Source organism: Bos indicus, chromosome X, assembly GCF_029378745.1.
Source record: "Bos indicus isolate NIAB-ARS_2022 breed Sahiwal x Tharparkar chromosome X, NIAB-ARS_B.indTharparkar_mat_pri_1.0, whole genome shotgun sequence".
Classification (NCBI taxonomy): Eukaryota; Metazoa; Chordata; class Mammalia; order Artiodactyla; family Bovidae; genus Bos; species Bos indicus.
In genome coordinates this window covers 70,354,517-70,426,605 of record NC_091789.1, presented here as the reverse complement: position 1 = coordinate 70,426,605, position 72,089 = coordinate 70,354,517, and the positions used below count along the sequence as shown (strand labels likewise).

General features: G+C 41.1%; 1 long non-coding RNA gene across 2 annotated transcripts; it reads right to left on the bottom strand.

Moving 5' to 3' along the window:
* Positions 1 to 25,282: 25,282 nt before the first annotated feature.
* LOC109555502 (uncharacterized) lies at positions 25,283 to 68,117 on the bottom strand. Of its 2 annotated transcripts, XR_002180281.2 has the most exons (4): positions 67,573 to 68,117; positions 43,631 to 43,741; positions 43,195 to 43,521; positions 25,283 to 41,981 (listed from the first exon to the last, which is right to left on the bottom strand). It is a non-coding gene; the product is annotated as an uncharacterized lncRNA (long non-coding RNA). The 2 variants fall into 2 exon arrangements; XR_011565375.1 differs by having other exon boundaries at positions 43,631 to 68,116.
* Positions 68,118 to 72,089: the final 3,972 nt, after the last annotated feature.

The window sequence follows — 72,089 nt, the reverse complement described above, 5'->3', positions numbered from 1 at the left end:
GAGCAGAGAGCCTTCTGAAATTTTTGAGATTGCATCCAAGAACTGCATTTCGGACTCTTTTCTTGACCATGATGGCTACTCCATTTCTTCTAAGGGATTCCTGCCCATAGTAGTAGATATAATGGTCATCTGAGTTAAATTCACCCATTCAAGTCCATTTTAGTTCACTGATTCCTAGAATGTCGACATTCAATCTTGCCATCTCCTGTTTGACCACTCCCGATTTGCTTGAATCATGGATCTAACATTCCAGGTTCCTATGCAATATTGCTCTTTACAGCATCGGACCATGGTTCTATCACCAGTCACATCTGCAACTGGGTATTGTATCCCTTCATTCTTTTTGGAGTTTTTTTTCCACTGATCTCCAGTAGCATATTGGGCACCTACAGACCTGGGGAGTCACTTTTTCAGTATCTTATCATTTTGCCTTTTCATACTGTTCATGGGGTTCTCAAGGAAAGAATGCTGAAGTGGTTTGCCATTCCCTTTTCCAGTGGACCACATTCTGTCAGACGTCTCCACCATGCCCGCCCATCTTGGGTGGCCCCACAGGGCATGGATTTGTTTCACTGAGTTAGACAAGGCTGTGGTCCTAGTGTGATTAGATTGACTAGTTTTCTGTGATTATGGTTTCAGTGTGTCTGCCTTCTGATGCCCTCTTGCAACACCTACTGTCTTACTTGAGTTTCTCTTTCCTGGATGTGGGGTATCTCTTCACAGCTCCTCCAGCAAAGTGCAGCTGCTGCTTTTTACCTTGGATGAGGCATATCTCCTCACTACCACCCCTCCTGACCTTGAATGTAGAGTAGCTCCTCTTGGCCCTCCTGCGCCCGTGCATCCACTGCTCCTTGGACGTGGGGTTGCTCTTCTTGGCCGCTGCCCCTGATCTTGGGAGTGTGATTGCTCCTCTGGGCCGCTCCTAAACTGTCACAGCCTGGCACTCTTGGCCATCACCCCCGGCCTCGGACATGGGGTAGCTCCCCTCGGCCGTTAGGAGACGCCATTTGTTAAATTTCTTTTTTATAACAAAAATAGGAGAGTTCCAAGGAGAATAAGATTCCTCAATATGCTTTAATTCTAGTTGTGTATCTATAAGTTCCTTCAGTTCAGTTCAGTTCAGTAGCTCAGTCATGTCTGACTCTTTGCGACTCCATGAATCGCAGCACGCCAAGACTCCCTGTCCATCACAAACTCCCGGAGTTCACTCAAACACACGTCCATCGAGTCAGTGATGCCATCCAGCCATTTCATCCTCTGTCATCCCCTTCTCCTCCTGCCCCCAATCCCTCCCAGCATCAGTCTTTTCCAATGAGTTAACTCTTCGCATGAGGTGGCCAAAGTACTGGAGTTTCAGCTTTAGCATCATTCCTTCCAAAGAACACCCAGGGCTGATCTCCCTTCAAATGGACTTGTTGGATGTCCTTGCAGTCCAAGGGTCTCTCAAGAGTCTTCTCCAACACAACAGTTCAAAAGCATCAATTCTTCAGCACTCAGCTTTCTTCACAGTCCAACTCTCACATCTATACATGAACACTGGAAAAACCATAGCCTTGTCTAGACGGACCTTTGTTCCTTAGCTGCCTGTAATTTCTCTTTCATGAGGAGTCACTGCTCTGTCCAAATAGGCTCGTCATCCTTCCAAGTTATTTTAATAATTGTATTGTTTGTTAAATGAGAAGTGGCCCTTAGGAAAAATGTGGAATGTATATCTGAGTTTGCCATTGCATATGTAAGTCCCTTCCTATTAGATTAAGGGGTGCATCTATCACATAATGTTTTAATGTTGCAAGTTGGCCTTCTGGTCCCTCACATGGATACATTTGAGTACTCTGATTAATCTCTTGTACTTTGGTTTGAGAAAGCCATGCAATTTGGCAAGAAATTTTTTGTACAGGTCAGGATTTGGGCCATAAATGTTTGGAAATAATAGTAATATCAGATCCAGTGTCGAGGAGACCAGAAAATCTTTTACCATTAATTTTAATATTTATAGTCGGTCAGGCAAATTTAGATATTAATGATGTCCAAAACGACTGTTTTTGATCTGTACTGCCAAATCTGCCCATCTGTACATCATTAGAGGAATTAATAGAAATATAAGGTAAAAGGAATAATTGAGCTATTTTATCCCCTTTTTTGAATTGCCATAAAATCTGAGATGACATCATAATTTGAATTTCTCCTTTATAATCAGAATCAATTACTCCAGGGTGAACAGTAATTCCTTTAGAAGTCAAACTAAATTGGCCAAGTAAAAGACCACAGGTTTGTGGGGTCAGAGGTCCAAAAAGTCCAGTAGGTATTCTAGAGGGGACTGCCTGGGGGTAAAGGAGAAAGTAATTTAAGGCCGGTATATCGACGACAGCACTGCTGGATGTTGAGGGTTTGAGGGAAAAGATGGGATTTGCTACTGGTTTTTGTTGAAGGGAACCTGTGAGGTCCCCTGCTTGGAGTTTCCTGGAATTGGTCTCCCTTCAGTTTCAACTTTAGGCTTACAATCTTTGGCCCAATGCATTCCTCTATGGCAGTGAGGACAGATTTTTGGAGGTTTTTTATAAACTTTCTTAGGGCATTCCCTTTTTAAATTGTTCTTATCTCCACATGTAAAGCATCCATCATTTCCCTTTCTTAAAGCAGCAACCATTGTTTCAGCTAGGATTTTCATCTTTTGAGTTTCTGACCCTAGATTGTGACAAGCCTTCAAATAATCAACAATAGTCCCTGTGTAATGAATTGAAGCTATAGATTTTTGACATTTCTGATTTGCATTTTCATAAGAAAGTTATTTCTCTAGTTGCCTTTTGTCTTCTTCTCCAATTACAGTATGGGAAATAGCAGTTTTGTAATCTAGCTAAAAAAATCAGCATATGTTTCATTGGGACCCTGAAATATTTTAGTATAGCTACCTGTAGGTGCCCCTTGAGGAGTAATTTGATCCCAAGCTTAAAGGGCTATTGTTTTTAATTGTTCATGTAACAAGGGAGGGCACTGTATTTGAGCTTCTGTATGGAAAAAGCAAGAGAGTTCCAGAAAAACGTCTATTTCTGCTTTATTGACTATGCCAAAGCCTTTGACTATGTGTATCACAATAAACTGTGGAAATTCTGAAAGAGATGGGAATACAAGACCACCTGATCTGCCTCTTGAGAAATTTGTATGCAGGTCAGGAAGCAGTAGTTAAAACTGGACATGGGACAACAGACTGGTTCCAAATAGGAAAAAGAGTTTGTCAAGGCTGTATATCGTCACCCTGTTTATTTAACTTATATGCAGAGTACATCATGAGAAATGCTGGACTGGAAGAAACACAAGCTGGAATCAAGATTGCCAGGAGAAATATCAATAACTTCAGATATGCAGATGACACTACCCTTATGGCAGAAAGTGAAGGGGAACTAAAAACCTCTTGATGAAAGTGAAAGCGGAGAGTGAAAAAGTTGGCTTAAAGCTCAACATTCAGAAAACGAAGATCATGGCATCTGGTCCAATCACTTCATGGGAAATAGATGGGGAAACAGTGGAAACAGTGTCAGACTTTATTTTTCTTGACTCCAAAATCACTACAGATGGTGACTGCAGCCATGAAATTAAAAGACGCTTACTCCTTGGAAGGAAAGTTATGACCAACCTAGATAGCATATTCAAGAGCAGAGACATTACTTTGCCAACAAAGGTTCGTCTAGTCAAGGCTATGGTTTTTCCTGTGGTCATGTATGGATGTGAAAGTTGGACTGGGAAGAAGGCTGAGCACCGAAGAATTGATGGTTTTGAACTGTGGTGCTGGAGAAGACTCTTGAGAGTCCCTTGGACTGCAAGGAGATCCAACCAGTCCATTCTGAAGGAGATCAGCCCTAGGATTTCTTTGGAAGGAATGATACTAAAGCTGAAGCTCCAGTACTTTGGCCACCTCATGTGAAGAGTTGACTCATTGGAAAAGACCCTGATGCTGGGAGGGATTGGGGGCAAGAGGAGCAGGGGACGACAGAGGATGAAATGGCTGGATGGCATCACTGACTCGACGGACATTAGTCTGAGTGATCTCCGGGAGTTGGTGATGGACAGGGAGGCCTGGCGTGCTGCGATTCATGGGGTCGCAAAGAGTCAGACAGGACTGAGCGACTGATCTGATCTGATCTGAGCATCAAATTGTCCTGTGCCAGTTAGCATTTCAAAAGTTATTTGATTTTGGGGAGCAGCAGCTCGAGCATTTCTGTTAGCATATTCTCTGGCTATATCATGAAACCACAATATCCATTGAAGTTATTCTCCTGGTTTAAGAAGGGCTTTTATTAAAGTTCGCCAATCATGGGGAATAAAACCTCCAATAGAAGATGTTACAGAATTTAGAAGTGCTTTAGTAAAAGGTGAATGTGGGCCATACATAGCTATAGCTTTTTTTTTTTTTTTAATGTGTCACATGTGAAAAATGTTAATACTCTCATAATGAGGTATTATGTGCCCTTGATTGTCAGGATTTCTAAAAACTGGAAAGGCAGAGAAACCATCAGCTTCAGAGAATTGTTTTCAAAGCCAGCCATTCAGAGAGCCTCTGTCGTGAAGGAGAGTGAGTAGGGAGATTATTGTTATTCCGAAAGGTGTTATTGGCTTTAATGTCAAAAGGTGTCTTAAAGGAGTCGTTGCCAGAATCATTAGGTTCTAGCAAGGGAGAGACTTTGGGATTTGTGCCCACTGGCAGGGGAGGAGCACTTATAGCAACCAGGGCAGGGCTTGTAAGAAAATTCTGAAATATTTTATGTCGTTCTAACTGGGCCTTTCCTAAGGTTTTGTCATCTAATTCATATTCATGTAATAAGTGTTCTGCCTGTTGCCTAATATTAGGAGGGCTAGAATTACCTTGTAATTGCAAAATCACGACTTCAATAAGAGCCCATAGGGGCCAGAAATCTATCGGGATATTTTTTTTTTTCCCTGTCTGGCGGCACATTCAACATTCTCTTTAGCCCAGTGCCAAATTTCTAAATCAAAACTATCTTCATCAGGGAACCAAGGGTTACATTCAACTACTGTCTGAAGGCAAGCCTGTATTCACTGAGGCAAAACTGAAAATCCCTGAACTTTAAATAAGTGATGAAGTAAAGTAGAAAAGTGATGGGGCTTTCCAGCCGTTTGACCCATATTTTAGTACTTACTGGCCTCAATAGGCCCTCGGGGTCACTCCATCTGTACCTGCCATGTGTACCACGCTCCTGTTCTGGGTGCCACTTGTTGAGGTCCTTTAATGGACCAGAACCTGGTGGTCCAGAGTCAATGATAAGAAAGTAAAGGAGAGTGAAAGAGGCTGATATTCCTTAGTTTATGCAGAAAACCAATAAAATCCCTGACACGGGGCTTGATCTGTTCACAAAGGCCTCAAGTGCCCTCCCGATGGGGTGAAGGTGCAGAGTGCCTTCTCGAGAGGGTCTTAGAAGCCCTGGCAGGAAAGTGAACCCAGAGGGCCTCTGCACTCGAATGAATTAGCCTGAGAGAGAGAAAGAAAGAGAAGGAGAGAGAAGACATGGGGACTAAAGCTCTGATAGAGCAAAGGTGTTTTAATCAACATGATGTGGACATATATCCTGTCTTACAAGGTAGTTATTCTCAGCAAAGATAAAGATTAAAATTTAAGACTTACAAAACATAGGTGATCCATATTAAAGAGAGAGAGTGTTGTAAACAATCACTTTTACCGTATGGTTCATAAGAAGGAAGAGAGTACTTATCACCGTATTGAAAAACTATCAAAGGAAATGCTTGCATTCCTTAGCCATGGGAGAGGATTGCTTCTACTATTAACTCCTGAATATTCAGGAATTAATAAGGCACAGAGGATTCCTGACAGATCCAAAAGAGCATGCAGGAAGCCTCCTATTAAATGCTTCCTGAAATGGTTGTACTGGAGTCATCTGGCTCACTGTCTCTGGTCACTGATGACATACATTCCTGCCAAAGTGTGTAGCATCTATGCAGATGTGAGCCAAAATGAGCCTCCCATAGTCATTTGCTTAGACACATACAGGTAGAGAGACTGCCAGGCTCTGCTGGCACTGTGCCTGTGGAGATCACAACTCCCCCTGTCCCCAATTCCCTTGCCCCCCAATTCCCTCGACCGCCCTCAGCTGGCTGGTGCCCTCACCCCCACCCCTCCTCCTGCTCCTGTTCCTTCTCCTCCTCTGAGCATCTGACCTAGAAGAAGCAGCAGTAAGGATACGGCTTTTCCCCAGGTGCCAGGGATGCCCTGGATGATGGCACTTCTCTGATTCAAGGGATGCTTTCTCTTCTGATGGTCCTTCTTCTGGATCCGAAGATAGGCTTTGGGGTCTTTCTCATTGGCAGAGCTCAGCTCCACCTGCAGGGCCACCAATGCTGCCAGTGCTTCCAGTTGGGGCTGGTCACTCGAGGCTCCTGTCCTTGGATGTTCCTGGCCCTGCTCCTCCAGCTGCTCCTCCTGCTCTTTTGCAGACACCTTCTTCTGCTCCTCCTCCGCCACCACTTCTACCTCCTAAATGTTGTCTGCCACCAGCAGCTGGAACACTTCCTGATCCCCAACACCTCTCCCTCCTCCAGTGCCTCTCCTTCCTACACTGCCTCCTTTCTGAAGAAGGAAAACTTTGCACCCATATTTTAATATGTGAAGTAGAAGAAAAGTAATTTTTTAATACAGGGAAATCATCCTTCAGGTGCACATATGCATGAAGCAGGGCATCCAAAGCTAGTGATCTGGAAGAATCCAGAGGAAAAGGGTGAGGAGGGATGAAGGGTGGGCTTAAGGATGTGTTGGACACATGTGTACCTATGGCTCACTAAGTTTGATGTATGGCAGAAACCATCACTATGTTGTATAGTAATCATACTCCAGTTAAAATAAAGAAATCAATTTAAATTACTAACAAAATTTTAAAAAGCCCTGTGGTGACACAAATGGAAAGACAATCCAACTTGAAGGAATCTATGTAAGCATATAATTGATTCACACTGATGTACAGCACAAACTACTACAACAGTATAAAATAACTACACTCAAATAAAAATTGATTTAAAAATATTACAATGCAACTATACCTCCAAAGTCAAAAGTGAAGTGAAGTCGCTCAGTCATATCCGACACCTTGCGACCCCATGGACTGTAGCTTACAAGGTTTCTCTGTCCATGAGATTTTCCAGGCAAGAGTACTGGAGTGGGTTGCCATTATACCTCCAGCAGTGAATAAATAAATGGTTCCCCCATTTGCAATGTATATGTCTTTAGGGACATTACACTAAGTAAAATATTCAGTTAGAGGAAGACAAAAACATTATCATCACATGATACTGTTAGTTAAAATACCTGAGTAATAGAAACAGAGAGTTGAATGTCGTTGTTGAGGGCTAGTGGAAATGGACCATGATGGTCCAAGGTACCAACTTTAGTCATACATTGAATAATCGCAGAAGAGAAGATACTGTAAGAGGGCAGGAGGAATAAGGAGCTGCACATTGAGCTCAGGTCCATTAGTGAAGTTCAAAATCCAGCTCCACCAGAGTCAGCCTCTTAGAAGAGTTTAGTTAAAGATATATTGCAGGCTTTGCCCAGGGCCCTCCAGGTCCTCTGGCCTTGGGTTGGGGAGCAAGTCAGAACCCCTGGGGACAGGCCAAAGGCTGTGTCTTGCAGTGGCCCAGAGCTGCTTGCTAGAGCCATTCACTGGCCTGGCCCCAGGTTCAGAGCAATAGCCGAGCTCTCCCATCCCCACTTCCATGACCGAATGGTTGTGGCTTCTGCCTGAGTCATTCTATAGGACCCAGCCCCCACCCACTGGGTAGACTGAGAAGACTGAGGGCCAGCTGCATGGTGGACACCTGGCTCCTTCATTGAAGATGGTTGGGCAAGGTATGGAGACCTTTAAAGAGGAGGGCCCAGAGACTGAGAGCTGCCTCTTCAGCTAGGACTGGCCACTGGTGGGAGGATCAAGACTGGGTGCTGGATGAATGCTCCCAGTCAGGATAACCAGCCTGCCCAGGGTCCCCCTCCTCCTAAACAGGACCTTGGAGTATGAAAGCCAAGCTTGGAAGCTTTTCTTTCAGCATAGGTAGTAATAGTTGTTTCACCAGAGGCTTACATGAACACTGTTACCTCACTGTGACCTTATTTCAGCAGCAGAGGATCTGACAGGGAGACACTTGCAACAGTTAATCACACCACTCCCTCACCTCTCCCAGAAGTGTGTTTTGCTTAAAACTCTTGGGGAGTTCAGGATCATGGCCCTGCAATAAAACTCTCTGCTTTACACTCCAATGTTCTGATATTGCTTGGCCTAACTATATTGGGTACATGGATATTCATTAACACTAGCCCCTAAAGACTCATTTCTGTAGAGGGTAACTGTCTAAGAGAATGCCTCATTCCAAAACCACATTCAGTCATTAAATTATGTGCAATTTATCATTCTTCCATAGAAAACAAATTACCAAACACTGATGGCTACAACAAATTACCAGGTGAATTTAGGAAAAAACTACTGTGACAAATGTTGTCATCTGGTCTTATTTGAGGACTACATATTATTTTGAAAACTTTGTAATGACTGTACTTAATAGGATCATTTCAGTCACTCAGTCATGTCTACTTTTTTGTGATCAATGTATTTTTTTGTGACCCATGAATGCCAGGCTTTCCTGTCCTCGATCTCACAGAGCCTGCTGAAATTTATGTCCATTGAGTCGGTGATGCCAATCCAACTTTAAATCGGTGGTGGAAGTAAAAAGAATGTACATTTTACTAATGATAACTTATTAAATAGAAAAGTGTTCATCAGGCAGAGTATTCACTAGACACTTGAAAACAAGTATCTTAAGATTTTGCTTCTCTTGAAAATCCAAAGCATATAAAAATGTTGATTAAAATATCCCCCCCCCCCAAAGAGAACTAACACATTCTCTGCTGACACAAAAACAAGACTGTGGATAACTGAACTATAACAAGATCTACATTGAGTTAGTTAAAATGGAACATTAGATTTTCTGTAAATCTATGTTCTATTGAGGTGTTTGCTAATTTATCTTCTCTGTTTATAGAATATATACAAGAACATTTGGACTTTCATAATTACAAAATACACTGAGAGAAAATAAACTTTGCTCTCAAGTAGCAAACAGTTTAGATACTGTTCTTTTTGAAATATATTTTCTTCAATAACCATACCAACATATTTTATGATTGCTCTCTGTTTCAAACATTATATAAATGGATTCATTTGAATCTCAATGGAGAAGAGGCACAGACTGTTGAAAACTGGAATAGCGAGCATATAGTTTTTCAAAACAATATGCAGAACACACATAATAAAATGAAGATTCATATAAAATACACATATGCTTGTAATGAAACTTCATGATAAATGCAAAACTGCAACTGGTATGAAAACAGATTTGGTAAACATCTAGCAAGGATAGAAGAGAATCAAAGCAAACCAAAGAAAAAGGTGAGAAGTTCATGCTGAACTTAAAGTTTTGTGTGGAAGCACTGAACAATAGTGGACAAAGCAATACTCAGGAAAAGAAAATATGCTCAGTGTTGTTCAGTTAAAACTACTTTTGTTTCTAATATACATGATTTCAACTTATGAGTCTTTCATGAAAAAATTATTAGAGGACTAATTAAGGAAAGTAATCACTGATGGCTTAAACAGAGGCAGAAGTTTTGCTGAGCAGAAGTCTTCTTAAACCTCAGATTAAAGATGAAACGCCTGAAGAATTGATGGTAATAAAACACAATGGAAATATAGAAATAAGATAACATTTTAGAGTAGACTGGTGAAATTAGAACATGAGATACAAACTACAGGCTTATTGGAATGGTCAAGTAAAAAATCTGAAAAACCATTTACCAGCAAAGATGAGGGACAACAGGAACTCTCACTCATTGTTAGTGGGAATGCAATTTGGAAGCAATATCTTACAGGGCTAAATGTTGTCATACCACATGATTTAAAAATTATGCTCCTAGATAGTTCAGAAAAAGATTTGATAGCTACTGCCCACACAAAAACATGCACATGAACTCTATAACAGCTTAATTCATACTATCACTCTCTTTCTCTGACAGACACACACACCAAAGTGTCCTTTAATAGATGACTGGATAAGCAAAGATCAACATAACACAATATTATTCAAGAATAAAATGAAATGAGCTATCAAATTGCAAAAATAAATGGATGAAACCTAAATGAATGTTATTTTATTAGTTTGCATAAGGTATGTCAACACTCAACAATTCCTCTCCTACTTTGACTCATAAATCTACTCAGTTGGATTCTTCATTGCTCCAGAGCTCCTAAGTCTGCAGGAACCTCGACATTGAGGGGTTTGTGGTTACCACCGGTTGACATGATGAGTTTCAGATTTCGTACACTGGACACAAATTTCACAAGGTACATCTCGAGCAAGGTTAAGGTATGAAACATGTAGTCTTCTTCAAAGGAAGACTTTTCCTTTTTTTTTTTTTTTTTTTTAATGAGACAGCCGAATGAACAGCCCTGACGGGCAGCAGGAGTCTAAATTTTACTCTCTCCACTCTCTCCTGCCAACTTCACTGTCACGTACATCAGCACAATGAAGAAAAGCCAGAGCAACGTGATCTCAAACCAGTCTCATGCATACTCTTGTAGATTCTGCTAAATTAAAATGTGCCCTCCACAGAGCATCTTCCACTGGATTTCTTCAGCTTTGTCTCTCAGAGAAGTAAACATTAAGGCATAGACACAGGTAACAGCCATGGAAAAGCACAGGAACGATTTGAGGGACCACATAGTGAGCTGAGAGGAAATGGCTCCTGGTGTGCTGGACTGCCCAGGCACCTAGAGACTGAGGACCAGCCAGGGCTGGGTCCTAGCTAATATCATAGAGGGCCCTGCCCCAGCCAGAACCCATGTGGCCATTGCGATGAATTCAGGGTGGAGGATAAGGAGGCTTGCCAGGGTCAACTGGTAGTAGGGCTTAAAAAAGATGGCGATATTTCCAGTGGATAGTTGCAAAAGAGAAGGCAATGGCACCCCACTTCAGTACTCTTGCCTGGAAAATCCCATGGACGGAGGAGCCTGGTAGGCTGCAGTCCATGGGGTCGCTAAGAGTCGGACACGACTGAGGGACTTCACTTTCACTTTTCACTTTCATGCATTGGAGGAGGAAATGGCAACCCACTCCAGTGTTCTTGCCTGCAGAATCCCAGGGACGGCAGGGCCTGGTGGGCTGCCATCTATGGGGTTGCACAGAGTTGGACACGACTGAAGCAACTTAGCAGTAGCAGCAGCAGCAGTTGCAAAAGAGTTGGGGGTAGGGGTGACAGAATGCCATCTCCTTGCCACTGTATTCTTTCTGAACCTGGTCCTCTACTGGGAGGGTGGGTACATCTTTTTTATTTTTCAATTTGTTAAATCCAGACATGTTGAGCAGAGCAGACACATGGGCATGTGCCTCTATGGAACAGAGAGCCTAGTGTGAAAGAAAGTTATTAAACAAGAGGCCACAAACTAGGAGCCACTGATGTGTTTTCTGTGGCCAATATGGTTCCTAAAAATGACTGTGCTCAGTCACTAACTTGTGTCAGGCTCTATAAGACCCCAAGCACTGTAGCCCACCAGGCTCCACTGTCCCTGGGATTTCCCAGGCAAGAATACTGGAGTAGGTTGCTATTTCCTCTCCATGCATAGAGAATGTTTAAGAGCAGTGGAACTATCCAGTATGATGTTATGGTAAATACATGGCACTATATATTTGTTAAAACCAATAGACCCTTACAACACAAAAAGTGTCAGTGTATGCATATTTAAAAAAGAACACATTTTGACATCAAGAATGGAATGCAGAATTTAACCAATCTAATTATATTACAAATCTATGAAGCCACCTTACTAAGATCCCCTGACGTAAGTAATTTTGGAAATGAATGTAGTTTGCAAGATTGAAACAAAGATAAAAGCACTGTAATCTAGTTGATAGTATTTTTTCTCTTGGGTTACATGTTAACCATCGTGATAATCTTCAGTTCAGTCGCTCAGTTGTGTCTGACTCTTTGCAACCCCATGAATTGCAGCACGCCAGGCCTCCCTGTCCATCACCAACTCCCGGAGTTCACTCAGACTCACATCCAGCGAGTCAGGGATGCCATCCAGCCATCTAATCCTCTGTCGTCCCCTTCTCCTCCTGCCCCCAATCCCTCTCAGCATCAGAGTCTTTTCCAATGAGTCAACTCTTCACATGAGGTGGCCAAAGTACTGGAGTTTCAGATTTAGCATTATTCCTTCCAAAAAAATCCCAGGGCTGATCTCCTTCAGAATGGACTGGATGGATCTCCTTGCAGTCCAAGGGACTCCTAAGAGTCTTCTCCAACACCACAGTTCAAAGGCATCAATTCTTTGGTGCTCAGCCTTCTTCACAGTCCAACTCTCACATCCATACATGACCACAGGAAAAACCACAGCCTTGACTAGACGGACCTTTGTTGGCAAAGTAATGTCTCTGCTTTTTAATATGCTATCTAGGTTTGTCATAACCTTCCTTCCAAGGAGTAATCTTACACATGCATAATTGAATTGAACAGTTAAATAGATGGCACATGAGTATACATACATATATTTATTTGTCTTGTTAGCTGAAAGGGTCTAAGAGAAATGAAACTCTCAAAATCCAAAAGAAACAATGATGTAGAAATAAGTACACATCTTGGTTCCCAATACTCTTTTCCAATAAAAGGAGCCAGGCTTCTTGGAAAAATTACTGATTGTAGGGCTCAGAGAGGAAATATAGAAGAGTAGTTGGGTGGATTTTATTGTATCAAAAAGGAAATAGTAAAAAAAAAAACAAAAAACAGAGTAATGTAAGTAAGTGTTAGTTGCTCAGTCATGCCCGACACTTTGCGAACCTACGGAGTGCATCATGACAGGCCTCCCTGTCCATTGCCAACCCCAGGAGTTTACTCAAACTCACGTCCATTGAGTTGGTGATGCCATACAACCATCTCATCTTCTGTCATCCCCTTTTCCTCTTGCCTTCAATCTTTCCCAGCATCAGGGTCTTTTTAAATGAATCAGTACTTCATATCAGGTGGCCAAAGCATTGAAGTTTCAGCTTCACAATTAGTCCTTCCAATGAATATTTGGGACTGATTTCCTTTAGGATGAACTGGTTAGTTCTCCTTGTGGTGCTCAGCTTTCTCTATAGTCCAACATTCACTTCCATACATGACTACTGGTAAAACCATAGCCTTAACTAGATGGACCTTTGTTGGCAAACTAATGTCTCTGCTTTTTAATATGCTGTCTATGTTGGTCATAACTTTTCTTCCAAGAAACAAGTGTCTTTTCATTTCATGGCTGCAGTCACCGTCTGCAGTGATTTTGGAGTCCAGGAAAATAAAGTCTGTCACTGTTTCCACTGTTTCCCCATCTATTTGCCATGAAGTGATGGGACGAGATTCCATGAACTTAGTTTCCTGAATGTTGAGTTTGAAGTCAACTTTTTCACTCTCCTCTTTCACTTTCATCAAGAGGCTCTTTAGTTCTTCTGCACATTCTGCCATAAGGGTGGTGTCATCTGCATATCTGAGGTTATCGACATTTCTCCTGGAAATCTTGATTCGAGCTTGTGCTTCATCCAGCCCAGGATTTCTCTTGATGTACTCTGCATATAAGTTAAATAAACAGGGTCACAATAACAGCCTTGACTCACTCCTTTCCCTATTTAGAAACAGTCTGTTGTTCCATGTCCAGTTCTAACTGTTTCTTCCTGACCTGCATACAGATTTCTCAAGAGACAGGTCAGGTGGTCTGGTATTCCCATCTCGTTAAGAATGTTCCAGTTTGTTGTGGTCCACACAATCAGAGACTTTGGCAGAATCAATAAATGAGAAGTAGATATTCTACTGGAACTCTCTTGCTTTTTCACTTTGAGAAGAGTGAAAGCAAAAACACATTATACATAAGGTAGGGGATGTAGCAAACCAAACTCAAATAGGCAGCCATATTAAACAATAAATATTGCAGCATAATAAAAGAAATAGAGAATAGAAAAACCACAGAGGTACTCAACAAATGAAAATTTCATTGTTTAGAAAGGTCAGTAAGTTAACACAATTTTCGTGATATTGTTCAAGGGAAGAAGAAGACTCAAATCACTAAAATTAACAATAGAAAAGGAAAAATTACTACCAACTTTAGAGGAATAAACATAATTGTAAGGGAATACCATGGCACTAATTAGAAATTTTAGATGAAATGGACAAATTTCTAGAAATACACAATTGACTGAAATTGACTTAAGAAGAAACTGAAAATCTGAATAGCAAAGAGATAGAATTATTCATTTTTAAACTTCTTGCCCAACCCACCTCATGAAAGTCCCCCTATTATACCTAGACCCAGATAGACTCACTGCTGAATTCTACCAAATACATAAAGCAAAAGGCATGCCAATTCTCCACACATGCATTCTAGATGTATCCATAGAAGTTGAAAGGAACATTTCCCAGCTCATTCTGTGAGGCAGTATTACTCGAATGCCAAAATAGAAGCCAGTTATTTTGTAGAATTCTCAACTTTGCTCCATCCAGTGTTTGCCCATGAAGAATATCATGTTTTGCATCTTTGACAGGAAAATGATGGAAGTGATACTGTGTTCATATCATCTCATTTTATCAAGTGGTTCATGATTTCAGTGTGTCCCAATATTGATGACATTCATTTGAATCACTTGATTAAAGTGGTTGCTGTCAAGTTCCTCCACTGTCAAATTACTCTCCCCTATGTTGTAATTAAAACATTCTTTTGTGTTTTAATATATATATATATATATATATATATATATATATATATATATTATTCCTCACCAAAATTTAGATTCATTAATTTAATTAAATCTATTTGATTAATAGCCTCCTATTTTACTATGGGAGTCATGACTTGTCACTATCATTATTTATAGTGATGTCCATATTGTTCCAGCCTTGGACAGTGGGAATCTCCTTAAGCCAGGCTCTCTGTCCTTTTGACATCTTCCCATCATTCTTTGAACAATTTGATGCTTTTGGTACAAGGTATTCCAGGCTCATCTTGTACTTTCCCTGAATTTGCCATGGAATTAACAATTTCTCCCAGAAATACCAAAAAGTTTTAGTGGAAAAAGGAATTTAGAATCCAATATATGAGACTTGTATGTACTCATTATTTCCCAGTTCCTCTCATTGGACAGAGTCTGGGAAGTGTACATGTGTGTGTGCATGCCTTTGTGTGAATATTCTCCCTGCATAATTCTGGCTCTGATATCATAAAATTCTGGATTGTCCCCAACCTATGTACCTTTCTCAACATATTCAGACTCTGACACACACTCCAGGCAACCATTTTATAAACATACCCCCCTTACCCTGCTTGGGCTTTGATACCCTGCAATAGGATACCCCCATGTTCAGATACTCACCTTGTTCCACTCAGCCTCTAACTGCCTCTAACACAGGGCTGCCCACTTCCATGCATGGATGCCCTCCTCCTCTTGCTTGGCCTCTGACTTTCTACACAAATCTGCCTCCTCCATGTGAATTTCCACTTCTCTGGACTTAGGCTTTTACTCTGCATGCCTGGCCAGCTTCCTATTTGATATCCTCTGGACTAAACTGACTCTTGTGGGAGGTTTCTCTGCTCTGTGAATGCCTCTTAATCCCACTTAGGCACTGACTGCCCATGATACTTCCTGGGATGGATATCGTTTTATCCCTGTTCAAGTTCTCACATATCATACTACACACCTCTCTTCCCTGTTCTTGTGGATCTTATCATTTCACCCTATTTGAGTTCTGACGCCCCATACTAGGATACTTTGTCTGCATGGATTCCTCTTCACCCCTACCATCTCATCTGGCCCACTATGGTATTATGACCCCCTATCATGGATGTCTGTCTTGATAGACCTCACCAAATTGCTTTTTGAATAGTTGCTTTATACTTTGGGGTATAATCCCAAAGGATGACTTACTTAATGTATTGCATTGCTCATTCTGTTCTAGTTTTTGCCACTGGAAGCTCATTCCTGTCTTCTTTGACATAACCCCCTAACTGTGGGGCTTTTTTTTTTTTCACTTCTGTTTTGATATGATAAGATCCCCCAGACTGCTCTTCTATGTTTCTTCTCTGAGCCCTATAATCAGCAATTTCTCCTAGAAGCCTGGTTCCTTTCCTTGGAAAAAGTATCGGGAACCAAAATCTGTGCTTATTTCTACATCATTGTTTCTTTAGATTTGGGGAGTATCATTTCTCTTAGACTCTTTCAGCTCACAGAACAAAGAAATACATGTATTTATACACATTTGCCATCTATTTAACAGTTTAATTTACGTATACATGTGTAACTGTATCAAGATTGTTAACCTGTATTCCTACGAGAAAGAACACTATCAACTAGATTACAGTGCTTTTATCTTTTGCTTTCAGCCTTGCAAACTCCATTCATTTCCAAAGTTACTTAAATCAAGGAATCTGATTGAGGTAGTTGTAAATATTTGCAATAATATAACTAGATTGTTTAGTCAAATTTTGCATTCCATTCTTGATGTCAAAAAAAATTTAATATGCATACATTGATTCACTTTATGTGCTGTAAGACTCTAAGGGTTTTGACAAATATGCAGTGTCATCTATTTACCATAACATCATACAGAAAAGTTTCACTGCCCTCGAACATCCTCTATGCCTGGAGAAGAAAATGGCAACCCACTCCAGTATTCTTGCCTGGGAAATCCCAGGGACAGAGAAGCCTGAAGGACTATAGTCCATGTGGTCTCAATGAGTCACTCACGACTTAACAACTGAGCATAGTCATTTTTAGGAACAGTGAAGGACACACAAAACACATCAGTGGCTCCTAGTTTGTGGCCTCTCCTTTACTATCCTTCTTTCACACTTGGCCCTCTGCTCCACAGGGGCACATGCCCATGGGTCTGCTCTGCTCACCCATTGTCTGGATTTAACAAATGGAAAAAGAAAAATGAAAGATGGACCTATCCTCCCGGTAGAACACCAAGTTCAGAAAGAATACACTGGCAAGGAGGTGCCATTCTGTCATCCCCCAACTCCTTTGCAACTACCCGCTGGAAATGTTGCCATCTTCCTTTAAGCCCTAATACCAGTTGACCCCTGCAAGCCTCCTTATCCTCCACCCTGAAATCATCACAATGGCCTCATGGGTTCTGGCTGGGGCAGGGCCCTCTCTGACATCACCAAGGGCCCAGCCCAGGCTGGTCCTCAGTCTCCAGGTGCCAGGGCAGACCAGCACACCAGGATCCATTTCCTCTCAGCTCACCATGTGGTCCCTCAAATCATTCCTGTGCATTTCCATGAGTGTTACCTGTGTCTACACATTAATGTTTACTTCTCTGAAAGAGAAAGTGGAAGAAATCCAGGGGAAGATGCTCTGTGGAGGGCACTTTTTAATTTGGCAGAATCTACAAGAGCATGCCCATGACTGGCTTGAGCTCTCGTTGTTCTGACTTTTCTTTACTGTACGTGACAGTAAAGTTGGTGAAAGAGAGTGGCAAGAGTAAGTGCAGACTCCTGCTGCCTGTTAGGGCCGTTCATTCATCTCTCTCAGAAGGAAGAAGGAAAAGTCTTCCTCTGAAGAAGACTGCATGTTCCATACATTAACCCTGCTTGAGATGTACCTTGTGAAATTTGTGTCCAGTGTGCGGAATCTGAAACTCACCACGTCAACCAGTGGTAACCTCAACCCCCTCAATATGGAGGTTCCTGCAGACCTATGAGCCCAGGGCCAATGAAGAATCCCACTGAGTGGATTTGTGAGTCAAAGTAGGAAAGGAATTGTTGAGAGTTGACATACCTTATCCAAACTAGTAAAACTATTCTGAAGCAAAAGAAAAAAGCCTGAGATATGTTTTATTTGCTCTATAGTTTTACCTTTTCCAGACTGTCATATGATTGGCAGCATGCAGTGTATAATCTTTTGCAGACTAGCTTATTTTACTTAATAACATTCATTCAGGTTTCATACATTTATTTTTGTGATTTAATAGCTCATTTCATTTTATTCTTGAATAATATTCTGTTATGTTGATGTACTGTAGTTTATCCAGTCGTCTATTAGACACTTTGGTTGCTTCCAATTTGTGTGTATGTGTGTGTGTGTGAGTGTGTGTGTGTGTGAGGGAGAGAGTGATAGTATGAATTAAGCTGTAATAAAACTCATGTGCATGTTTTTGTGTGGGCAGTAGCTATCAAATCATTTGCTGAACTATCTAGAAGCATAATTGTTAAATCATGTGGTATGACAACATTTAGCCCTGTAAGATATTGCTTCCAAATTGCATTCCCACTAACAACGAGTGAGAGTTCCTGTTGTCCCTCATCTTTGCTGGTAAATGGTTTTTCAGATTTTTGTACTTGACCGTTCCAATAAGCCTGTAGTTTGTATCTCATTGTTCTAATTTCACCAGTCTACTCTAAAAAGTTATCTTATTTCTATATTTCCATTGTGTTTTATTATCATCAATGTTTCACTTTTATAACCTATTACTTTGCAAAAAAAAAAAAAAGACCCTAATTTTATTTTTTTTAAATTTTATTTAACTTTACAATATTGTATTGGTTTTGCCATTTATCAAAATGAATCTGCCACAGGTATACATATGTTCCCCATCCTGAACCCTCCTCCTTCCTCCCTCCCCATACCATCCCTCTGGGTTGTCCCAGTGCACCAGCCCCAAGCATCCAGTATTGTGCATTGAACCTGGACTGGCGACTCGTTTCATATATGATATTATACATATTTCAATACCATTCTCCCAAATCATCCCACCCTCTCCCTCTCCCACAGAGTCCAAAAGACTGTTTTATACATTAGTGTCTCTTTTGCTGTCTCGTATACAGAGTTATTGTTACCATCTTTCTAAATTCCATATATAAGTGTTAGTATACTGTATTGGTGTTTTTCTTTCTGGCTTGCTTCACTCTGTATAATAGGCTCCAGTTTCATCCACCTCATTAGAACTGATTCAAATGTATTATTTTTAATGGCTGAGTAATACTCCATTGTGTGTATGTACCACTGCTTTCTTATCCATTCATCTGCTGATGGACATTTAGGTTGCTTCCATGTCCTGGCAATTATAAACAGTGCTGCGATGAACATTGGGGTACACGTGTCTCTTTCAGTTCTGGTTTCCTCACTGTGTATGCCCAGCAGTGGGATTGCTGGATCATAAGGCAGTTCTATTTCCAGGTTTTTAAAGAATCTCTACACTGTTCTCCATAGTGGCTGTACTAGTTTGCATTCCCACCAACAGTGTAAGAGGGTTCCCTTTTCTCCACACCCTCTCCAGCACTTATTGCTTGTAGACTTTTGGATTGCAGCCATTCTGATTGGCGTGAAATGGTACCTCATAGTGGTTTTGATTTGCATTTCTCTGATAATGAGTGATGTTGAGCATCTTTTCATGTGCTTGTTAGCCATCTGTATGTTTTCTTTGGAGAAATGTCTCTTTAGTTCTTTGGCCCATTTTTTAATTGGGTCGTTTATTTTTCTGGAATTGAGCTGTAGGTGTTGCTTGTATATTTTTGAGATTAGTTGTTTGTCTGTTGCATCATTTGCTATTATTTTCTCCCATTCTGAAGACTGTCTTTTCACCTTGCTTATAGTTTCCTTTGTTGTGCAGGAGCTTTTAAGTTTAATTAGGTCCCATTTGTTTATTTTTGCTTTTATTTCCAATATTCTGGGAGGTGGGTCATAGAGGATCCTGCTCTGATATATGTCAGAGAGTGTTTTGCCTATGTTCTCCTCTAGGAGTTTTATAGTTTCTGGTCTTATGTTTAGATCTTTAATCCATTTTGAGTTTATTTTTGTGTATGGTGTTAGAAAGTGGTCTAGTTTCATTCTTTTACAAGTGATTGACCAGTTTTCCCAGCACCACTTGTTAAAGAGATTGTCTTTAATCCATTGTATATTCTTGCCTCCTTTGTCAAAGATAAGGTGTCCATATGTGCATGAATTTATCTCTGGGCTTTCTATTTTGTTCCATTGATCTATATTTCTGTCTTTGTGCCAGTACCATACTGTCTTGATGACTGTGGCTTTGTAGTAGAGCCTGAAGTCAGGCAGGTTGATTCCTCCAGTTCCATTTTTCTTTCTCAAGATTGCTTTGGCTATTCGAGGTTTTTTGTATTTCCATACAAATTGTGAAATTATTTGTTCTAGCTCTGTGAAGAATACCGTTGGTAGCTTGATAGGGATTGCATTGAATCTATAGATTGTTTTGGGTAGTATAGTCATTTTCACTATATTCATTCCTCCAGTCCATGAAAATGGTCTATTTCTCCATCTATTAGTGTCCTCTTTGATTTCTTTCACCAGTGTTTTATAGTTTTCTATACATAGGCCTTTAGTTTCTTTAGGTAGATATATTCCTAAGTATTTTATTCTTTTCGTTGCAATGGTGAATGGGATTGTTTCCTTAATTTCTCTTTCTATTTTCTCATTATTAGTGTATAGGAATGCAAGGGATTACTGTGTGTTGATTTTACATCCTGCAACTTTACTATATTCACTGATTAGTTCTAGTAATTTTCTGGTGGAGTCTTTAGGGTTTTCTATGTAGAGGATCATGTCATCTGCAAACAGTGAGAGTTTTATTTCTTCTTTTCCAATTTGGATTCCTTTTATTTCTTTTTGTGCTCTGATTGCTGTGGCCAAAACTTCCAGAACTATGTTGAATAGTAATGGTAAAATGGGCACCCTTTTCTTCTTCCTGACTTTAGGGGAAATTCTTTCAATTTTTCACCATTGAGGATAATGTTTGCTGTGGGTTTGTCATATATAGCTTTTATTATGTTGAGGTATGTTCCTTCTATTCCTGATTTTTGGAGAGTTCTTATCATAAATGGATGTTTAATTTTGTCAAAGGCTTTCTCTGCATCTATTGAGATAATCATATGGTTTTTATTTTTCAATTTGTTAATGTGGTGTATTACATTGATTGATTTGCTAATATTGAAGAATCCTTGCATCCCTGGGATAAAGCTCACTTGGTCATGGTGTATGATCTTTTTAATGTGTTCTTGGATTCTGATTGTTAGAATTTTGTTAAGGATTTTTTTATCTATGTTAATCAGTGATATGGCCTGTAGTTTTATTTTTTTGTAGCATCTTTTTCAGGTTTTGGTATTAGGGTGATGGTGGCCTCATAGAATGAGTTTGGAAGTTTATCTCCCTCTGCAATTTTCTGGAAGAGTTTGAGCAGGATAGGTGTTAGCTCTTCTCTAAAATTTTGGTAGAATTCAGCTGTGAAGCCGTCTGGACCTGGGCTTTTGTTTGCTGGAACGTTTCTGATTACAGTTTCAATTTCTGTGCTTGTGATGGGTCTGTTAAGATTTTCTATTTCTTCCTGGTCCAGTTTGGGAAAGTTGTACTTTTCTAAGAATTTGTCCATTTCTTCCACGTTGTCTATTTTATTGGCATATGATTGCTAATAGTAGTCTCTTATGATCCTTTGTATTTCTGTGTTGTTTGTTGTGATCTCTCCATTTTCACTTCTAATTTTATTGATTTGATTTTTCTCCCTTTGTTTCTTGATGAGTCTGGCTAATGGTTTGTCAATTTTATTTATCCTTTCAAAGAACCTGCTTTTGGCTTTGTTGATTTTTCCTATGATCTCTTTTGTTTCTTTTGCATTTATTTCTGCCCTAATTTTTAAGATTTCTTTCCTTCTCCTAACCCTGGGGTTCTTCATTTCTTCCTTTTCTAGTTGCTTTAGGTGTAGAGTTAGATTACTTATTTGACCTTTTTCTTGTTTCTTGAGGTATGCCTGTATGAATTTTCCCCTTAGGACTGCTTTTACAATGTCCCACATGTTTTGGGTTGTTGTGTTTTCATTATCATTCATTTCTATGCAAATTTTAATTTCTTTTTTGATTTCTTCTGTGATTTGTTGGTTATTCAGCAGTGTGTTCTTCAGTCTCCATAGGTTGGAATTTTTAATAGTTTTTCTCCTGTCACTGAGATCTAATCTTACTGCATTGTGGTCAGAAAAGATGCTTGGAATGATTTCAGTTTTTTTGCATTTACCAAGGCTAGATTTATGGCCCAGGATGTGATCTGTCCTGGAGAAGGTTCTGTGCACGCTTGAGAAAAAGATGAAATTCATTGTTTTGGGATGAAATGTCCTATAGATATCAATTAGGTCTAATTGGTCTATTGCATCATTTAAAGTTTGTGTTTCCTTGTTAATTTTCTGTTTAGTTGATCTATCCATAGGTGTGAGTGGAGTATTAAAGTCTCCTACTATTATTGTGTTATTGTTAATTTCTCCTTTCATATTTGTTAGTATTTGTCTTACATATTGCGGTGCTCCTATGTTGGGTGCATGTATATTTATAATTGTTATATATTCTTCTTGGATTGATCCTTTGATCTTCATGTATTTACCTTCTTTGTCTCTTTTCATAGCCTTTGTTTTAAAGTCTATTTTATCTGATATGAGTATTGCTACTCCTGCTTTCTTTTGGTCCCTATTTGCATGGAAAATCTTTTTCCAGCCCTTCACTTTCAGTATGTATGTGTCCCCTGTTTTGAGTTGGGTCTCTTGTAGACAACATATGTAGGGGTCTTGTTTTTGGATCCATTCAGCCAGTCTTTGTCTTTTGGTTGGGGCTTTCAATCCATTCACGTTTAAGGTAATTATTGATAAGTATGATCCCGTTACCATTTACTTTATTGTTTTGGTTTCGAATTTATACACCCTTTTTGTGTTTCCTGTCTAGAGAATATCCTTTAGTATTTGTTGGAGAGCTGGTTTGGTGGTGCTGAATTCTCTCAGCATTTGCTTGTCTGAAAAGCTTTTGATTTCTCCTTCATATTTGAATGAGATCCTTGCTGAGTACAATAATCTGGGCTGTAGGTTATTTTCTTTCATCACTTTAAGTATGTCTTGCCATTCCCTCCTGGCTTGAAGAGTTTCTACTGAAAGATCAGCTGTTATCCTTATGGGAATCCCCTTGTGTGTTATTTGTTGCTTTTCCCTTGCTGCTTTTAATATTTGTTCTTTGTGTTTGATCTTTGTTAATTTGATTAATATGTGTCTTGGCGTGTTTCGCCTTGGGTTTATCCTGTTTGGGACTCTCTGGGTTTCTTGGACTTGAGTGATTATTTCCTTCCCCATTTCAGGGAAGTTTTCAACTATTATCTCCTCAAGTATTTTCTCATGGTCTTTCTTTTTGTCTTCTTCTTCTGGGACCCCTATGATTCGAATGTTGTAGCGTTTAATATTGTCCTGGACGTCTCTGAGATTGTCCTCATTTCTTTTAATTCATTTTTCTTTTTTCCTCTCTGATTCATTTATTTCTACCATTCTATCGTCTAATTCACTAATCCTATCTTCTGCCTCTCTTATTCTACTATTTGTTGCCTCCAGTGTGTTTTTGATGTCAGTTGTTGCATTATTCATTACATATTGACTCTTTATTTTTTCTAGGTCCTTGTTAAACCTTTCTTGCGTCTTCTCAATCCTTGTCTCCTGGCTATTTATCTGTGATTCCATTTTGATTTCAAAATTTTGGATCAATTTCACTATCATTATTCAGAATTCTTTATCAGGTAGATTCCCTATCTCTTCCTCTTTTGTTTGGTTTGGTGGGCATTTATCCTCTTCCTTTACCTGCTGGGTATTCCTCTGTCTCTTCATCTTGTTTATATTGCTGAGTTTGGGGTGTCCTTTCTGTATTCTGGCAGTTTCTGGAGTTCTCTTTATTGTACCATTTCCTCAGTGTGTGTGGGTTTGTACAGGTGGCTTGTCAAGGTTTCTAGGTTAGGGAAGCTTGTGTCGGTGTTCTGGTGGGTGGAGCTGGATTTCTTCTCTCTGCAGTGCAATGAAGTGTCCGGTAATGAAGTATGAGATGACTATGGTTTTGGGGTGACTTTGGGAAGCCTGTATATTGGAGCTCAGGGCTGTGTTCCTGTGTTGCTGGAGAATTTGCTTGGTATGTCTTGCCCTGGAACTTGTTGGCCTTTGTGTGGTGCTTGGTTTCAATGTAGGTATGGAGGCATTTGATGAGCTCCTGTCAATTAATGTTCCCTGAAGTCAGGGTTTGGACTTAAGCCTCCTGCTTCCAGTTATCGGTCTTATTTTTACAGTAGTCTCAAAATTTCTCCTTCTATACAGCACCATTGATAAAACATCTAGGTTAAAGGTGAAAAGTTTCTCCACCATGAGGGTCACCCAGAGAGGTTCACAGAGTTACATGGAGAGGAGAAGAGGGAGGATGGAGTTAGAGGTGACCTGAATGAGATGAGGTGGAATCAATAGAGGAGAGAGCAGGCTAACCAGTAATCACTTTCTTATGTGCACTCCACAACTGGACTGCTCAAAGATGTTCACAGAGTTATACAGAGAAGAGAAGAGGGAGGAAGGAGACAGACATGGCCAGGAGGATAAAAGTGGGGAATGAAAAGGAGAGAGACAGATCCAGCCAGTAATCAGTTCCCTAAGTGTTCTCCACCGTCTGGAACACACAGAAATTCACAGAGTTGGGTAGAGTAGAGAGGGGTTAGGGGGGAGACACAGGCGACCTGGTGGAGAAAAAGGAGAGTCCGAAGGGAGAGAGAGCAGTCAAGACAGTAATCTTGCTCCCTAGTAAAATATGGGTACTGAAGATTGGGTTCTTAAAGGTAAAAAATTGGTAACAAATACCTAAAAGCAAAAATTAAAAATCTACAGTAGAGTTTGGAATTTCAAAAATACAATGTTAAAGAAAAGAAGAAGGAAAAGAAAGAGAGAAAAGGAAAATGAAAACAAAACAAAACAAAAACAAAGTCACAAAAATTATAAATAAAATATAGGTACAAAATTGATAACAAATACCAAAAAGCAAAAGTTAAAAATCTAGAGTAGAGTTTGGAATTTCAAAAATACAATGTTAAAGAAAAGAAGAAGAAAAAGAAAGAGAAAAACAAAAACAAACAAAGTCAAAAAAATTATAAAGAAGATATAGGTACAAAATTGATAGCAAATACCAAAAAGCATAAATTAAAAATCTAGAGTAGAGTTTGGAATTTCAGAAATACAATGTTAAAGAAAAGATGAAGAGAAAGAAAGAGAGAAAAAAAAAAAAGTCACAAAAATTATTAAAAAAAAGTATAGGTACAAAATTGATAACAAATACCAAAAAGCTAAAATTAAAAATCTAGAGCAGAGTTTGCAATTTCAAAAATACAATGTTAAAGAAAAGGAAAAAAAAATAAAAACGAGGTTACAAAAGTTATAAAAAATACATGTATGATGTTTGCTTTTTTTTTTAAAAAAAAGGGGTCTTTTGTTTTTGCAAAGTAATAGTAGCTTATAAAAGTAAAAATTAAAGGAGTAATAGAGGACAAATTTTTTTTTAAAAAATTTAATTTAAAAAAAAAAAGAAAGAATGATCATAAAAATAGTAAAAATATTTATAGGACTTTCTCTGATGTTGTTTGTGGGTATTGTGGGTTCAGGTCATTTTCGGCTAGTTCCTTGTTCTGGCTTATATTTCTCAAAATCTATAGGCCCCTTCCTATGTAGTCGGTACTAACCACGGGGTTTTAATCTATTGCCTGTTGCTTCCAAGGCGGTTCCCTCTTTTATAGCTTTTTCTGTTTGCTGGTCTCTTCAGTGTCTGATTTCTGCCCTGATACAAAGGGGGCGATGGTGGACACCTTTTTTTTTTAAGGCTCACTTGTTCAGTCATGTTGTGGGGAGGGAGGGACGCTGCAAACAAATAACACTGGCGTGTGCTCGCACTGCCTCAGCTGCACTTGGCCTGCCCCCGCTCATGGTGCATGTAGCCTCCCTGCCCACACTCCTCAGGCTCTAGGTTGCTCTGCCGGGAACCATCTGAGGCCAGCCCTGGGCTGCTTGCACCTTCCAGGTCTAAGCTGCTCAGGTTCAGGCACTCAGAAGCACAGACTCATTTGGGCCTGCATTTTGTGCCCTTCCCAGGTCCGAGCTGCTCAGGTGATGACGTGTTTGGCGAGCGTGGTTGCTGCGACTTATCGCCTCCCCGTCACTCAGTTATCTGTGTGTACAACCAGCACACCTTCTCAGGCGGATTTTGACTGTCCAGAACCCCAAGAAGTTTTAGTTAGCAAAGAAGCCTGCTTACAGCTTTGTAGATAATGTCTCTCTGGGGCTGCGATTGTGCCCCCTTCCAGCTCTGGCTGCCTGTCACTGGAGGGGGACGGTCTGCAGCCGGCTATCTCTGTACAGTCCTTTGTTCTGTGCGTGGGCCTGGTGGTGTCTTAGATTAGGGCTGGCTTTTCACGTGGTAGATATCCCAGTCTGGTTTGCTAGCCCAAAGTATTTCGCTCAGGTAGTGCTTGGGATATTCAGGCCAGATCCTTAATCTAAGCGATGCAGCCCCTGCCGCGCCTCCCTGCCCAGCCCCCACTTGCTAATGGCGGATGCAGGCATCTGCGCTGCTTCTCCATTGGGGGAGTTGGCGTAGGGCTCATAATCTGTGGGTTTTAATTGCTTATTTATTTCCTCCCTGTTATCTTGCCCTCTGTGCTTCCAAGGCTTGGCACAGACTTGGCAGTGAGAATGTTTCCTGGTGTTTGGAAACTTCTCTCTTTTTAAGACTCCCTTACAGGGATGGAGCTCCATCCCTCCCTCTTTGTCTCTTTTTTTGTCTTTTCTATTTTTTCCTACCTCCTTTCGAAGACAGTGCGTTGCTTTTCTGGGAGCCTGATGTCCTCTGCTGGCATTCAGAAGTTGTTTTGTGGAATTTACTCAGTGTTTAAATGTTCTTTTGATGAATTTGTGGGGGAGAAAGTGTTCTCCCCGTCCTATTCCTCTGCCATCTTCCCTAATTTTTTTTAAAAGCAAACTTCATATATATATATTTTATAATTTTTGTGGCCTTGTTTTTTTTTTCTTTTCCTCTTTTTTTTTCTTTTTTTTCTTCTTCTTTTCTTTAACATTGTATTTTTGAAATTCCAAACTCTACTCTAGATTATTAATTTTAGCTTTTTGGTATTTGTTATCAATTTTGTACCTTTTTTTTTTTAATATATAATTTTCGTGATTTTTTTTCTCTCTTTCTTTCTCTTCTTCTTTTCTTTAACATTGTATTTCTGAAATTCCAAACTTCACTCTAGATTTTTAATTTATGCTTTTTGGTATTTGTTATCAATTTTGTACCTATAGTTTCTTTATAATATTTGTGACTTTGTTTTTTTTTTCTTCTCTTTCTTTTTCTTCTTCTTTGCTTTAACATTGTATTTTTGTAATTCCAAACTCTACTCTAGATTTTTAACTTTTGCTTTTTCTTGTTTGTTATTAATTTTGTACCTATATTTTCTTTATCATTTTTGTGATTTTGTTTTTGTTTTTTTTCTTTGCTTTCTTTTTCTTCCTTTTTTTTTAATATTGTATTTTTGAAATTCTAAACTCTACTCTAGATTTTTATCTTTTCCTTTTTGGTATTTGCTATCAATTTTGTACCTATAGTTTCTTTATAATTTTTGCAACTTTTTTTTCTCTTTATTTTCCTTCTTCTTTTCTTTAACATTGTATTTTTGAAATTCCAAACTCTACACGATTTTTTAATTTTTGCTTTTAGGCATTTGTTACCAATTTGTACCTTTAAGAACCCAAACTTCAGTACCCATTTTTTACTTGGGAGCAAGATTACTGGCTTGACTGCACTCTCCCCCTTTGGACTCTCCTTTTTCTCCACCAGGTCGCCTGTGTCTCCTCCCTAACCCCTCTCTACTCTACCCAACTCTGTGAATTTCTGTGTGTTCCAGATGGTGGAGAACACTTAGGGAACTGATTACTGGCTGGATCTGTCTCTCCCCTTTTCATTCCCCACTTTTATCCTCCTGGCTATGTCTGTCTCCTTCCTCCCTCTTCTCTTCTCTGTATAACTCTGTGAACATCTATGAGCAGTCCAGTTGTGGAGTGCACATAAGAAAGTGATTACTGGCTAGCCTGCTCTCTGCTCTATTGATTTCACCTCATCTCATCCGGGTCACCTCTAACTTCATCCTCCCTCTTCTCCTCTTCATGTAACTCTGTGAACCTCTCTGGGTGACCCTCATGGTGGAGAAACTTTTCACCTTTAACCTAGATGTTTTATCAATGGTGTTGTATAGAAGGAGAAATTTTGAGACTACTGTAAAAATAAGAACGATAACTGGAAGCAGGAGGCTTAAGTCCAAACCCTGACTTCAGGGAACATTAACCGACAGGAGCTCATCAAATGCCTCCATACCTACACTGAAACCAAACACCACACAAAGGCCAACAAGTTCCAGGGCAAGACATACCAAGCAAATTCTCCAGCAACACAGGAACACAGCCCTGAGCTCCAATATACAGGCTGCCCAAAGTTACTACAAAACCATAGACATCTCATAACTCATTACTGGACATTTCATTGCACTGCAGAGAGAAGAAATCCAGCTCCACCCACCAGAACACTGACACAAGCTTCCTCAATCAAGAAACCTTGACAAGCCACCTGTACAAACCCACACACAGCGAGGAAATGCCACAATAAAGAGAACTCCAGAAACTGCCAGAATACAGAAAGGACACCCCAAACTCAGCAATATAAACAAGATGAAGAGACAGAGGAATACCCAGCAGGTAAAGGAAGAGGATAAATGCCCACCAAACCAAACAAAAGAGGAAGAGATAGGGAATCTACCTGATAAAGAATTCTGAATAATGATAGTGAAATTGATCCAAAATTTTGAAATCAAAATGGAATCACAGATAAATAGCCAGGAGACAAGGATTGAGAAGATGCAAGAAAGGTTTAACAAGGACCTAGAAGAAATAAAAAAGAGTCAATATGTAATGAATAATGCAATAACTGAGATCAAAAACACTCTGGAGGCAACAAATAGTAGAATAAGAGAGGCAGAAGATAGGATTAGTGAATTAGAAGATAGAAGGGTATAAATAAATGAATCAGAGAGGAAAAAAGAAAAACGAATTAAAAGAAATGAGGACAATCTCAGAGACGTCCAGGACAATATTAAATGCTACAACCTTCGAATCATAGGAGTCCCTGAAGAAGAAGACAAAAAGAAAGACTGTGAGAAAATACTTAAGGAGATAATAGTTGAAAATTCCCTAAAATAGGGAAGGAAATAATCACTCAAGTCCAAGAAACCCAGAGAGTCCCAAACAGGATAAACCCAAGGCAAAACACCTAAGACATATATTAATCAAATTAACAAAGAACAAACACAAAGAACAAATATTAAAAGCAGCAAGGGGAAAGCAACAAATAGGGGATTCCCATAAGGATAACAGCTGATCTTTCAATAGAAACTCTTCAAGCCCGGAGGGAATGGCAAGACATACTTAAAGTGATGAAAGAAAATAACCTACAGCCCAGATTATTGTACTCAGCAAGGATCTCATTCAAATATGAAGGAGAAATCAAAAGCTTTACAGACAAGCAAATGCTGAGAGAATTCAGCACCACCAAACCAGCTCTCCAACAAATACTAAAGGATATTCTCTAGACAGGAAACACAAAAAGGGTGTACAAATCGAACCCAAAACAATAAAGTAAATGGTAATGGGATCATACTTATCAATAATTACCTTAAACGTAAATGGATTGAAAGCCCCAACCAAAAGACAAAGACTGGTTGAATGGATACAAAAACAAGACCCCTATATATGTTGTCTACAAGAGACCCGCCTCAAAACAAGGGAAACATACAGACTGAAAGTGAAGGGCTGGAAAAAGATATTCCACACAAATAGAGACCAAAAGAAAGCAGGAGTAGCAATACTCATATCAGATAAAATAGACTTTAAAACAAAGTCTGTGAAAAGAGACAAAGAAGGACACTTCATAATTATCAAAGGATCAATCCAAGAAGAATATATAACAATTATAAATATATATACACCCAACATAGGAGCACTGCAATATGTAAGACAAATGCTAACAAGTATGAAAGGAGAAATTAACAATAACACAATAATCGTGGGAGACTTTAATACCCCACTCACACCTATGGATAGATCAACTAAACAGAAAATGAACAAGGAAACACAAACTTTAAACAATACAATAGACCAGTTAGACCTAAGTGATATCTTTAGGACATTTCACCCCAAATAATGAATTTCAACTTTTTCTGAAGTGCACATGGAACATTCTCCATGATAGATCACATCCAGGGCCATAAATCTAGCCTTGGTAAATTCAAAAAAAATTGAAATCATTCCAAGCATCTTTTCTGACCACAATGCAGTAAGATTAGATTTCAATGACAGGAGAAAAACTATTAAAAAATCCAACCTACAGAGACTGAAGAACACACTGCTGAATAACCAACAAATCACAGAAGAAATCAAAAAAGAAATTAAAATTTGCATAGAAACGAATGAAAATGAAAACACAACAACCCAAAACCTGTGGGGCACTGTAAAAGCAGTCCTAAGGGGAAAGTTCATAGCAATACAGGCATACCTCAAGAAACAAGGAAAAAGTCAAATAAATAACCTAACTCTACAGTTAAAGAAACTAGAAAAGGAAGAAATGAAGAACCCCAGGGTTAGTAGAAAGAAAGAAATCTTAAAAATTAGGGCAGAAATACATGCAAAAGAAACAAAAGAGACCATAGCAAAAATCAACAAAGCCAAAAGTTGGTTCTTTGAAAGGATAAATAAAATTGAGAAACCATTAGCCAGACTCATTAAGAAACAAAGGGAGAAAAATCAAATCAACAAAATTAGAAATGAAAATGGAGAAATCACAACAGACAACACAGAAATATAAAGGATCAAAAGAGACTAATATCAGCAACTATATGACAATAAAATGGACAACGTGGAAGAAATGGACAAATTCTTAGAAAAGTACAACTTTCCAAAACTGGACCAGGAAGAAATAGAAAATCTTAAGAGACCCATCACAAGCACGGTAATTGAAACTGTAATCAGAAATCTTCCAACAAACAAAAGCCCGGGTCCAGACGGCTTCACAGCTGAATTCTACCAAAAATTTAGAGAAGAGCTAACACCTATCCTACTCAAATTCTTCCAGAGAATTGCAGAGGATGGTAAACTTACAAACTCATTCTATGAGGCCACCATCATCCTAATACCAAAACCTGACAAAGATGCCACAAAAAAAGAAAACTACAGGCCAATATCACTGATGAACATAGATACAAAAATCCTTAAAAAAATTCTAGCAATCAGAATCCAAGAACACATTAAAAAGATCATACACCATGACCAAGTGAGCTTTATCCCAGGGATGCAAGGATTCTTCAATATCAGCAAATCAATCAATGTAATACACCACATTAACAAATTGAAAAATAAAAACCATATGATTATCTCAATAGATGCAGAGAAAGCCTTTGACAAAATTAAACATCCATTTATGATAAGAACTCTCCAAAAAGCAGGAATAGAAGGAACATACCTCAATATAATAAAAGCTATGTATGACAAAACCACAGCAAACATTATCCTCAATGGTGAAAAATTGAAAGAATTTCCCCTAAAGTCAGGAAGAAGAAAAGGGTGCCCATTTTACCATTACTATTCAACATAGTTCTGGAAGTTTTGGCCACAGCAATCAGAGCACAAAAAAGAAATAAAAGGAATCCAAATTGGAAAAGAAGAAATAAAACTCTCACTGTTTGCAGATGACATGATCCTCTACATAGAAAACCCTAAAGACTCCACCAGAAAATTACTAGAAATAATCAATGAATATAGTAAAGTTGCAGGATATAAAATCAACACACAGAAATCCCTTGCATTCCTATACACTAATAATGAGAAAATAGAAAGAGAAATTAAGGAAACAATCCCATTCACCATTGCAACGAAAAGAATAAAATACTTAGGAATATATCTACCTAAAGAAACTAAAGGCCTATATATATAAAACTATAAAACACTGGTGAAAGAAATCAAAGAGGACACTAATAGATGGAGAAATAGACCATGTTCATGGATTGGAGGAATGAATATAGTGAAAATGAGTATATTACCCAAAGCAATCTATAGATTCAATGCAATGCTTATCAAGCTACCAACGGTATTCTTCACAGAGCTAGAACAAATAATTTCACAGTTTATATGGAAATACAAAAAACCTCGAATAGCCAAAGAAATCTTGAGAAAGAAAAATGGAACTGGAGGAATCAACCTGCCTGACTTCAGGTTCTACTACAAAGCCACAGTCATCAAGACAGTATGGTACTGGCACAAAGACAGAAATATAGATCAATGGAACAAAATAGAAAGCCCAGAGATAAATCCACGCACATATGGACACCTTTTCTTGACAAAGGAGGCAAGAATATACAATGAATTAAAGACAATCTCTTTAACAAGTGGTGCTGGGAAAACTGGTCAATCACTTGTAAAAGAATGAAACTAGACCACTTTCTAACACCATACACAAAAATAAACTCAAAATGGATTAAAGATCTAAACGTAACACCAGAAACTATAAAACTCCTAGAGGAGAACATAGGCAAAACACTCTCCGACATACATCACAGCAGGATCCTCTATGACCCACCTCCCAGAATATTGGAAATAAAAGCAAAAATAAACAAATGGGACCTAATTTAAATTAAAAGTTTCTGCACAACAAAGGAAACTATAAGCAAGGTGAAAAGACAGTCTTCCGAATGGGAGAAAATAATAGCAAATGAAACAACTGACAAACAACTAATCTCAAAAATATACAAGCAACTCCTACAGCTCAACTCCAGAAAAATAAACGACCCAATCAAAAAATGGGCCAAAGAACTAAATAAACATTTCTCCAAAGAAGACATACAGAAGGCTAACAAACACATGAAAAGATGCTCAACATCATTCATTATCAGAGAAATGCAAATAAAAACCACAATGAGGTACCATTTCACACCAGTCAGAATGGCTGCAATCCAAAAGTCTACAAGCAATAAACGCTGAAGAGGGTGTGAAGAAAAGGGAACCCTCTTACACTGTTGGTGGGAATGCAAACTAGTACAACCACTATGGAGAGCAGTGTGGAGATTCCTTTAAAAACTAGAAATAGAACTGCCTTATGATCCAGCAATCCCACTGCTGGGCATACACACTGAGAAAACCAGAATTGAAAGACACGTGTACCCCAATGTTCATCACAGCACTGTTTATAATAGCCAGGACATGGAAGCAACCTAAATGTCCATCAGCAGATGAATGGATAAGAAAGCTGTGGTACATATACACAATGGAGTATTACTCTGCCATTAAAAAGAATACATTTGAATCAGTTCTAATGAGTTGGATGAAACTGGAGCCTATTATACAGAGTGAAGTAAGCCAGAAAGAAAAACACCAATAGAGTATACTAATGCATATGTATGGAATTTAGAAATATGGTAACAATAACCCTGTATGTGAGACAGCAAAAGAGACACTGATGTATAGAACAGTCTTTTGGACTCTGTGGGAGAGGAAGAGGGTGGGATGATTTGGGAGAATGACATTGAAACTTGTATAATATCATATATGATATGAGTCACCAGTCCAGGTTCAATGCATGGTACTATATGCCTGGGGCTGGTGCACTGGGACGACCCAGAGGGATGGTATGGGGAGGGAGGAGGGAGGAGGGTTCAGGATGGGAAACACATGTATACCTGTGGCGGATTCTTTTTTATATGTGACAAAACCAATACAATATTGTAAAGTTAAAAAATAAAATTAAATTAAATTAAAAAAAATCTAGGCACAGGTTGTACTGTAATACACTCTATGAAAACCTGGAAAAAGATTTCCTAATGGAAATATTGACTTCTTTATGTTATACTTATGAATATCTGTGATCACATTTTCCTACACAATATATGGAATTCTCCATGATAAACCTTTGAATATATGGACATTCATTTTCCTACATTAAATATTAAATTATCTCTAGAAACCATATGAAAATATTGGCATGGCTTTTGTCGGCATAAATTTTTAAACGTGGAATACAGAATTCTGTATGTTTCACATGTGTCAATCAGTGTGCAGATTTTCTTAAATGAAATATGGAATCACATATATTTTACAGATGATAATTGGAACAAAGACTTTTCTGCTATATTGACATATGGGATTCTGTATATTTCATATATGAAAATCTTAATTGAGATTTTCTAACATAAGTATGTAATTTTCTATATTTCATGTTATAGGAGTCAGGGAACCGATTTTCCTTCATGAATTAGGACATCTCTACACTTCACAAATAGAAATCTGTGAACAGATTTTCATACATGTCAGGTCAAATTTTTCACATTTAATATAAGAAAATCTCGGCCCAGATATTTGTACAAAAATAAGGAAATCTTTATGCTTCATATATGAATATATGAGTGCCAATATTCCCATATGAAATATGGAATTCTCTATGTATCATATTTGAAATAGGGCCATCCATTTTCTATGTATCACATATGAACATCTCTGCTCAAATTTTCCTAGAGGAAGTATTGAACATTATGTGTATCACATAGGAAAACCTGGGTGCCAATTTCCCCACATGCAATCTGAAATTCTGAATATTTAAGATATCTATCAAATTATATGTACCAATTTTACTACATAAAATATGGAAGTATGTATATTTCAGATATGAAAATCATTGGGACATTTTTACTCTATTAAAAATAGAATTCTCTATATGTTACATATGAAAATCTCATTGCTGGTTTTACTACATGAAATGTAGAATTTTTTGTATTTCAATTTATAAAATCTATGAGGAGCTTTTCACATGAAATATGGAATTCTTTCTACTTCCTATATGAAAACATGGGTAGTGATTTTCTTACATTAAATATGGGATACTCTACATTTCACACATGAACATCTAGGCATTGCTTTTCTTAAGATATGGAGATCCAATATGGTATTGGTGTTGCTCCTATTTCACAAGTGAAAATATCGGCACCACTGTTTCTTCATGAAATATGGAATCCTTTGCATTTCTCATACCTATATCAATACAATGATTTTCCACCTTGAAATATGGAATTCCCTATAGTCCATATATCAAAATCTAAGTGCTAATGCTCCTTCATGGAAGTTGGACTTTGGTATAGTTCACATTTGCAGATCAGAATGGAGATTTTCCTATAAGAAATATGGAAATCTCTATATTTTGTATGAACCAGTGGTTCTTCATGTACTGCCACGTGTTGCCTGTTTGCATTTGTGTCCCTGTCCCTTACACGTGTGTGCTTGTGTTGTGTGTGTGTGTGTGTGTGTGTGTGTGTGTGTGCATGGGTCCTGCCCACTGCAGACACAGAGATGAAGGTGACATTATCTCATGTGATGATGAGATAGTCCTGAGATATGGAGCAACCAGAAGAGGCAAGAGGTGTTCACAGACTAGGGGAGACTGGTCCATGCATCTCTGTCATGCCCCTGTCCAGGACAGGAATGAGGAAAGGATGAGAGGTGACAACTATGGACAGTGACTCTGCAAATCTGCAGTTACATCAAGAGGAATAAACAAGCTCTAAATTTCTGCTGTGTTGTGTGTTTGTATCAGTAAGCAGTGATGAGGGGTTTGAGGAGTCACCGAGAGGAAATAAATCATAAGTGATGTGGGGATTTAAAACCCCTGTCTGTGGACCCCTCAGTCTGTGGTTCATTGGCTACCCTGTGGAAATGCTGGACCAGGCTAGGGCAGGACCCCCGATTTTGAAGAGGTCAGGTCCTTTGGATAAAGGGAGAGACTGGAAAGAGGAGGATGGGAATGAGAGCCGGCTTCACTGCAGATTGTTCCACACATATGAGAAGGAGATCTGGGAAAGTCCGGGGCTAGTGCTGTCTAGGATCAGCCTGTCAACCAGCACACTCCCTCTCCAAGTGTGTTACATATTGGCACCATACGAGACAAATGACATGCTAAGCTAAGCTCTCAGAGTGAACCCCCAGGCATCCTAGGAGAGATGGGGTGTGAGCATGGAATCTGTCTGGGCACTTCCAGCTACCTGGCAGTGCAGAAATGTGAGGAAAGTGCAGGTGTGGGGTGTGTGTGTGTGTGCTCCTCTGCCAGTATCTGCCTGTGAAGGAGGCAACAGGGATGAAGCAAGGATGGCAGCATAAGCAGCTGCTACCTGCAGAGTTTGCCAGTTTAAAACATCACTATACTCTTCACAGAATGCTTGGATATCAGGACTACACAAAGGATGGCTTCAGTTGATCATTCGCTGCTCCCAAGCCCACAGGCCTGGGGAAACAGGGTAGGCTGCAGTGTGTTCTCAACCTGGAGGGTGAACAAGAACAGCACCACTTTGAAAGGGCCTGTATACCCTAAATATGAAGACTTCAATGCCTCTGGTACCGGTGAGTCATGACCTTTAATGGAGAGCTGTCCTTAGCATCTCACCTACTGGCATTCAAGCACGTTTCAAGGAGTTCCCTAATGCCAGCTAGAGCATGTCCCGTTTCTCCCGCTGTCCAAAGTGTGGCCAAGCCACTGTAGTCCTGTGCAATGTTCATGTCCACTATGTGAGGGAGGGAGGGACGCCTGTCTCCTTCTGTGGTTCATCAGAGATTGCCTGTGTTTGCCTCTAAGTTTGAGAAAGCATTCCCCAGCTGTGTGAACTGACATAGTCAGATGCCCCTGTGGATGCAACTCACACAGGAGGAGAGCTCTGGCTTTATTCAAAGTTTAAGTGTCTTTTATGAGCGCTGGTGTCCAGAGAGTGGCAGAGGGCAACAGCACCAGTCAGAGAGACAGAGACACACAGACACAAGCCCCTACTATACACAAAGAAAGATGGACAGAGAAACAGGGCATGCCAGAAGCAGAGACAGAGACACAGAAAGCTCTGTACCCCGTGGCTCTGGTGCCCCTTAGCAAAGGAGCTCAACTGTATCAAACTGGTTTTGTACCCATTCTCCTATCATCCAGACCACATCAGCCTCACTGCTCAGTGAAGGAAACTATTCAGCCACATTGTCCCCCTGCATTTCATGGGACACTTTCAGAGAGCACCCAGAGGTTAAAGTTCCTGTGGGCCACAGGAGTGTCCTTTTCGGATATGGAACTGGGAATTCATGGTTTGAATTTCTGGAGGCCAAGGAAGTGGCAGCTTGCACCTGGGTTTTGCCAGATGGAAGACAGACAACGTGCCTGGAGGTGGGCACTCAGCGAAGCAGAGGCATCACGTGGCTCACTGGAGCCCAGGAAGCCAGTGGGGTGGAGGTGTGGGGAGGTGGAAGTGGGTAGGCCCAGGGGAAGCAGGTGGGGGTGGGCCAGAGGTGACTACCTTTGGGCTAAGGGTGTGTCTGTGGAGCGTGACACCCACTACTCTCTCTGCCAATGGCTGAGATTGGGCCCAGAAGCCTGGGAGTGGTTCACAGCTCCAGCAGCCTAGTCCAATTCAGTTCAGTTCAGTTGCTCAGTTGTGTTCGACTCTTTGTGACCCCATGAATCACAGCACGCCAGGCCTCCCTGTCCATCACCAACTCCCGGAATTCACTCAGACTCACATCCATTGAGTCAGTGATTCCATCCAGCCATCTCATCCTCTGTCGTCCCCTTCTCCTCCTGCACCTAATGTCTCCCAGCATCAGAGTCTTTTCCAATGAGTAAACACTTCACATGAGGTGGCCAAAGTACTGGAGTTTCAGCTTTATCATCATTCCTTCCAAAGAAATCCCAGGGCTGATCTCCTTCAGAATGGACTGGTTGGAGCTCCTTGCAGTCCAAGGGACTCTCAAGAGTCTTCTCTAACACCGCAGTTCAAAAGCATCAATTCTTCGGTACTCAGCTTTCTTCACAGTCCAACTCTCACATCCATACATGACCACAGGAAAAATCATAGACTTGACTAGACAGACCTTTGTTGGCAAAGTAATGTCTCTGCTTTTGAATATGCCATCTAGGTTGGTCATAACTTTCCTTCCAAGGAGTAAGCATCTTTTAATTTCATGGCTGCAGTCACCATGTACAGTGATTTTGGAGCCCAAAAACAAAGTCTGACACTGTTTCCACTGTTTCCCCATCTATTTCCCATGAAGTGATGGGACCAGATGCCATGATCTTTGTTTTCTGAATGCTGAGCTTCAAGCCAACTTTTTCACTCTCCACTTTCGCTTTCATCAAGAGGCTTTTTAGTTCCTCTTCACTTTCTGCCATAAGGATGGTATCATCTGCATATCTGAGGTTATTGATATTTCTCCTGGCAATCTTGATTCCAGCTTGTTTTTCTTCCAGTCCAGCGTTTCTCGTGATGTACTCTGCATATAAGTTAAATAAGCAGGGTGACAATATACAGCCTTGAAGTACTCCTTTTCCTATTTGGAACCAGTCTGCTGTTTCATGTCCAGTTTTGACTGTTGCTTCCTGACCTGCTTCCAACAACACAAGAGAAGACTCTACATATGGACATCATCAGATCATCAACACTGAAATTAGATTGATTATATTCTTTGCAACCAAAGATGGAGAAGCTCTATATCATCAACAAAAACAAGACCAGGAGCTGACTATGGCTCAGATCATGAATTCCTTATTATCAAATTCAGGCTTAAATTGAAGAAAGTAGGGAAAACCACTAGACCATTCAGGTATGACCTAAATCAAATCCCATATGATTATACAGTAGAAGTGAGAAATAGATTTAAGAGCCTAGATCTGATAGATAGAGTGCCTGGTGAACTATGGAATGAGATTCGTGACATTGCAAGGAGACAGGGATCAAGACCAACCCCATGGAAAAGAAATGTAAAAAAGCAAAACGGCTGTCTGGGGAGGCCTTGCAAATAGCTGTGAAAAGAAGAGAAGTGAAAAGCAAAGGAGAAAGGAAAGATATAAGCATTTTAATGCAGAGTTACAATGAATAGCAAGAAGAGATAAGAAAGCCTTCCTCAGCGATCAATGCAAAGAAATAGAGGAAAACAACAGAATGGGAAAGACTAGAGATCTCTTCAAGAAAATCAGAGATACCAAGGGAACATTTCATGCAAAGATGGGCTTGATAAAGGACAGAAATGGTATGGACCTAACAGAAGCAGAAGATATTAAGAAGAGGTGGCAAGAATACACAGAAGAACTGTACAAAAAAGATTTTCATGACCCAGATAATCACAATGGTGTGGTCACTAACCTAGAGCCAGACATCCTGGAATGTGAAGTCAAGTGGGCCTTAGAAAGCATCACTATGAATAAAGCTAGTGGAAGTGATGGAATTCCAGTTGAGCTATTTCAAATCCTTAAAGATGATGCTGTGAAAGTGCTGCGCTCAATATGCCAGCAAATTTGGAAAACTCAGCAGTGGCCACAGGACTGAAAAAGTTCAGTTTCCATTCCAATACCAAAGAAAGGCAATGCCAAAGAATGCTCAAACTACCGCACAATTGCACTCATCTCACATGCTAGTAAAGTAATGCTCAAAGTTCTCCAAGCCAGGCTTCAGCAATACATGATCCGTGAACTTCCTGATGTTCATGCTGGTTTTAGAAAAGGCAGAGGAACCAGAGATCAAATTGCCAACATCCGCTGGATCATGGAAAAAGCAAGAGAGTTCCAGAGAAACATCTATTTCTGTTTTATTGACTATGCCAAAGCCTTTGACTGTGTGGATCACAATAAACTGTGGAAAATTCTAAAAGAGATGGGAATACCAGACCACCTGACCTGCCTCTTGAGAAACCTGTATGCAGGTCGGGAAGCAGCAGCCTAGGGGGCCCGTTAAACTGCTCAATCTTGCCGGCCTGTGCACTTTGTTCCAGGTGATCCCCCACCCACTTCTTCAGTCTCAGGGCACCCCCAGAAGGAGGCAGCTATGGCCACTGGGTGACAGCAGCATTCTAATTGGCTGTGCAGGCCACCTGCTGTGCTGTCATGTCCAACCCCTACATAGCTGCACCAGCTCAGGCCACAGCCAGGGTGAGATGCTGCCAGAGTATGCCAGGAGCACCCTGGGACTCTGGATCTTCTTAGCTGTGAGGCCAAGTTTTCAGGGGATGGGGGCCCTGGGTCCTCCTCTCACAGTGGGGGCATCAGGGACCTTGTAGGCACCAGGTGGCACACCAAGCAAGGAGGTGGCTCTCTTCAGTGTGTAGGCAAAGAAAGGAAGGTGAGGCCCTGGAAGCGAGAGAGATGGTGGGGATCGGGCAAGAGGTCAGGCTGCTGGTGGAAGAAGACAGCACAGAGGAGGTGGAAGTGGTGGAAGATGTGGAGCAGGAGCAGTTATCCTTGCAGGAGCCAGAGGAGAAGCTGGAGGAGCAGAGCCAGGAATGTGCAAGGCCAGGAGCCCCGAGTGATCTACCGGCCCATGCTGGAGAGGCTGGAGTGACTGGTGGCCCTTTAGACAGTGAGTTTAGGTCTGGGAATGTGAAAGACCACAGGGCCTACGTTTGTATCAGGTGGAACAACCGTCGGAGGAGGAAGGGTCACTTGGATCAGAGATGCACCATCTTCCAGGGCTTCACAGGCTTCTGGGCCCAAGCCCTATCCTGATTTCAATTCCTCAGAGTCAGCTGCTCAGGAGGAGGAGAAGGACCAGGAATAGAGGTGGGGACAATGGCACAGGCAAGGTAAGGGGTGCCCGAGGGAATAGAGGTGGGAACAATGGCACAGGCAAGGTGAGGGGCGGCCGAGGGAACTGGGTGCTGGTGGTGTGGAGGTCCAAAGGTACAGCAGGACCAGAATTCGAACATGGCCAAAACACCTGTAGGTGTCTGAGCCATGACTTTGGGTGACTCCTTTTGTCTTGCATCTGAAGAGGAGCAGTACCCAGGGGTGGGGATTCTATGTCAGAAGTGACCAGAAACATTAGGCCAGAGTAGCATTCCCAGAGAGTTATTATTGTATTTGTGGATAATCCTGGGAAGTAACAGAGACAGTGCGAGTCCCACAGCCCATCCCAGTCAGTCAGAGCCCCTGTTGTTGTTCCCACTAGTGCAGTGCAGAAGCAGGAGGTTTTCCACACCAAGGTGGAGAAGGAAGTGGCTGCTGTCCGGTATGTTGTGAGTGCCAGACGACTCCAGACACATCCTTGTGAAGACAAGGAGCATTTCAGAGACCCAGGGCTTTCTTGTTAAACACACACACACACAGAAAGGCACACACACATACTCATACACAACACACTTGTCCACAGACAAGGTGTGCCAAAGGGACTGCAGTTCCTGACATTTTTAAGCAGTGACATGCCACCATTCAGCACACACCATCCAGTCAGAAATAAGAAGTGGTCAGAAACAGATCCTCCCTTGGTGAATGCAGACAAATTCAGACACCAAAGACTGGTCAGTGTATCTCTGTGGCACCCCTGTCCAAAATAGGAACGAGAAAAGGATGGCCAGTGACATCTCCGGACAGTGGTTCCACACATCTACAATTACATCAAGAGACATAAACAAGCTTACAGTTGCTGCTCTGTTGACCTGTTTTTTACTACAGGCCTTTTTCCATGACTGATCTCCTTAACTGGAAAGATCACACCCCCTCATACTCTGAAAAGCCCCAAGTAGTGATTGGTCTCTTAGAATCCATCTTTCAGACCCACTGCCCCACCTGGGGAGACTGCCTGCAGTGTCTCCTCACCCTATTCAATATAGAGGAATGCTGATGAGTCATGACAAAGGCTAGAAAATGGGTCCAGGCCAATGCCCCAGGGGCCCAATAAGATGTGGAGAACTGGGCTTAGGAGAACTTCCCAGAGGAAGAGCCTCTCTGGTATCCCAATACTGAGGGGGGAAGAAACCAGTTAGAGAGATAGCCACAGGCCCTCTCTCCTACAGGGGGTAAAAGACGGGGCTAAGAAGCCTGGTAACATGGCTAAGACCACTGAGGTGCTACATGAACCAGATGAAAGCCTGGACGATTTCTGAAAAAGCCGTGTGAGGCCTTCTGGGTTTTCACCCCTTTTGATCTTGAAACCACTGAAAATCAATGGATGATAAATTCAGCCTTTGAGGGATAGGCCCAATCAGACATCTGAAAAAAAAAAAAAAAAAAAATTACAGAAATTAGAAGTTTTGCAGGTAAAAATGCCACAGACCTGCTTTGCCAACAAAGTCTTTGTCAATCACAACTAAACAGCAAAAAGTGGATGAAGCAAAATGTCACATTCTTGGCAGCTGTTCTGCCACATTGTGCACCCCCAGTGGGACCACACCATAAGGCAAGGGGCCCAGATCTGAAAAGGAAAATTCCCCTTAGCCACAATCAATGTGCCTATTGCAAGCAAAAGGGACACTGGAAAAATGAGTGCCCCAGTCGCCCAGAGAAGTAAACCAAAGCAGCAGGCCCACCGATCCGGTATTAACTCAAGCCACACGGCACTAATCTGATCGGGCTAACTCAAGCAGAATCCCAACTAGAGGAAACTGAACTCTCTCCAACTGGGTCCCCGAGAGACCATGGTCAGAATTCAAGTAGGGGCTATCCAAGGGACTTTATGGTGGACACTGGCACTGAGCATTCCCAGGTCACCCAGGAGATAGTCCCCTTATCAGGAAAAGAAACTACCATCATTGGGTGCACAGGAGCCCAGACCCACACACATCCAGACCTGCAGGCCCTTTTGCAGTCCTTGAGAATGCTGACGGGGGGCCATGAGGTAGAGCACGAATTCCTTCACTTGCCCAACTGCCCTATTCCCTTGATGCGAAGAGTCCTGGTTGCTAAGATGGGGGCCCAGATTTCCTTTTCTGCTGATGGGTAACCTCTCCTAAAGCTAGCAGGCCCACTCTCCTCCTTGATTATGACTCTTGCTGTAAGGTGAGAAGAAGAATGGGGCCTATATTCCTCCCTTCCAGGAGAAGGGACCATTCCTCCGTAATCAGAGACTGAGTACCCACCAGTTTTGGCCAAGGAAAATGCTCTGGGCCTGGCAAAACTCCTTACTCCCATCCTGATTGATCTGAAACCAGGAGCTCAGCCCGTAAAACTACAACAGTATCCGATTCCCCGGTAGGCCCGGCTGGGAATCCACGCTCATTTAGATAGACTACTCCAACACGGACTTCTGATGAGATGTCAGTCACCTGGAAACCCCACTACTACCCGTGAAGAAGCCAGGGACACATGACTACCATCCGGTTTAGGACTTAAGAGCTATAAATGAGGCAACAATTACTCTGCACCCAGCAGTGCCTAAACCGTACACCCTACTAGGACTGATCCCTTCCACAGCTGAATGACTTACTTGCTCGCACTTGAAAGATGCCTTCTTCTGCCTCCAGCTTGCACGTGTCAGCCAACCACTATTTGCCCCTGAATGGGAAAACCCACACATGGGAAACAAGGAACAGCTCTCTTGGACGAGGCCTCCTCAGGGTTTCAAGAACTCCCCTACTCTCTTCAGCGGAGCTTTGGCCACTGACTTTGTGCAATTTCCTGGACGAGAGTTAGACTGTGTCTGGTGAAGTAGGTCATTGAGCACAACACAGGCTCGATGCCTAGAAGGAGCAAAGGCCCTCATCTCCTTGTTAATGGAAGCTGGGTACTGGGTATCAAAGAAAAATGCACAAATCTGTAAAAGACAAATCAAATATCTAGGTTTTAATATCATCTCGGGCCAGCAAATGCTACGAACTGAAAGGAAACAAGCAGTTTGCACCAACCCTCCCCCTACCACTCACCAGAAGGTCCACGAGCTCCTGGGAGCAGCAGGATTCTGCAGGATATGGATCCCTGGATTTTCAGACCTGGCCAGAACCCTATATGAGGCCCTGAAAGAAGAAAAGGCTCCCCTTGAATGGAGCCAAGAAGTGGCATTTCAAACAATTAAGGCCAAAGTCTCCAATGCCTCAGCCCTAGAGCTTCCCAATATCAACAGAGTGTTCAATCTCTGTGGTCATGAAATGTACAAAATGGCCTTGGGAGTCTTGACCCAAAAATCCAGGCCTTGCCAAAGGCCAGTGGCCACTTGTCTAAACAGATGGCCACCCTACCTCCAAGCAATAGCAGCCACTACCATGCTAGTGAGCGAGGCTGTCAAATTAATGTTGGGGCAAAACCTAAATGTTAAGATCATACACTCAGTTGTAACCCTGATGGATAGCAGAGGCCACCACTGGCTCACACATGCATGGATGACTGAGTATCAAGGGTTACTATGTAAACATCCATGGGGAAACCTGAAAGTTGTATGAACTCTAAAACCAGGTATCTTCCTACCAAAAGAAGCAGGGCCCTTGGAACATGATTGCTTGGAATTATTAGACGAAGTGTTTTCTAATAGACAAGACCTGACTGACAAGCCACCCCACAACCCAGACTTGGTCCTATATACAGATGGTAGCAGTTACATGGAAAACAGAAAGAAGATGGTTGGGTATGCTGTAGTGTCTCACTCTGAAGTGGAGGAAGGAGAGGCACTTCCTCAAGGATGGTCAGCGCAGAGAGTGGAGTTATGGGCATTAATCGGGGCCCGGGAACTCAGCTGAGAGCAGCGAGTCAATACCTATACAGACTTGCGGTATGCTTTCACTACTCTACATGTCCACGGAGCCTTATACAAGGAAAGAGGACTCCTTACAGCAGGAGGGAAAGGGATCAAAACCCAAGTCAAAATATTGAAACTTCTGGAAGTAGTATGGGAACCAAAGGAAGTGTCAGTTGTCCACTGCAAAGGCCACCAGAAGGGAAGTGACCCAGTGGCCGAAGGGAACCGTCACACTGATGCAGCCACCAAGGAGGCTGCCCGCGGCAGCCGCCAAATTCAAAGTCCTGCTAGCCCTGGAGATACCAGCTGCCCCCAGGTACTTTCCTGAGGAGGAAAAATGGAGAAAAATGGAAGGGGGAACCAAGGCAAAGATGGGATGGTGGCTCACACAAGACTGCAAGTCCATGTTCTGGCACATCTTGCCTACAAGCTGGTGTACCAGCAACATGAACTGACCCATATGGGCAAGACTGCCTTAGAGAGTTTGCTAGACCCATACTATCTTGTTGCTCACCTCCCTGCACTCTGTTCTTCTCTCAGTGATGTGTAAACTGTTTACAAAATAAAGCTCGCCAGGGCCCTAGTAGATCGGCAGGGACACAACATTGTGGACTATCCCCCTTTGAGGATACGGAAGCAGGTTTCACTGAAATCACTCCAAATCAAGAATTTAGATATCTTGTAGTTTTTATCTGCATCTTTTCAGGCTGGGTGGAAGCCTTTCCTATCCAAACTGAAAAAGCAAGACAAGTAACCAAGGCAGTCCTGAAAGACATTGTCCTCAGATATGGAATGCCTCTGTCCATAGCATCAGACAAGGGACCAGCATTTGTAGCCAACGCAGAACAACAGGTGTCAAAGACTTTGAAAACCCAGTGGAAATTGCATACTGCCTACCATCCCCAGGGTTCAGGGAAAGTGGAACACGTGAATTGAACCCTCAAACAAACTCTAGCAAAACTATGCCAGGAGACCAGCTTATCTTGGGTAGGTATGTTGCCTGCAGCCCTCTTAAAAGTGAGGAGTTTGCCCCAGGCAGGGATAGGGTTTTCACCATTTGAAATCCTGTATGGACGACCACCCTCACTAGTCAACTTAAGGGGAGACACCAGAGAACTAGGGAACTTGAACTTATATAAGCAGCTACAAGGGTTAGGACACACCATCTCTCAAGTACATACATGGATAATTGATAGAATACTCGTTTCCTTAGGCATAACAGTACATCCTCACCAACCAGGGGACTGAGTATGGGTAAAGGATTGCAAAAAAGAGCCTTTAAAACACATGTGGAAAGGGCCATATTCTTTAACCCTAACTACCCACACTGATCTCAAGGTGGAAGGAATAGACGCTTGGTTCCATTACTCCAGAGTCAAACCTGCAAGTCTGACTGATAGCCAAGAGAAGTGGGAAACGACCCTTAGTCTGGAGGAATCCCTGTGCCTGACCTTGCAGAGAAGGAAACAACCATCCCCAAAGCCCCACTCTGGCCACACTGGAAGCTGGTCAATAAAAGCACGGCTGAAGCTTGAGGAACCAATAGGACCGACAAAAGGCAGATGTATTGGTTATTAATTGGTCTGGGACTCCCCCTATTCATCTTATTTGGAATAGGGCTTTACTCTTTCCCCCAGAGTGGACTTGTATCCAAAAACTCTCTCTCTCTGCTTTGTCTAATTCTTCATAGTTCTTGTTTTTTGGAGTTTCCTCATATTGTGATCAACTTAATTATGAAAACAGCATATTTTTGCCTTTTAAGTTGTAAAATCCCCTCCTCATCTGAGAGCCAGGATGATTGTTCTGAATGTATGGAGTCTTTCTACCTTGAGGGTACATGGGCCCTGGAAGTGTACTGGATTGGATGCCTCTCTGCTATTCCAATGGAATCTAACAATTAGCAGGTGGGCAGGGTGTCCTATTCAGAGTTGTGCCCTGTCCAAGGAAACAGTAGGCAAAGAATGCCTAAGCTGAGAAGGGTTAAATTATACCTCGGTCGGAGAAACAAAATGCAGAAGAGCCCTGGTCTATAATGATCCCTATAAGAAATTTCCATGGTGTCCAGGGGCCCCAACCTGGTATTGGGCTCCCCAAAAAGGAGGGAATGGAAATCACACTTGCATTCCCTTGAATTCCACTTCTGGGATTCTAGAGCAAAACTGTACAGGAAATCAACCTGATACTAATCCCTTTCTTGCAATCCCAGGCATTAGCCCACATTGGAAGCATCTTTACTGCACAAACCCAGACTTATGGCAATCCTGAGAGGAACTTTTTGGAATTGTGGAAGAAGGGCCAACTCAGAGCTCCCATGCAGATATGGAAGAAACTGCACCATAGGAATAATTCAGTCAGGTTTCTTCCTCTTACCCACACCAGGGGATATGCTGGTGTTCCCAATTTGTGATAACCTGAGACACAGAGAAAAATGATTCCTTGAGCTAGGAGGAAAACAAAACTAGGGTGAAGATGGGAGTTGGGGATACAGGACCCCCATTTACATGCTCAATTGAATAATCCAACTGCAGGCATTACTTGAGATTATAACTAATGAAATTGCAACTGCATTGGAACTGTCATTACAGCAACAATCCCAGATGAGGACTGCCATCTATCAATATCGAACAGTGGAGGAAGGAGGAGCATATGGGAAATTCAACCAAACTGACTGTTGTATCCAAATAGATGACAATGGAAAATTTGTGACAGACATAGCTAAAAATATCAAGAAGATTGTCCATGTTCTGGTTCAGACAATGTTTCTGGTTAAGACAATGATTGGGATTGTCGTAGTCATACTCACTGATGTCTGCTTATTCCCTGGTTCACACCCGTCCTAATCAAAAACATAACAACGTTCATTCATAGGAACAGTTGTCAAATGGAGAACAGCCACCTAGCTGTTGCTTTTAAAGGATTACCAGCCAGTTCTGGATGATGATGTTCTCTGACAGCTGCAGATGCACCATAAACATCAAGAGGGGGGAATGAGATAGAAACCAGACCAAAGCCCCCAATTAAAGTAGCAACCTTTTGCTTTCCCTTCCTTTATCTTGTGTTAACATCTGCTGCTCATCAGTCACTGCTTATGCATCTGATCTCTTGCTTGCTGGTTACCTCCTCTCCTTGGGAACTAGGGCTACCTGGGGAAAGGAGGGATCTGAGCTGTTTGAGCAGGAAATTTATGGTGCATAAAAGATACTTAGAACAAAGGCAGGGCACTCAGTCTTTGGAGGCAACTCCACTGAGCCCACACTGGTGCTGAATAAACCCAGCTGTTCTGCATCTTTGAGTGCCGCTTGTCTCTTTCTGATGCCACAGAGTCTATAACAACACCATGATGACAATCAGCTGACTCATGGCCTACTTTCCCATGGCCTTTCTTTATTTCAAACAGTCCTCAGAAACTTGCCTTGTCTGTGCTTTTGCATTCTATCTGCCTTTTCTTTTTTTGAGAGACTCTTGTATGGCAGGAGGAATTACTATAAACTGGGCCATCTTTAGTGGTAGGAAGTCATTTAGCACAATTGGTACAGTTGGAAAAGTGAGAGGAAAGTCCTAATACAAAAATGTAACTTCCAAGTTAATGCTATCTTCTGGTTGTATGAGTAGAGAAGTAGTCAACGAGGAAGAAAATGAAATCCCAGATACGTGATTATCTTGTTATGATCTCCAAATTGAAATATGCTTAAGAGAATAGTCTATATATAGGTGAATCCCGACTCCAGCTCTATTAAGTATTCACACTGTTTGAACAGTGTGAGCGAGCAAGTCTCCTTTAAGCCCTTCAGTTTGGACTGGATTGCATTCCTTTTTATTTTACTTTTTTTTCAGATATGTACTTTGCAAGTAGGAATGGTGGTCTCTTGGGGTTCTCAGGAAACCAGAGGACTGCTGATAAGAGTGGTGACCATAGACTACAAATTCTGCCATGGAGAAGGTAACAATAACACACCTGGAAAACTCTCTGAGGGAAAAGCCCATGTGATTTCAATGGTTTGGGAGGGCTTGTGATCCTCTAGGCTTCCCCATGGCTACTACAGCCTAGTGTCACAGCCTAGTGTCTTGGTTAAGGGAGATTTAGGGAGGCATGGTTGCCATGACATCACGACTCTGTGACATTACTAAAGCTATAGGCAGAATACCTTGGTCACTTCCCTTTGCCTCTAACAGATGAAAGGAGAGGCCTGTATCTATTTTATGAGGTGGGGCTGTCTTCATGATAGGCTTATTTTCTTCTACCACTTACTGTAAATGATGCTCATTCTAGTAGTTCCTAGGCCAACTTTACCCATGAAATAGGAACAAGCTCTAGCCCAGTTGAATCTCTAAAGAAATGGTGAAAACTCTAAGGGAGTGTTAAGTATCTGTGAGGATCATCAGTTTATGTGTTAGAGATTCCATTACTAGTTTCCTTTCCATGAGACCCTAGGTAAGAAAAGGAGGCCTCATTTGAAACTGAAAGCCTCTTTTCAAGAGGAAATGTGTGTATTGGTTTTCTAGGGTTGCCAGAACAATGAAAAACATACCAGGTAGCTTTAAAAATGTTTTCTCAAGCTTCTGAGGATCAAACCAGAAATCAAAGGGTCAGGAGATTTGTTCTGTTCTGGACTGTGTCAGTCCAGAATTTTCTGGCTTTGTCTTCACACAGTAATGTCTCTGTGTTTTCTGTGACTGATCTCCTTTTCTTATAAAGAATCAGTTGTATTAACCCAAGTACCTATTCAGAGGTCCTATTTCCAAATAGGGTCAGAAGAAGACAATCTACTCACATTTTGACTAAATATAATGTACAGACAGTTATGTCTTCAGCATAAAATTTTGAGAGGATACAATTTATTCATGATATTCATTTTCTCCTCTCAACTTGCTACTGCTAAATATTCATCTGTATCCCAAAGCTTACCCCACTAAGCAGCTTGCCTAAACCCAGAAAGCAGCTGCTTAAGAAAAAATGGGTTGTTTAGCAATAATACAGATGAAAACAAAATTCAAAGTTTCTTACCAATCCAGAAATCCTCTCCACAAAGACAGAATGTATGGGAAACATTTCTTTTATTGAATAAGTATTAAACCATAATGTGATGGCCATGATAAGGAAACTACTAAAAGACTGCAAAGAGAATAGAGGTATTATAAATATGTTTCCTAGCAAACTGTCAATTACGCTTTGACTGTTTGGGTCGCAACAAACTGTTACAAATTCTTAAAGATATGGAAATACCAGACGACATTACCTGCCTCCTGAGACATCTGTATTCAGGTTAAGAAGCAACAGTTAGAATCAAACATGGAACAACGGACTGGTTCAAATTGGGAAAGCAGTACGTCAAGCCTGAATATTGTCATCTTGCTTATTTAACTTACACGCAGATTTCTGCTAAGTTACTTCAGTTGTGTCCGACTCTGTGTGACCCCAGAGACGGCAGCCCACCAGGCTTCCCCGTCCCTGGGATTCTCCAGGCAAGAACACTGGAGTGGGTTGCCATTTCCTTCTCCAATGCTTGAAAGTGAAAAATGAAAGTGAAGTCGCTCAGTCGTTCCCAACTCTTAGCGACCACATGGACTGCAGCCTACCAGGCTCCTCTGTCCATGGAGTTTCCAGGCAAGAGTACTGGAGTGGGGTGCCATTGCCTTCTCCGTACATGCAGATTACATCATGGGAAATGCAGGACTGGATGACACACAAGCTGGAATCAAGACTGCAAGGAGAAATATCAATAACCTCAGATATGCAGATGACAACAACCTAATGGCAGAAAGTGAAGAGGGACTAAACAGCCTCTGGTTTAAAGTGAAAGATGAGACTGAAAAAAGCTGACCTAAAACTTAACATTCAAAGAACTAAGATCACAGCATTCGGTTCCATCACTTCCTGGAAATAGATGTGGATGCAAAGGAAACAGTAACAGATTGTACAGACTGTATTTTCTTGGGCTCCAAAATCACTGCAGAAGGTGACTGCAGCCATGAAATGAAAAGTTTTGCTGTTTTGAAGAAATCCTATGGCACATCTAAACAGCATATTAAAAAGAAGACCCATTATTTACTGACAAATTTCCATACAGTCAAAACTACGTTTTTTTCACTAGTCATGTATGGATGTGAGAGTTGGACCATAAGGAATGCTGAGTGCCAAAGAATTGATGCTTTTGGGCTGTGGTGTTACAGAAGACTCTTGAGAGTCTCTTGGACAGCAAGGTGATAAAACTAATCATTTTAAAGGAAAACATTTCTGAAAGTCATTGGGAGAACCGATGCTGAGGCTGAAGTTCCAATACTTTTGCCACCTGATGCAAAGAACTGACTGATTATAGATGACACTCATGGTGGGAAAGATCGAAGGCAAGAGAAGAAAGGGATGATAGAGGACGAGATGGTTGAATGGCATCACTGACTCGGTGGAAATGAATTTGAGCAAGCTCCAGGAGATGAAGAATTACAGGGAAGCCTGGCATGCTGCAGTCCATGGGGTTGCAAAGATTCGGAAATGACAAGGTGACTGAAATGATCCTAGCAAGCATTGTTTATTACAAAATTTTCAAAATATGAAGCCGTCCTCAAAAAGACCTGATTAAAACACTCATCACAGTTATTTTGCCCTAAATTTACATAGTAATTGGGGTAACCATCAGTGTTTTCTAATTTGTTTCTAGAGAGAAGGATAAACTTCACATAATTTTATGACTGAATGTGGCTGTGGAAAGAGGCATATGCTAAGATGGTCTGTTACCCTCCACAGAATTGAGAGATAAGATGTTACTATTAACAATTGAGAAATAAGATGCTACTATGAACAAATACCCATGTACTCATGGGCAAACCACTTCAGTATTCTTCCCCAAGAACCCTATGAACAGCATGAAAAGGCAAAAAGCTAGGACACTGAAAGATGAACTCCCCAGGTCGATAAGTGCCCAAAATACTACTGGAGATATCAGGAGAGAAATAACTCCAGAAAGAATGAAGACATGAAGCCAAAGCAAAAACAACACCCTGTTGTGGATTTGACTGGTGATGGAAGTAAGGTCCAATGCTGTAAAGAGCAATATTGCATAGCAATCTGGAATGTTAGGTCCATTAATCAAGGCAAATTGGAAGTGGTCAAACCGAAAAGTGGCAAGGTGAACATCAATATTTTAGGAATCAGTGAATTAAAATGGACTGGAATGTGTGAATTTAACTCAGATGACCATGATAGCTACTACTGTGGGCAAGAATCCCTTAGAGGAAATGGAGTAGCCATCATAGTCAAGAAAAGAGTCCAAAATACAGTACTTGGGAGCAATCTCAAAAATTTCAGAAGGATCTCTGTTCATTTTCAAGGCAAACCATTCAATATCACAGTAATCCAAGTCTAGTAATGCTGACCAGTAATGCTGAAGAAGCTAAAGTTGAACGGTTCTATGAAGACCTACAAGACCTTTTAGAACTAATGCCCCCCAAAAGACGCCCTTTTCATTATAGGGGCCTGGAATACAAAAGTAGGAAGTCAAGAAACACCTGGAGTAACAGGCAAATTTGGCCTTGGAGTACAGAATGAAGCAGGGCAAAGGCTAATGGGGTTTTGCCAAGATAATGCACTGGCCATAGCAAACACCCTCTTCCAACAAAACAAGAGAAGACTTTACACATGGACATCACCAGATCATCAACACCAATATCAGGTTGGTTATATTCCTTGCAGCCAAAGATGGAGAAGCTCTATAGAGCAGCCAAAACAAGACCAGGAGTTGACTGTGGCTCAGATCATGAGCTCCTTATTGCCAAATTGAGACCTAAATTGAAGAAAGTAGGGAAAACCACTAGACCATATGGGCATGACTTAAATAAGATCCCTTATGATTAAACAGTGAAAGTGACAAACATATTCAAAGGTTAGATCTGATAGATGGAGTGTCTGAAGAACTATAGATGGGGGTTCGTGACATTTTCGAAGAGACAGGGATCAAGACCATCGCTAAGAAAAAGAAATGCAAAAAAGCAAAATGGCTGTCTGAGGAGGCCTTACAAATAGCTGTGAAAAGAAGAGAAGCAAAAAGCAAAGGACAAAAGGAAAGATATCCCCATTTAAATGCAGAATTGCAAAGAAAAGCAAGGAGAGATAAGAAAGCCTTCCTCAGAGATCAGTGCAAAGAAATAGAGGAGAACAATAGAGTGGGAAAGACTAGAGATCTCTTCAAGAAAATTAGAGATACCAAGGGAAGATTTCCTGCAAAGATGAGCTCAATAAAGCACAAAAATGGTATGGATCTAACAGAAGCAGAAGATATTAAGAAGGGGTGGCAAGAATACACAGAAGAACTGTACAAAAACCATCTTCACAACCCAAATAACCACGATGATGTGGTCAGTCACCTACAGCCAGACATCCTGGAATGTGAAGTCAAGTGGGCCTTCGGAAGCAGTGCAACGAATAAAGCTAGTAGAGGTGATAGAATTCCAGTTGAGCTATTTCAAATCCTGAAAGATGATGCTGTGAAAGCAGTGCACTCAATATGCCAGCAAATTTGGAGAACTCAGCAGTGGCCACAGGACTGGAAAAGGTCAGTTTTCCTTCCAATCCCAAAGAAAGGCAATACCAAAGAATGCTCAAACTACCATACAATTGCACTCAACTCACACGCTAGTAAAGTAATGCTCAAAATTCTCCAAGTCAGACTTCAACAATCCGTAAACTGTGAAATTCCAGATGTTCAAGCTAGTTTTAGAAAAGGCAGAGGAACCAGAGATCAAATTGCCAACATCCACTGGATCATGGAAAAAGCAAGAGAGTTCCAGAAAAAGATCTATTTCTGCTTTATTGACTATGCCAAAGCCTTTGACTGTGTGGAACACAATAAACTGTGGAAAATTCTGAAAGAGATGGGAATACCAGACCACCTGACATGCCTCCTGAGAAATCTGTATGCAAGTCAGGAAGCAACAATTAAAACTGGATGTGGAACAACAGACTGGTTCCAAATCGGAAAAGGAGTGCATCAAGGCTGTATATTGTCACCCTGCTTATTTAACTTATATGCAGAGTACATCATGAGAATTGCTGGGGTGGATGAAGCACAAGCTAGAATTAAGACTGCCGGGAGAAGTATCAATAACCTCAGATATGCAGATGACACCACGCCTATGGCAGAATGTGCAAAATAACTAAAGAGCCTCTTGATAAAAGTGAAAGAGGAGAGGAAAATGTTGGCTTAAAGCTCAACATTCAGAAAACTAAGATCATGGCATCTGGTCCCTTCACTTCATGGCAAATAGATGGGGAAACAGTGGAAACAGTGGCAGACTTTATTTTTTGGGCGGGTCTAAAATCACTCAGATGGTGACCTCAGCCAGGAAATTAAGACACTTACACCTTGGAAGGAAAGCTATGACCAACCTAGACAGCATATTAAAAATCAGAGACATTGCTTTGCCAACAAAGGTCTGTCTAATCAATGGTATGGTTTTTCCAGTAGTCATGTATGGATGTGAGTTGGACTATGAAAAAAGCTGAGCACTGAAGAATTGATGCTTTTGAACTGTGGTGTTAGAAAAGACTCTTGAGAGTCCCTTGGACTGCAAGGAGATCCAACCAGTCCATCCTAACGGAGATTAGTCCTGAGTGTTCATTGGAAGGACTGATGTTGAAGCTGAAACGCCAGTACTTTTGCCACCTGATGAGAAGAGCTGGCTCACCGGAAAAGACCCTGGAGGAGAAGGGGATGACAGAGGATGAGATGGTTGGATGGCATCACCAAGTCAATGGACATGATTTTGGATAAACTCCAGGAGTTGGTGATGGAAAGGGAAGCCTGGCTGGCTGCAGTCTGTGGGGTCGCAGAGAGTCAGACATGACTGAGCAACTGAACTGAACTGAACTGTTGTACCCATAGGTTGGACAAGCAATATCAGAACATTGGAGTTTAAAGAAGAGAGCATTTTCTTCCAGGGCCATGCAAGTAGATGGGTGGCTTATGCCTTAAAAAATCCTGAACTGCCCTCCCTGGGTTATCCCAGTGCACCAGCCCTAAGCAACCAGTATCATGCATCGAACTTGGACTGGCGACTCATTTCATATATGATATTATACATGTTTCAATGCCATTCTCCCAAATCATCCCACCCTCTCCCTCTCCCACAGAGTCCAAAAGACTGTTCTATACATCTGTATCTCTTTTGTTGTATGCAAAACCAATATTGCAAAGTAATTAACCTCCAATTAAAATAAATAAATTTATATTAAAAAAAATCCTGAACTTCCCAAAAGCTTTCAAGAATGTCCACTTAAAACTTGTGGGAGGGATGTGATTAGCTGTGACAAACTTCTTGCTGTCAGATATTTTATTCTTGAAGAAAAGTCACGGTGAGGTAACTGTTCCTGTAAACCTCTAGCAAAACAAATATCATTCTCTATGCTGAATGGTAAGATTCCAAGCTTGATTTTCACATTCCAAGGTCCTGGTTAGGAGGAGGAGATTCCTGGGCAAGCTGACTATCCTGTCTGAGGGCATTCATCCATCACCCTGTCTTGGTCCTCCCACCCGTGGTTAGTCACAGCTGAAGAGGCAGCTTTCAGTCTCTGGGCCCTTGACTTACCAAGGTCCCCACACCCTGCCCAGCCACCTTAAATGAGGGAGCCAGGTGCCCAGCCCACAGCTGCCCTCAGTCTTCTCAGTCTACCCTAATTGTGGGGGCGGGGGCTGGGTCCTGTAGACTCTGACCCAATCAGATTGCCACAAGCATTATGTCATGGAGGTGGGGATGGCAGGCAGATTGCCTACTGCTCTGAACCCTGGGCCAGGTCAGTGAGTGGCTCTAGAAATGTCTCTGTACCTCTGCAAGACTCGGCTTTTAGCCTGTCCCCAGGCTCCACGCGTTGTTACCCAGACCAAGGCCAGAGCACCTGCAGGGCCATGGAGGAAGGCTGAAATATATCTTTTACTACACTCTGCTGAGAGGCTATTGGTGGGCCTGGTCTTCTAACTCCTATGGTCTTTAGCTGAGGACGGCAGCTCCATGCCCCTCTTGCCCCTATTACCGTATCTTCCTTGGTGAGATTATTCAACATTTGACAGAAAGTTGGTAACTTAGACCATCATGGTCTATTTCCATTAGCCCAAGATAATCACATTCTACTCTGTTTCTATAACTCAGGTAAATTAACTAACAATATCATGTGATGATACAGTTTTTATCTTCCTCTAGCTGAAATATTATACTTAAAAAGCATAATGTCCCCTAGGACATATATATTGCAAATGGGGGAACCATTTATTCATTCACTGCTGGAGGTATAGTTGAATTGTAATATTTTAAAAACAATTTTTATTGGAATAGAGTTGCTTTACCATCTTATATTAGTTTCTGTTGTACATCAAAGTCAATCTATTATAGGCATACATAGATCCCTTCATTTTTGGATTGCCTTCCCATTTAGGTCACCACAGAGCACTGAGTAGAGTTCCTTCTACTTATTTATTTTTTTCATTTTTTTAATTCAAAGTAATTTATTTGTTTTAACTGGAGGATAATTACTGTACCATACTGTGATGGTTATTGCCATATGTCAACATTAGTGAGCCATAGGTATACAAGTGCTCACACATCTTTAAGCCACACTCACCTCCCTTCCCACCCTATTGCTATGGGTTGTTCCAGAGCACTGGTTTTAAATGCCCTGCTTTATGCATACATAAACCTGAATGATGATTTTCCTGCATGAAATGTGCAATTTTCTCTATATCACATGTGAGTTACGGGTGTAGAGTTTTCTACATTAAATTTGAAATCTGTATTTATGTTTGGAAATCTAGCTGTATATTTTTGGTCATGATAGATAACTATTGTACGTTTCATATCTGGATATCCCTGCACACGTTTTCCTACATAAATATGGAATGCTGTATATTTCACATAGGAAAATTTGAGCATATATTTTCCTGAATAAAGTATGGAATATTTTTACATTTTTTAATGAAAATCTCAGTTAAGATTTTCAGACATGAAGTATATAATTCTCCATAGTTCAAATATGAAACACCGAGGCAAAGTTTCATTATTGAACTAGAAATTTTGTACATTTCATAAATGATCCTCTAGGTACAGATTTTCCTACATGAAAGTTGGTATATTTTATATTTCACATGAAGAAATACGGACACGGATTTCCTTGTTTTGCGATACTCTATATTTCACATATGAAAATATGGGTGCTGATTTTTTTACATTAAATATGTAACTTTCTATATTTCACATTTGAAAATCTAGATAAAGATTTTCCTGCATGAAACATGCAATATGCTATATGAAAATCTGGAAAAGTTTTTCCTGCTTAAATATTGAATGTTTTATTTTACACTTATTAAAATCTATGTGCACATTCTGCACATGATATATGGAATTCTCTGTGTTTACCTTTGGAAAATATTGACATTCTTTTCCTTACATTAAATATTAAATTCTCTATAGAGGTCATATTAAAATATTAGCATGGGTTTTGTGGGCCTAGATTTTCAACTGTGAAAATATGTAATTCTGTATGATTCACGTGTGGAAATCTCAGTGCAAATTTTCCTAATTGAAGTATGAAAACATGTATATCTTACAGATGATAAGTGCGGATTTTCTGATATATTGCTATATGGGATTCTGCATATTTCATATAAGAAAATCTTATGATTTTTGGGGCATAGAATATGTAATTCTGATTTCACATATAGATATTTGGGAACAGATTTTTCTACATGAAATATGAAATCTCTATATGTCACATATTGAAATCTGTATACAGATATTCACACATTACATATGAAATTTTTCACATTTCCTATGTGGAAATCTCAGACCAGATAGTTTAGAAAATATATGGAACTCTCTATAGTTCCCAAGTAAAAACAAGATGAATTTTTGAGATGAAATATGGGTTTTTGCTCATTTCTCATATGAAAACCAGGGTACATATTTTCTTACATGACATATGAACAGTGTATATTTTAGATTGAAAATCTGAGTTCAGAATTTTTTACATGAAATATGGAATTTTCTGTTTCAAATGTGGAAATCTTACCTTAGATAATGCTTCTATGAAATACATAATCCCTCTGTTTCCTATATGCATGTGGACCCTGATTTTGCTCCATAGTATGTGCAATTTGCTACATGTCACATAGGAATATCTTGGTCTAGATTTTCCCACATGAACTATGGAATTCTCTGTATTTCCTTTATCAAAATATGAGGACAGGTTAACTTTAGGAAAGATGGAACTTTTTTATATTTCACATTTGAAAATCTAGGTGTCGATTTTCTACATGAAATATGAAATTCTGTACATTTCTTGTATTAAGGTATTAGTGCAGATTTTCCTGCTTAAAATATGGAATACTCTATATTTCATATAGGAAAGCCTGAATGATGACTTTCTTACAGCAAATATGTAACTGTCTATATTTCACACATGAAAATATGGGTACAGATTTTTCTACATGAAGTATGAAATCTGTACTTCATGTTTGAAAATCTAGCTGTGTATGTTTGGTCATGATATATGGAATAATGCATGTTTCACATGTGGATATATGTGCACATATTTTCCTGCATGAAGAGAGAATCCTGTATTATTCACATAGGAAAATTTGAGCATCCATTTTCCTGCTGAATTATGGAATTCTACTTTCATAAATGAATTTCTCAATTAAATTTTCTGACAAGAGATATGCAATTCGCTACAGTTCAAATATGAAATTCCAGAAGCAAATATTCATTCCATAAATACAAAATGTGTATATTTCACAAATGAAAATCTAGATAGAGGTTCTTACATGATGTGTGGTACTCTTTACATTTCATATAAAAGATCTGAGCACAGATTTCCTTGATTTAAATACAGACTAATTTATATTTCACATATGAAAATATGGGTACTGTGTGTTCTACAATATATGTATTTCTCTATATTTTACAAATGACATGTTGAATTTTTCCTATTGCATTTATAAATATTGGTTGCACATTTTCCTACACGGTATATGGAATTCTCTGTGTTTAGCATTTGAAAATATAGATGTTCATTTTCCTACACTAAATAATAAATGCCCTAAACTTCACATATTAAAATATTAGCATGGGTTTTGTAGACATAGATTCTCAAATGTGAATGGGGAATTTTGTGTTCTGCATGTGGACATCACATTAGAAGTTTTCCTAAATGAAATATGGACTTCTGTATATTTTACAGATGATAATTGGAAGAGAGGTTTTTCTGCTATATTGATACATGGGATTCTGTATTTTTAACATACAAAAATCTTAATTAAGATTTTATTACAGAAATATGTAACTGTCTATATTTCATATTATACCAAACTGGGAAAAACTTGACCTACATGAAATATGAAATCTTTACTTTTCACATATATTAATCAGAACAGATTTTCATACATGACATAAGAAAGTTTCCATGTTTTATATAAGGAAATGTCATCCCAGATATTCATACAATAAAATGCTGAACTCTACAATTCATATATGAAAATACAGTTGCCAATTTTCCCACATGAAATGTGGAATTCTCTATATATCACATTTGAAACCTGGCCACCCACTTACCACAAAATATGAAATCTTCTATATATCATATATGAAAATCTCTGCTCAAAGTTTCCTCTAGGAAATACTGAACATTATGTATGTCACATCTGAAAAACTGGGTGCTAATTTACCCACGTGCAATCTGGAATTGTGTATATTTTTGATATCAAAATCTGTGCACCAATATTACTACTTAAAAAATGGAATTCTGTATATTTCACATGTGAAAATAGGGTGAAATTTTACTCAGTTAAAAATGAAATTCTCTATATTTTACATATGAAAATGTCAGTGCTGAATTTATGTCATGAAACATTGAACTTTTTGTATTTCACTTTATGAAAATCTGTATGCTGAGTTTCCTACATGAAATATTGTATTTTCTATACTTCATATATGAAAATCTGGGTGGTGACTTTCTTACATTAAATATTCAATTCTCTATATTTCACAGATGAAAATCATGGCTTTAGTTTTCTTCAGATATGGAGAACCAATATGGTATTGGAGTTATCTCTATGTCACAAATGAAAATATGTGCACCACTGTTTTTTCATGAAATATGGAATTATTTGTATTTCTTATGTCAAAATCTAGGCTTAAACACTCTTTCATGGAACTTGGAATTCTGTATATTTCACATATGAAGATCAGAATGGAGATTTTCCTATAAGAAATATGAAGTCACTGTATTTCATATGAATCACTGGTTCTTCAGGTACTGACACATTTCTTCCCTGTTTGTCCCTGTGCCTTGCACATGCATGTGTACAGGTGTTTGTTTGTGTCACCTGTGTTTGTGTGTGTGTTCATGGGCCCAGGCCCCTGCTGACAAGGAGATGAAGGCAAAAGAACATGAGAGGTCTAACAATGAGTAGAGGAGGCAGGAGACATCGACAGACTAGGGGAGACAGGTCCATGCATCTCTGTGGTGCCCCTGTCCAGGACAAGAATGAGCAAAGGATGGCCAGTGACAACTCTGGGTAGTGAGTCCACAAATCTGCAATTACCTCAGGAGACAAAGACAAACTCACAATTTCTGCTGTGCTGTTGTGTGTGTTTGTATCCATAAGAGGGGTTGGAGGGTTTGCAGAGTCAGCCAGCATAAATCAAGTGCTGTGGGCCTCTAAAATCATTACCCGTGGACCCCTCAGTCTGAGGAGCCATTGGCCCTGATTAAAACTCTTCAAGAAATGGGCATAGAAGGAACCTACCTCAACATAGTAAAGGCCACATTTGATAAGCCCACAGCAAATATTATTTTCAATGGTTAAAAAGTGAAAGCACGCCCCCTAACATCAGGAACAAGAAAAGAGTGTCCACTGTCACCACTATTATTCAGTCCAGTTTTGGAAGTCCTAGATACAACAATCAGAGAAGAAAAAGAAATAAAAGGAATCCAGATCCGAAAAGAAAAAGTATAGCACTCACTGTTTGCAAATGACGTGATGCTGTAAATAGAAAACCAAGATGCTATCAGAAAATTACTAGAGTTAATCAGTGAATTTAGCAAAGTTGCAGGATAAAAAATCAATACACAGAAATAATTTGCATTCCTACATACTAACAATGAAAAATCAGAAAGAGAAATTAAGGAACCAATTCCATTCACCACTGAACAAAAAGAATAAAACATCTAGGAATAAACTTACCTAAGGAGACAAAAGAACTGTATACAGAAAATTATAATTTGATGAAAGAAATCAAAGATGACATAAACAGATGGAGAGATATTCCAGGTTCCTGGGTAAGAAGAATCAATATTGTGAAAATGACCATACTACCAAATGCAATCTACAAATTCAATGTGATCCCTATCAAAATACTAATGGTGTTTTTCATAGAACTAGAACAAAAAATATCACAGTTCATATGGAAACACAAAAGCCCCTGAATAGACAAATTAATCTTGAGAACGAAGAATGGAGCTGAAAGAATCAACTTACCTGATTTCAGATTATACTACAAAGTTATAGTCATTAAGACAGTACGTTGCTGCTGCATTGCTTCAGTCGTGTCCGACTCTGTGTGACCCCATAGATGGCAGCCCACCAGGCTTCCTGTCCCTGGGATTCTCCAGGCAAGAACACTGGAGTGGGTTTCCATTTCCTTCTCCAATGCATGAAATTGAAAGTGAAGTCGCTCAGTCATGTCCGACTCTAGCGACCCCATGGACTTCAGCCTACCAGGCTCCTCCGTCCATGGGATTTTCTAGGGAAAAGTACTGGAGTGGAGTGCCATTGCCTTCTCCAAAGACAGTACGTTACTGGCAGAAAAAAAGAAGTATAGGCCAATGGAACAAGATAGAAAGCCCAGAGAAAATCCCATACACATATGGGCACCTTATCTTTTACTTAGGAGGCAAGAATATACAATGGGAATAAGACAGCACTTTCAATAAGTGGTGCTGGAAGAAGTAGACAACTAAGTGCAAAAGAATTAAATTAGAACACTTCCTAACACCATACACAAAGTTAAACTCAAAATGGACTAAAGACCTAAATGTAAGACCAGAAACTATAAAACTCTTGGAAGAAAACATAGGCAGAACACTGTATAACATAAATCATAGTAAGATCCTCTATGACAAACCTCCTAGAAAAAAGGAAATAAAAACAAAAACAAATAAGTGGGCGCTATTTAAATTTAAAAGTTATTGCATAGCAAAGAAAACTATAAACAAGGTGAAAAGACCACCCTCAGATTGGGAGAAAATAATAGCAAATGAAACAACTGACAAAGTATTAATTTCCAAAACATACAAACAGTTCATACAAGTCAATACAAGAGAAACAAACAACCCAGTCAAAAAGTGGGCAAAAGTCCTAAACAGATATTTCTCCAAAGAAGACATACAGATGGCTAATAAACACATGAAGAGATGCTTACCATAACTCATTATTAGAGTGTTAGTTTGTCAGTTGTGTCCAACTCTTTGTGAACCCATGGACTGTAGCCTGTCAGGCTCCTCTGTCCATGGAATTTTCCAGGCAAGCATACTGGAGTGGGTTGCCATTTCCTTCTCCAGGCCATCTTCCTGACCCAGAGATTAAACCCGGGTCTCCTGCACTGCAGGAAGTCTCTCTACTGTCTGAAGCACCCCAGAAGCTCTTTATTAGTGAAATACAAATCAAAACTACAATGGGATATCACCTCACACCAGACAGAATGGACATCATCAAACAATCCACAAGCAACAAGTGCTGAAGAGGGTGTGGAGAAAAGGGAACCCTCCTACACTGCTGGAATGTAAATTGATATAGCCACTATGGAAGACAGTATGGTACTTCCTTAAAAAAAAAAAAAAAAAGCTAGGAATAAAACCACCATATGACCTAGCAATCCCACTATTAGGCATATACCCTTCAAAAACCAAAGCCAAAAAAGACATATGTATCCCAGTGTTCACTGCAGCACTATTTACAGTAGGCAAGACATGGAAGCAAGCTAGATGTCAATCGACAGGGGAATGGATAAAGAAGCTGTGGTGCATATATACAATGGAATGCTAGTCAGCCATAGAAAAAAAGGAATGCCTCTGAGTCAGTTCTAAGGAGGTGGATGAACCCAGAGCCTATTATACAGAATGAAGAAAGTTAGAACAAGAAAAAACAAATACCGTGTATTAATGCATATATATGGAATCTAGAAGGATGGTACTGATAAACCTGTTCGCAGAGCAGCAATGGAGACACTGACATAGAGAACAGTCTTATGCACAAGGATAGGGGAGAAGAGGGAGAGGGTGAGATAAACGGAGAGAGTAGCAATGGATGCATTTATACTAACATATGTAAATAGACAGCCAATGGGAATTTGCTATATGACTCAGGGAACTCAAATGGGGGCTCTGTAATAGCCTAGAGGGGTGGGAATAAGCGGGAAGTGGGAGGGATTCAAGAAGGAAGGGGCATATGTACACCTACACTCATGGTTAATTCAGGTTGAAGTGTGACAGAAATCAAACCAATACTGTAAATAATAATCAATCAATGATAAATATTGTTTAAAAAGCTAAAAAAAAGGTTATTTGGAAATTATCTAGAATGTCGCATGTGAGAGAAAAAATAAAAAACTTAATATGTGGTCTTTTGCCTTCCAGGTTTTGTTCTCGTAATTTTTTAAAAGTATGAGATAGGGGAGTTAATGTTGTCATGATTCTGTATCTGTTGTTCTGTTTATCTTTATATTATACTATGGTTATGCTACTTTCCATAATAATGAGGGTGCTCCACTAATGTTGGTCAGAGGAAACACATGTTGAGATGTTCATTTGGACCAGGAACTGTTCTCTGTGATGTGTGCATTCTGACATGACACCCCATGGTCTTTCAAGCACTTAGGAGAAACTGTGTTCAATCAATACACAGATCCATACACAGTAAAGTTTCCTGCAGATAGACATGTTGATCTGCCTTTTGATCCAGAGCACACTAGACACTTCAATGTATTCCAGACTGGGGGTCAGATACAACACGTCTCTGTTCCTCTCTGGCCTGGGCAACAATCTGACTCAGCTCTTCCAGGGAGGTGACTTTGGGCAAATTCATTCACCCATTAACCACTACATGTTTCTGCTTCCTTAGCTGCGGAAAGGGATGATAGCATTAAAAATTCTTACCTCATAGTGTTGTGATGAGTACTCAAAGACTTTATTATACCTGTACATATGGAGAGCTAACCACGGTTCAGAAGGTTGAGCTTATCTTCTTGCCTCTCTTCACTTCTGTTTCTGCTTGTACTCACACCCCCCTGTCCCTGCCCCAACTCTTTTCCCCTACCACCCCAACTCCACTCTCTAGCACCTGTGCCCCATCCTCAGACTCTCCATCCAAAAACATGGCTGATAATCTCCTCATGATTTACGTCAGAAAATATCCATACCATCACCCTTGAATTAAAAATCATGAATATTGGCAGAAGAAATAAGAAACAGACTAAAACTGGCAATGTGAAAACTACACATTAAATAAAGCATTACTGATGAAAGTCTGACTATTAATGTTTTCATGTCTTCATCAGATTCAGATTTTCAGAATTTGATACAGGAGAATTAGACTTGATAAAAAGAATGCAAAAAAAAAAAAAATGTGATGTGGGACCACAGCCTTTAAATTTCCATCTATAAGGTTTTTAAAACTTTACATACTCATGTTCTATAATGGTTCAGTGACCACTTATTTCCTGTCATTATACAGATCATATGAAGGGGTTATTAGACTTGTAATTTCATAGAGAATATGCACTAAACTTTTCCATATGAGCACATGATGAAACCTCAGTTTTGCATTTAGGCTTCACAATATCCTCATTGGAAGAGGCGGATACTCATTATGCTAAAAAAAAAAAAAAAAAAATCCTTCCCCCATGCCTCATTCACTGGGTTCTTGAGGCCCTGAAGGGCTGAAGTGACACTGCAAGGTCCATGTGGTGAGTCAAGGTGGTCTTAACACTGTGTCCCTGGTACACTATCCAGGGAAATGTGGAACAGCAATAATATTAACTACAGTAATGACAACAGCTAGAATCGACTGGGAACATACCATATGGCACATACTGTTCTGACGATTTCCCATGTCTTAACATGGTCAGTCTTCTACAGTGCCCGATGAAGTAGTTAAATTTACTCCAAGCTAGTGCTTCTATGTGGCTAATGGAGGAATGAGCCACAGAGAAACTATGTAACTTGCTCAGTGTCACCCAGCAGTCAGGGAGCCACCGGTCTGGATGCATTGTGGAAAACTCAGTGTGTTCTGCATTTCTAGTCAAGGGTAAGATCCAACTGCTATGGCAAAATATGTCGAATAAAAGCTACCACATAACAGAAATTGATCTTACATCAAGGAAATGCACACTAAATAGAAATTCAATTTCTTCAGAAATCTTTCAGATAGAGGCTTTGAAAGACTGGAACTAGGATGTTTTGTAGAAACGATGGTCTGAAAGCCTCCTCAGAACAGCAGACAGCATGTCAGTGAGTCTCCGAGACTGGAGGTCGTGGGTTCCTGCATCAGAGAAGGCAGCAAACCCCTGTCACCTACACAAGCTCCAAATGGAGACAGAGCCTGGCAGGAGTCAAAATAAGACCATTCCTCTGCTCTGGTACTGCCTAGACAAGTTGTCCATGTCAATCAGAACTGAGGAATTCTAAAAAAAAAAATGCAGATTTCATGATCCACATTCAGTGAATCTCACTTAGTGCAGCTACAATAGTGCCCTAGAATCTGTCACTTTTCATTATGCTTGGGAAACTCTCAGGGACTTTATTAAACCCCTTTAGTAGAGAGACTGTCTGAAAAATAAGGGAAATAGCAATCAGAACAGATATGAGAAAAAAAAATAGAGATAATCAACAAAACCCAAAGCTGGCTCTTTAAAAGATCAATACAAATTCATAAACTTCTACTCATATACAAAAAAGAGAGCTAGATAACTAAAGACAACACTTACCAATATCGAGAGTAAAACAGATTTCAGATTCCACAGAAATTAAAAGGATTCTGTGAATGATTCTAAATAATGGCATCTGGCAATTTCAGTGAAAAGAACTAACTAAGTTCAGCCACAAAGAAATAGATAATCTATTGAAAAACCGAGCTTGTAGTTGAAAAATTTACAGAAATCTTCAGGCCCAGGTGGTATCCCTGGCACAAAAGAGAAAGAGAGGGAAAAAATGGGTAGGGACAGAGAAAAGGTGACTATATTCTAATACAATCAGTTACTCAAGGTAAAATGGGGCAAATCCAAGCAATGTGATGAAGCCATTGGTTTTTATTTTCTCATTGTCCTCCAGCTTCCCATTACTACCTCCCTCCTTTGCCCCAGTTGCTTTCTCCTTCTTAAGTCCTGCCCTCCACCAAGAGTAGCAATATTGTGAGGCACTATTCCCACATTATAACTGATATCCGCTGGTTAACTGACATTCTATCATCCCAACAGCTGGTATACTCAAGCTCTCTGTCTCTCACCATGGACCAGAAGGTTTCACTCCTAATTTCAGGTATAGCTAGGAGAGAAGGTGCAGAGCACACATTGGATTCTTGAGTCCTTCATCTGTGAAATGCAGATGACCACAAACTGTGGGAAAAAACAGAGACAGCAGCACAAGACCCTTTCAATGAGTGCTAATCCAAACAAAATATGCCAATCCCAGAGCATCACAGGACTCCTTGACATTCAGAAGCATGCCAAGTAGATTTCCCTGCCAGGACTGTTGCATTTATTGTTCCTTCTGCCTGGAAAGCTCTTCCTTCAGGTAAGCCCATGGCCTGCTCCCTCACTTCCTCCACATCTCTGCTTAATTGCCATCTTTCAAGGAGACTTTCCCTCATTATCTTGAATAAAATAATAACATCATACCTATACACACCCTTTCCCCTGATCTAGCATTATCTTTCTTCATAGTGCCTGCCACCCTTGATTTACTTACTGACAATCAGGTCTATGAAATGAGAGACTTGGTCCATTTTGTCCTGTCACAAACTCCTCGAATTAGGGCTCTGGTATATGGCAGGTGCTCAGAAAACATTTGCTGAAGGACAGCCGGGAACCAGGCCCTTTACACACATTGCTAACGTGCACAGGTGCCCTCCAAGACGGACACTGGCCCCACTGTATTAATTATCATACATACTGAGATTCCAGGAGACGGGTGACACACTCAACAACACACAGTCAGCATGTCAGGTTCCAGGCTTCGGAATCATATCTGCCAACTTTCAAATCCTCAGTTCCTGGACAGAGACCTCACAGCCAAGAATGCAAGAGGCTTTATTTCTAACACAACGACTCCACACAGCTCAGGTAGATACCCAGAGACACCAAAAACAGGTCACTGTGTATCTGCACAGAGAGCTCACAACTCGAGTCTCAGACCCGCAAACACGACGGAGACCAAACACACTGCGACAAAGAGCCTCCAAACAAACCAAGGTCTTCAAGACAGAAACAAATGAGAATTGCACAGATACTTCACATCATGGAGACTGACTTCCGAACCACTCCGGACACTTACTAACCTAATACTGAAACCCCTAAATAGAAGGACAGGACTTTGAGTAACTCAAGAACATCATACAACCTGAAGATAAAGTTCCCAGACAAATGGAAAAGCTGCACCCTGTGCACAGACACCAAGCAGCTGATAGTTCACACCCTAAGACAAAACCCTCCTCAAAGCAGCTCAGAGACATCACAACTTGGGACCCAGAATCAAAAGCTCAGAGATCTCACATTCTGGGGAGCAGACGCCTACACAGACAACTCACACCCAGGGACTCAAAGGCCCCAAAGCTCCAAAAAATGCACATCCCGGCATACAGGCACACACATCCTAGAAGCTTTGGACTATGGCTTGCAAAATCCACTCAGATCAAATATCCCATCACCCACGATCCTGGCCAATGGCTCAGAGAGATCAAATGTACCCAAAACAGCATCTGTGATGTCATACGTAGCCATACACAACCCCAAGCTCCCTGACACAGGTTACTCTCCAGGGAGAGACACAAAACAAGCCCAGAGACCTCTCCCTGGTCATGAATTGCATACATCTGTGCGACTTACCGCGCGTTGCCATATGATCCAGACTGAGTGAGAGCTAAGACTGAAACAGCGTCACTCTGCACAGCCACTGACTGTGCCGAACCTCGCCACTAACCAAGGCAGCGATTCAACCCCTTCAGGAAAAGCGGTAAAACTCGAAGAAAAAACACACACTATGAAAAGCCGCGCAAGCAAACGCAGGCGCCTCTCGCCCAGAGTTCCAGCTCCGCGACCTCAGTACCTGTCTAAGACAGGCAGCCTATGGGAACCGAGCAAGAGACGAAAGAGGTCGGGAGGAGCCGGACTTCCGCGTGTACCCGAGCCCTGGAAGAGCTAATTCTGGCTATCTCCCGGTCTCCGTATCCTCAAAGCGGCAGCCAATCTCTCGCTCTGTAGCCATCCCCACGTTGGTTGAGAACATGTAGAAACGAAGGGGTGGAGTTGGAAAAAAGACAAAGAAAGTTGCAGCTTAATATCGGTGTCCACTCGAATTCAAATGCGGCGGGAAGATGGAGTGGAGCGAATGTGGTTGGACCTAGTGGCACCATGAGTGCCTCCGCTGGGAACTCTGGTCGATGCCCGACGCGGTGTCAGGGCACCCTCTGTTTTTTCACACACACTCTCCCAATGGTACCTTCCAGAGTGGGCGGTCCTACCGCTACCCTTCAGCGTCATATTTCAGGACCGAACTGTTTCTTCTCGAGCGCCACTTGATGGTGAGATTGGGAAACAACAGAAGTACATGCCCAGGATGATATGCAACGGGTAGAAAGACAGTCAGTATGAAAACCTCACAGATTGCCACACTCTTGGACTCAGAAAAAAGTCTTAAGAAACTGAAGATTACTCCTCTGTGGTGGCCACTATTGTAACAGGAAGCATTCAAAGAATTTTCTCTGTGCTGGGCATTGGCCCTGGTGCTTCTTTGTGCTTTCTTGTTAATACAGAGTAGGTCTCATGGGGAAAACCAGCCACAGTCCCCCAACTGGCAGGAGAGATAAAGCTTCTGAGAATGGGATCTGAAGTCCTGGTATGGGAACGGCCTCTGTCGCTGACTGCGAGTGATATGTGAAAGGACAACAGGACTTTCCATTCTGTTAGGAAAGGGGTCATCTCCAAGGGGACCCAAGGACACCGTGTATGTGGCATAAAGACCACAGCTTTGTCATCTTGTCATCCCTGAATATGTTCCTTAGCAGAATCCTCAGCCTGTCTAGCTGTGCCTCTCTCAACAAGTTTAATTTATTCATTCTGTCATTCATTCATTGTATCCACAGTATGTGTGAAGCACAACTATGAGTGTTAGGAAGGAGAAAATCAACCTTTCCCTCATGGAATGTACATTCTTTTGGGATCATACAGCCCCAAAAATCTAAGAAATTTTTCAGGTGTTTGTAACCACCATAATTAAAATTAAATCAGGATACTGAAATAGAGAGAGGGGATCATGTCTAGAAAGATTGGTCAGGGAAGTTCTTTCTAAGATTGTGACATTTTAGCAAAAGCCTAGAGGAGATGCCTATGTGGGAGAAAAGTACCCCAGATAGAGATAATGGCCAGTTGAAAAATTGGAGTGTAGAACTCAGTGTCATGTGTGTGAAGAGTGAGGAGGCCAGTGTGACTGTCACAGCATAATGGAGGGATAACCAGGAGATTGGATGAGAGAGGTAATGCGGGGCAGGTCCCATAGGGCCTAATGGCCATGGGGAGGACTTTGACTTGAGCCCCAGGAGGGTTCTTACAAGAAAAGCCCCCATGCTTCCTTCAGAGGCCCAGGTCACACAATGATTTTTGAGGAACGCCTGGTTCACCCCAAGAAAACCACAGGCCCTCTGAAGCTGAATGTGCCTTTCCTCGAATTCCCCACTCTCAAGGGGAATCCCCCCTACTCCTCCCAGTGAACATCCATGTCAATTGATGATACCCTCAGGTGAGAACAAGGACCCTCATGGTGTGAGCGAGGTCACATTCAGTCTTGCAAAGGCAAAGAGGGACTATGTAACAGGCATGAGGTTGTCCAGGAGAAAGACAAAGCTAGAGCATTAGAAGAGCAGAGAGACTATTTCTGGAAGCAAAGAGACCCCACTTAGTTGTGCACCCACCTATGGGCCTCCAGCCCTGCTACTGGATGATGTACCCGTCTCTACAGGAGAAAAGAGGCCCCTCCCCGGGGACTGCCTCTAGGGAATGACTCAGTTGCCCATGGCCTGGGCCTCAGTCAAGCTCCCTTGACACACATCAGGGGCCTCTGCCCAACAAAACAAGGACATGTTCCAGTCATGGGGAGGCTCATGCTGTACAAAGGGTCCCTCACAAACTGTTCTGTTCAGACTGCTCTCATGCTGACCTCAGTGCCAATGAACGCTTTAATGGGGGAAAGAGAGGCAAGGATCTCTGCATTTGTGGTGGAGCCTCATACAAATTGGTGAATGTGAGGTTTCTCCCCACCTGCTTAGAGGCTCACTTCTGTGACTTTCAGCACCACCTCCCAGGGAATTAGAAGGTTACGTTATATATATCTGATAACGAGCTGGATGTATGATGGGGAGACACAGAGACATATCCTGATGGTGCATCAGTCACAGGGTCCTTGTGGCCCTGTGCAAACGCCCCCCTCTCCCACCTCCTGGCCAGGGTTGTGCTGAGTCCTTCCTGCCTCGTACAAGGAACCCAAGCTTACATCCAGTTCCTCCCCTCCTCATGTGCTGACACCTTCCATCTCCACTGGGCTTTGGGTTGGGCTCCCATCTGCAAATGGTGTCCTCCTTGTTGTGGTTTGGGCAGATTGAGTGAGTGAATGTGTGAACACAGTTTTGGTCACAGGGCCACTATCAAGGGTGGCAGTCATGTTGACAAGGTTTGTGTTTATCAGGATTATTACCATGGGCTCCTGTGAACTGCACATCACTTACTAACTCCCTGAGGATTGGGCCCCAGGCTTTTATCTCTGTAGGGAGGGTGGTAGAAATCATATCAAATGTGAAATCACAGGTCTGCTTCTAAGACCTGTGAGAGTGGGGTCCATCCAGCCTTCCTCTCAAGAAAACTCTCATTTCCAGATACATGAACACCTCAGAGGCCCAACGCACTGTACAAAGACCACCTTCCCCCAAATAGTTCAGAGACTCCATGCCTGGGACAGAGATTCACAAATAGTTCAGAGCCTGCTCATCCTGGACACCAACCCCAAACAGCTCAAATACATCACACCTGAGGACACAGACCCTAACCTGCTCAGAAATTCCCACTGTGGCCTCAGAAGAAACTTCTTTGGTTGCTGAATGACACTGCATTCTGAAGGAATTCAGAGTGAAAAACAGGATGAGGCATACTATGCTTTGGACAAGCTGGCCTTTATTTAGTTACTTGGATGCCTCAGAAAAAGGTTCAGTGACCCCAGATTCTTGCATCTTCCCAAACACAGAAAAGCATGAAAAGCATTATCTTGTGATATCAGATCTCTGTGTTTCACAGTAACCTTTTACCAATATGTATGCTTGACTGCATGCATTTCCTAGCCAAACTCATATTGTCTTCTCTGCTACATCCTCAGAGCAGTTTCCTCAGAGCTAACAGAGTAGCTGTGTCCTGGGCTCTGGTTCCCAGAAGACCCTGATTCAACCAATCACAACACTTCCACTGTACGTTTTTCTTTAAGTAGACACTACTCAAACTAACGGCCCCTCTTTAGCTTTTAGGCCTCACATGCCTCCCCACAGGGCCTACAGGCTGCACCCTGGGGCACAGAGCCCCAAATCTTTCCCTCTGGGCTTCTGTGTGGGCAGTGGCAATGAGGTTCTGTTAAGTCATCTCCAAGGGAGAGGCCACCAGTCTTGCAATACCTGCAGTCTGCATTCACCAGCATGTCATTCTGAGGAAGGCAGGTTCATTCCAGCGGTGTGGTATGCCTTAGAGCTGAGGGGTTCTGAAATTGATTTCCCATGTCTGGGTCCTGACTTAGGCCCTAACCCTCCCGTCATCCCCAGTCACCTCTGGTCATGGTAACTTTGTATCCTGCCCCACGGGAGGTTCAGAGTGAATCTCACATCCACATAAGAACCCCTGGGGACCTGGTCTTCGCTGTATCAGCACCCACTCTGGGCTACTGAATTCTGGAGATGGGAGAGGTTTTCCCCTCATAGTGCCTATGACAACTCCCTTACATCCCTCTAATCATCTGTCATTTTACAGAGTCCCTCTCCTGGTGACAGCTGCCACAACCTCCCTCTCACCCAAATTCCCACCCCTCCCCTCATCTTCCAAGAGTCCTCCCTTCCCACCTCAGGGGCCTCTTTAGCCCCTGCCCCAGACCTATTCTCAGGGCCTCATTTACACCCTCACTCCAATTGTGGCCTCTTACCCACCACCCCCACTGCCTCAGAGGATCCCCTGAGGACCCTGTCTACTCTCTGCATTCTTCAGGACACCTCTCTCCTGCAAAAACACAGGCATCTATAATAAAGTCCTAGTGAGGGAGGAACTGAAAATCTCCAGGATCCAGAGAACATGCCGACACAGACCAGGAGTCCAAGGCACTT